Source organism: Trachurus trachurus (assembly GCF_905171665.1).
Source record: "Trachurus trachurus genome assembly, chromosome: 12".
NCBI lineage: Eukaryota > Metazoa > Chordata > Actinopteri > Carangiformes > Carangidae > Trachurus > Trachurus trachurus.
Genome location: NC_139908.1, coordinates 20,533,914 through 20,606,002, shown reverse-complemented (window position 1 = coordinate 20,606,002; position 72,089 = coordinate 20,533,914). Strand labels below are relative to the sequence as shown.

The 72,089-nt window shown below is 40.6% G+C and overlaps 2 protein-coding genes across 2 annotated transcripts; both read left to right on the top strand.

Moving 5' to 3' along the window:
- Window positions 1-967: 967 nt before the first annotated feature.
- On the top strand, window positions 968-1,558 carry LOC310995117 (heat shock protein 30-like; the record flags this gene model as incomplete). Its single annotated transcript, XM_083984046.1, has 1 exon — window positions 968-1,558. One exon carries the CDS (start codon window positions 968-970, stop codon window positions 1,556-1,558), a length of 591 nt encoding a protein of 196 aa, XP_083840172.1.
- A 32,189-nt stretch (window positions 1,559-33,747) lies between these two features.
- On the top strand, window positions 33,748-69,066 carry lpar1 (lysophosphatidic acid receptor 1). The gene is made up of 3 exons (XM_083983729.1): window positions 33,748-34,143; window positions 49,824-50,578; window positions 64,840-69,066. The coding sequence occupies exons 2-3, from the start codon at window positions 49,840-49,842 to the stop codon at window positions 65,163-65,165; spliced, it is 1,065 nt and encodes a 354-aa protein (XP_083839855.1). The 5' UTR covers window positions 33,748-34,143; window positions 49,824-49,839; the 3' UTR covers window positions 65,166-69,066.
- Window positions 69,067-72,089: the final 3,023 nt, after the last annotated feature.

The following is a 72,089-nucleotide window of genomic DNA, read 5'->3' as shown; positions in this document are numbered from 1 at the left end:
CACACACAGTTTGTCTTCATCGATTAAAATGTAACACTCGAGTCAATCGGGAGAGAAAAAAATCATCAAAGTAAACTAACAATACACTGAATTGATTGAAAATGTATCAACTCTAAACAAGTGTAAATTTCTACATCACAGTTTCTCTGATCAGACTGAGTGTTATAAACAGTGGCTTCATTTTCAACAAGCTGCCTCCTCCTGCTGATCCAGGATCAGAGGGAGCAGAGCAGACTGAAAGTGTAGAATGGATAAAGGGAACAGAAATCTTCACGAAAGACGTAAAGTGTGTTTGAATATCTCCATAGTGATCCCTCCACTTCACACTGACTTTACAGTATGTTTCACCTCTGTGTTTTATCTCCTTATCTGAGTGTGATGTGGTTTGTCTCTCTGACGCAGAATGAAATGCATGTGGTTCTTTCTGCTTTGTCACAGACGACAGGAACAATAAGGTGACACATGCAAAACGTGAAAGGACTTTAAAAAAGAGTTTCAATTAAAATTGATCGTAAACAATTGTTTCTCAAAATAATTGCAGTTCCAATATTGTTATGAAGCTCATTTGAAATGACAATTAATAGTTGTTATGACAAAGTGCAATGGAAGCATAAAGTTGTCACTTTTAACATCTCACACTGATGTCAGGCTATAGTAAAAGTTATTATAAGTGCTTTCATCATGCAACAAAATATTTACCTGAGATTCTGTCAAAGAGGAAACTTCCTGAACACACGAGATTGATCCAGTGACGTCATCAGTGCTGAGTATCAGCTCCACCCAGTGGAGAGCTGTGGTAACAACAGGAAAGTTCCTGAAGACTCTGGAGCTCCTCCAGTTAGAGGATAAAAGCTGGGACAGTCCCACTGCTGAGACACTAACAACACAAGCAACACAGAGGACAAGAGACACTTTAACAGTGTTTGATCTGACAACAAGAGGACTCAACAACAGACACACACTGAAGATGCTGTGCTCTCATGGATTCCAGTCTGCCCTCAGTCCAGTCAGCTTCTACTGGCCTGTACGCTGCAGTCTGTGGCCAGAGGTCAGACCTCTGCTCCAGCAGCAGCATCTACTGCAGAGAAACCTACAGGAGCTGATGGACAAACTTCAACACAACATCCTGGAGGAGAGCAGTGTGGCCGTGCAGCCAGTCTCCTACCAGCTGGACAAAGAGGGAGAGCACTTGAAGCTGAGCCTGGACACTGGAGGCTTTTCCCCAGAGGAGCTGTCTGTCAGGCAGGTGGGCAGGAAGCTGAGAGTCAGCGGGAAGACAGAGAAGAAGCAGGAGGACGGGAAAGGCTCCTACTCTTACAGACTCCAGGAGTTCAGACAGGAGTTTGATCTGCCTGAAGGCCTGAACCCTGAAGCCGTCACCTGCTGCCTGGCTCCAGACGGGAAGCTCCACATCCAGGCAGCCACAGCTCCATGTGCTGAGGAGGCTGAGAGAGAGCTGACTATCAAGAGGAGCCAGGAGGAGGACACACAGCAGACACAAGACAGCAGCTCAGAGACACACAACAGCTCACAGGACAAAGATCAACACGTGGACTGATCACAGTGTTGATGTGTTAATGAGAGATATTTTATATGGATGAATGATATGCTCTTTTGTATGTTTGTATCTGAACATGATTAAATGAATGTTTCTGAATCAATGTTTTGTTCATGTTTTCTTCCTAATATTTGAAACAGACATGTGTAGGTAAACCTCAGTAAAATATACAAAAAAGAAATGATTTACATACGTGATGAAAATCGTAGAAGATATTAGAAAAAGAAACAGGAAAATATGAAACAATATTTAGGTATGTTTCTAAAAAGATGTTTTAACAAAAATATATCAAAGAACCAAAAAATACAAGCCCTTCATACAGAGGATCTGAACGGAAAAATGTCACTTGAGGTTATTCAAAGAAATGCCATTTTAAGGTTTCTGTTACATGATTTTGATTTCACTACTGTGAACTAATTTACATTATAGTCAGCTACAGACGTTGTTCTGTTTGGATGCTTGAAGGATTGATCATCTTCACTCTGCTGTTTGTAACACTGATCAAATCTTCACACATGAATAGTTTGTCTTCAATTACTAAAATGTAACACTCGAGTTAATCGGGACAGTAAAAAACATCAATGTAAACTAACAATACACTGAATTGATTGATAATTTATCAACTCTAAACAAGTGTAAATTTCTACATCACAGTTTCTCTGATCAGACTGTGTGTTGTAAACAGTGGCTTCACTTTCAACAAGCTGCCTCCTTCTGCTGATCCAGGATGGGTCAGAGGGAGCAGAGCAGACTGAAAGTGTAGAATGGACAAAGTGAACAGAAATCTTCATGAAAGGCGTAAAGTGTGTTTGAATATCTCCATAGTGATCCCTCCACTTCACACTGACTTTATGTTTCACCTCTGTGTTTTATCTCCTTATCTGAATGTGATGTGGTTTGTCTCTCTGACGCAGAATGAAATGCATGTGGTTCTTTCTGCGTTGTCACAGACGACAGGAACAATAAGGTGACACATGCAAAACGTGAAAGGACTTAAAAAAGAGGTTCAATTAAAATTGATCGTAAACAATTGTTTCTCAAAGTAATTGCAGTTTCAATATTGTTATAAAGCTCATTTGAAATAGTTCTTAAAATGTTGTCACTTTTAACATCTCACACTGATGTCAGACTATAGTAAAAGTTATTATAAGTGCTTTCACCATGCAACAAAATGTTTACATGAGATTCTGTCAAAGAGGAAACTTCCTGAACACACGAGAGCGACCCAGTGACGTCATCAGTCCTGAGTATCAGCTCCACCCAGTGGAGAGCTGTGGTAACAACAGGAAAGTTCCTGAAGACTCTGGAGCTCCTCCAGTTAGAGTTGTTGTGTCAATGAGAAATATTTTATATGGATGAATGATGATCATATGTTGTTTTGTATCTTTGTATCTTAACATGATTCAATAAATCTTTCTGAATCAAATTATTTTGTTTTAGGGTATTTACTCATGTCTTATCTGTATCTGTTGGCACAGACGTGTGCAGGTAAATCTCAAATAAAAGAACATGAACAGATGGAAGGAAACACTCTGATCAGCTTTCAAAATATATACGATTGACAAACAACAGTTTTTTTTTTACACGTATTAAATATTCATACAGTATGTTTGTAGTATGTAAGAACTGTTTATGATAAACGAATGCTAAAACCATATTCTCTCATGTTACTTTGTTTCTCTTGTTTTGGTTTTGAGCATCAAATCTAAAATACAATGTATTTTGTTTATACAATTAATATATAATTACAATTAATTAATAAGCGTACTGTAAGTTAATGGTAACACTTGTATTTTCCTGTGATTTTTATGCCCTTAACCTTTCGATTTTGTTTTGAACATCAACCTGATCACAGTGTTGTTTTAGGCTACCAATATGCAGTAAATGTTTACACAAGTGGTAAATGTTTATTATGCGTCTCAACACTAAACGACAAATGTATTAAAAGTTAAAATATATTTTAATTTGACATTTATGTTATTATTTCAAAGTGGCGGAAAAAATACCAGACACTGGTATTCATGGACAAGGTATCAAACCGAAAGGGAATTTCCCAGGGAAGTGTAGCCTATTGAGCAGCCAAAGAACGTCCACTAGATGTCACTTTCAGCATTTAACACAGCAGGCAGGCAAACAGCTGTTATGAATGAGCATCCTCCCCTGTAGCTGCTTCTTGATGAGCTGGGTCTGACAGGAGGTTTTGCTAAGGTTTGATGACGAGGGAGACCACAGATATTCTCCAGTTTCAAGACATGACAGGGCCCACACATAAATACAAAGTATGATATATGATTCTAATACAGATAAGATGAGTCATGATTTGTCATGATGTTAGTTGTATGGTCAAAGTATTTCTCAGTTAAAACACAGAAAAACCTGCTTTTAAACAAATACACATTATGATCATAATGATAACAATGTTTTTTCATGATATCACGGCAACACTTATCATCTGTGTAGCAGGCGTGCCTTGGTTGAATAGAGTATTCAAATGCAAGTCACTACTCTAGGGAGTCCAGTCATAGTCATCTCTGTTAAAGAGAAGTAAAACAATATTAGTCAAAGTCTGTGCACTGAAGCAGCATTAATGACCTTGCCAACCCATTTTTTTTCTTTTTTCTTTCCCCTGTGTTGTTTACAAGTTAATTTCAGCTATTACCACGGGTGCTTGGTCTCTCTCTGGCTCCCGCCTGGCTGTCAGGGCTTTTCTTTTCCCAAGAATAGACGGATTGTCCCGTAAACGTGGCAGCAAACGGGGGCGGAGGAGGAGAGGAACCTTCTTTGGGGACTCACTCTGCTTTTGTTTTATTTCTATTCGTGGAGCTGCTCTTTGTCTTCTAGGGCAGTGCTGACAATATGCATATTCAATGGCTCTCTAGATATCAGACACTTTTGTTTGGTTCTCCACTTCATTCCTCCAAATCTCCCTGTCTGCCTTTAAAATCAAAATCTCCTATAAATCATATTGTTTCCTCCTTTCTTGTCTCCCTCACCTCCTCTTGTTTCCTTGTCGTTTCCAATCTCCACTTCCAATTCTCCTCGTTTCCTGTCCTCTCCATCCTTTCCACTCCCTCAGTGGCTTTCAGGTAAGGTCACTTCATTTACTCCTTTGCTTTCACTACTCCTGCTAGATGTGGAGTTTTATTCTGACACCAGCAACATATGGGAACATTTATGAGCTCTTTTATTTCTTCTTTCCCCAGGCCAATCTACCTCCCATCCCATCCCCCTATCCTCCTTCTCCCTTTATACTGAAATCTTCCCTATTTACTCTTTCCCGTCCTTGCCTCCACCCCCCTCCTCAACACTTCCTCTCATTTCCACATCGTCTCAGACACTTTAACTGAGTCTTAATCAAAAGGGTGTGTTTGAAGAGGACGGCTTTTACTGCTATTACAAAAGCTCATGAGTCAGTCTCGTGTGTGTATAAGTGAATGCGTGTGGTTGTCTGTGTCTGTTTATGGTGCAAGAAATGTCGAAAAGATGCTCTGTAAATAAATAAATTCAGGTTGGTGACTTGTCTAAAGAGTCTGAATTGACTCAGCAAAATGTAATCAGCATTTAGCCTAACTCTCAAAAGTTTCAGCCCCTCACACAACTCCTGGCTTGTTTTGCTCAGGATTTATATGAATTTGCCCAATCATAGCAAAGCTGTGTTTTTCTGATTCATATACAAAGGTTAGATTGTACCCATAGGGACACAGGAAAATGTGTACACACCATCTGTGACGCCAGTCCTCTCACGTTTGACAAGCAGCATCACACCTAATAAAAAGGTTAGTGTGCACGTGTTACAGACAGTCCTGTGTGAACAATAAAAATGTTGTAGAGTACCAGTGTTTATTGTAATCTATTTTGTTTTATTTTGCAGCAGTGCCAACATATCAGCCACACCGCATACTAGAGGGTAACCACTCTGTTAGAGATCTTCTGTCGCTGTGTGGGGTAGCTCTCTGAATAATGAGAAAAATAACCCAGTTGATGTCATGATGATGTCATGATGGTTAGCTTTGTGGGAGACTATAATGTTTATCAAAGACAATCTGTGATGTGGGCTCCATAGGCAGGCAGAATCTAATGAGAGAAGCTATAGAGATTCAGAATGGTGTGACTCAAAAAGTCAAGAAATCTTGGCCTTTTTTTTTTTTTTAATTCTGTCTCATCGGGGTAAAATATCCATTTGCTGGAACACTGCTTTGATTTACATGGGGATAATCCTTTATAACAACAAGCACATTTGTGTGCATTTGTATGAGCTTCAATTTTCAACTATTGATAGGATTCAAAACTTTGTTAGCCCTTTCAACTAGCTAACAGATGTAAACTGTTCATGCATCAGCCAGGAAGGAAAGAGTCTCAAAATGCACACAATGTAAATTTAACTCATGGTCCAACGCACCGTGACACCGAGTTAGACCCCCCCTCGAGTTGATGAAGTCTGCTGACCGCTAGCTTCTCTAGTTGTAGCAACTTTAGCAAGTCTATTTTCTCACTCATAGCCACAAATAGCCTACTGCTCAGAACAGCACCAAACGTCATCAACAGTACAAACAGGGTCACAGCACATAACGAGGCATCAAACATCTGTTAGCTTTGCCTGGTTTCTATTGAAAAGAGACGAAAACAACTCACCCACGTTATGCAGCAACTTTCCGTGTCCAGCAAAGGGTCCAGGCATTGACAAAACACGTCCAAGTCCGACTGGGAGACATGGCCATTTGATTCCCCCAGCACTCCACCCGGCACCTGTCCCTCTTTCACTTTTCTCCTCCATTTCCTTCAGCTCATCTTCGGTGAACTCGGTCTCAAACTGATAGTGGCGCCCACTGAAGTGAAACCAGTCGTCGTTGTTAAACTGCATAAACTCAGCCGTGTTGTCCCTTCTGTGATGTCTGCTCATAATACATCCGTGTGTCTGCTTCACTAACAGGCAGTCTCTTCCGGCAACAAACGTCATCCTGATCTCGCGTGTGACGTCGCGTCTAATCTCGCGCTTGTTTACGTGATTTTCTCCCGCAAATATCTGAAGTTAGAAATGTCCAGTTCCGTTCATTTCCCTGGGAATACTCGATTATATAACTTTCACAGATTGATAGGCAAGGTACATGGGAACTTGGGTGCATTGTATGGAGTAATAATTACACATTTTCATCCTTGAGCTGCGGGACTCTTCTACTTCACTCGGTAATCGCCTCCACGCCAGCGGACTACTGTAACAAGCAGACATCACAGAAGGGACAACACGGTGCTGGGGGAATCAAGTGGTCAGTGTGGTCACTGCCTGCCTGCCAGTCGCACTTGGACGTGTTTTGTCAGTGCCTGAACCTATGCTGGACGCGGAAGGTTGCTGCATAACGTATAACTCAAGAAGAGTGGGTGAGTTATTTTTCGTCTCTTTTCAATAGAAACCAGGCAAAGCTAACAAAATGTTTGATGCCTCAGTATTAGGCTATGTGCGGGGACCCTGTTTGTACTGTTGATGACGTTTGGTGCTGTTTTGAGCATTATTTGTGGCTATGAGTGGCCTTTTGAACGCGGTTTGCACGTGGAGAAATAGACTGCGCTGTTTGTTATGGTGCGGTCTTTGCTAAAGTTGCTATACAGAGAAGCTAGCGGTCAGCAGACTCTCATGGTGCGTTGGACCATGGGTTAAATTTGAGCCGGAATATCCCTTTAAGTGCTGCCTGATTCCAGAAGCCATCATGGGTCTAACTACTCGATTGTATTATTTTTCCATACAATGGAAACCTCATTTCACTTGAATAAATCTGGAGGAATAATGTGATAATGGATGACTGCACTCAGCAGGATGCATGTCTAATGGCATTGATCAGTGGCATCTCAGGAAGGAAGGTCAGCTCAACTTTAGCCACAGCAGAGCTGCCATGCTCAGATATTACAGTAAACGTCAGCATTAATTGGAACAATGGAAGCATTTAGGACCAAACATCTTGTTCTGTCCTCACCAGAAAATGGACTTTGAGTATGTTTATGTTGGTGGTGGTATCATTTTGTGATGACCATTGTCTCTAAAGGGACAAGTGAAGTGGCTATACAAAGTGTGTGTTACAGCCTTGTGTTTGTTCCAGACAGGAGAAATATTATTTTCTCTGACCATGCTCTTCCCCTAACATTATCCAAGTTATGGCCAAACCTAATAAAACCTTAATCATAGCTGTGGCAAAAACAGAAAACAGCAATGTAAGTGATTTTCATAATGGCCCTATGTATTTTGGAATGTCAGAACACTTGCACAAGAACATACATTGTAGTTTAGTTTGAATAAAAGAAGAAACAAAACATCCATTTGTGTTAAAAGACTCCATACACTGAATTCCTATGTTATTTTATAACACAAATGGAGTGGAAATTGCTATATTGCTGTATAAGCTCTGGAATATTAATAGTACAGCTATGCATCAGCAATATAACAGGTCCATTGTACTATGACTCTCAGTATACAGTGTACAGTGCAAAGAAAAACCCTGGAGTTGTGGGATGTATTTATTCAGTGTCTGTGCCCTTTTGCAGTAACATTACAGCAGGTACATGACAAATTTCCCTGTTGTTTATTGTGGGAATGTGTTATATGCAGTAAAAGGTCAAATATTTTTATAAATTGAGCTCACAAAGAGAGGCTTCTGTAGCGCGCACACATACACATGCACGCACTCAAACACACTTCCTGTGTGACTTTGAGGGTCTCTGGTATTTGAACAGATGTGGTGAGACTGAGCGTGCCTAGATCCCCCCCTGACCTGAACGTGCACTTCCTGCTCCGAAAGCTAACACCCAGAGAGAACAATCGCTGTCTGTACCCCTCTGAACACATGCACACACACACACACACACACACACACACACACACACACACTCTCACAAAGCGTTCAGTGTGTGTTGTTTTCAGATGAGGTGGAAGTGGGAGTGACGGCATTCACCTCACATGTTTTAATGTGTGTACATACACATATATTTAATAAATAGCATATTGCAATTTGCCATAGGTTGAAATGTGAAAATAGTGCGTATGTGTGCAAAATCAGCTCTAATATGGCAACACAATCCTGTTGACAGCTGGGAGATGTAGAAAATGTTCCTGTATAAATATAATAAAACCAGTCAGCATCACTGAGTTCACATTCTTTACTTTCCAGTGTGTGTGTGTGTGTGTGTGTGTGTGTGTGTGTGTGCGCGCACATGCTTCGGGAACAGTGAGACATCAAGAAAATAAAAGCCGAGCCGATATGATAACTGAGGTCAAAGCGCGAGTAGAGAGATGGAGAGAAAGAGGAAAAACAGTAAAGAAGAAATCTGAGAACTACAAAAGAAAAAAAAACTGAGGAATGAAAGTGTAAAGATAAACATGTCATTAGTTTAGATAAAATATGGTGACGAGAGATAAAGAAAGAATGAATTTGAAATACAGAAAGACAATTGAAGGGATAGGTATGAGAAGAAATAGCAGAAACAGCAAAAACTCAGAAATGAGGAGAGGAATAGATGAAAACAATGAGTGGGACAAAAAAGAAAAACAAGACGTGGTCATGAACTGTGAGCTGAAGTTGTGCCAGCGAGGCAGAGTGGAAATCTAGAGCCAGACTACTATAGCCTACCAGAGGGAGGAAAAAGATGAACAACATCAAAATTACACATCTTTTTTTTTGTCCATCTCTTTTTGAAATTAGATCTGAACAACTACCCTTGAGCCATGAATAAATGATGTGAGATTTAAAAATAGCAATATGTGGTTTTACTGGTGGAAGGTTGGCAAGTTAGGAAAGGGAAATGGCAAAACATAAAGAAATGAAATGTGGAGTTATTTTACTCAAGTTCATGTGAAATTCAAACACATAAATCAGGTTAAATTTGATATTGATCTGTTCAGGGCAGGGAACAGAGTATCAATAAAGCATAGCCACAAACAGCTATCCAGGGGCCATTAGTAGCAGAACTTTGTGTTTAGCCTCGTAGGAAAGAGTTCAACTTTATTCGTGAAAACTATAACAAGATCATAAAAAAATTACATTATTTTTCTTACAACTTTTGACACGCAAAAAGTGTGGTTGGTCTGGAGCAACAGAAAAGCTAAATGCCAAAACTTTCACAACTAGCATGCAAAGCGAGAGTGGGACCTCTAGCTTTTAGCCACACTAGCGCTCCAGCTAGAGGCAGCAATGTCTGTCAGAAAATGTCGTGCCCTATTGATATTTAAAAACTTAATTACATCAACATTTTAATTTGTCCAATGTTTTGTTTTGTAAGCCTGTGAATATTCTCATTTGTCCAGGTCATATCTAAAGGAAATTTAAATTGAATGCAACTGGACTCTAGGAAGACATTTCACCTCTCATCCAAGAGGCTTCATCATCATTTGTTTTGTAACCATCATGGACATTTCCATCAATTACAGCTGTAGTTTGCGTTGTGTGCTAAATGGAAAATCTTATCATGCTAACCCAGTAGACTAAGATGGTGAACACAGTTAACATTGTTTAAATTCATTTAACTTTGCCATTTGACCACAGAGCATGGTTGCTTTACTCATTGGCAAACCAAATGCGTATCAATACGCAACAGAAAAGAGTCCTCAACTGATGCAAAAGCTCTATATTTGAATGACATTCACAAAAAGCTGCAGTGCCTCATGATTTAACTAAAAATAAACTGGTCCACTTTTACTGTCCATCTTCATATACATCTGGATATAACAAAGGGGCTTGGGGAGGGTCATGGACGGGTTAAGGAAGTACTTCAATACTAAGAGACGGACACAGAAAAATAAAGCAGACCAGCCTTATCCTTTAATATACTCCCTCCGGCCCTCCAAGTCTGACACAGTGAGCTAACTCGTGAATATGCGTATCTGCACACTCACTACATAAGCAGCTGTGGGGCTTTTATGGAAAAATGTCACCACTTTTCCAACCCTCTCCAGGAGGCAGGATACCTGGTTGAGTGAGACTGCCTTCCTGACTGAGAGCACACACAAAGAATCCAGACTGTGGCTCCAGTACAGTTACTTCTTTAATAGCTCTCACAATGTTTTCTATGTCCATTGTCTGGACCATGGTGTTAGGCTGTTATTGCATTCATCACTATGCTGGCACTTGTGCAGGTCTCACAAAAGGGCTGAATTTGTAATAGTTAGGTTGTCCATTGCCAGAATGTAGTGGGCAGTCACTCAGACAGCTTCCAGTGGTCTTAAGAGCTCTGAGAGTCTGTGTTGGTCAATTTGTTTTCAATTCTTCCATGCGATTTCTTATAAATCTCAGGAATTACAGATGTTAATGGGAAAAGAGTAGCCTGAGGATTGTGTTTTTGTCTATCAGAGCTACCAGTGGAAGACTGCAAGCAGCTTGATCTATCTCTGAATCAGCTCTCCACTACTTGACCTAACTTTTAGAGATAACCTGATGTCACCAATAAACCCCATGCCTTTATCCTCCTCATGCTTTAGACAACATAACTAAGTGGAATCACACTTATCACATGACATTTCAACATAAAAAAAATCAGCCAGATTTACTAGAAGTTTGTGGTGAAGTGATTAATAAACTTGTTCAATTGATCATTAGCATCCATTTTGAAAGTGCTGCTTTTTGAAAAGAATGAAGAAGAATATTAGCAGTGCCAAATGACCAATTTTGTGAAATATGAAGAGATACAGCACAGTTTGCAGATGAGCTGTGGGAAAACTAAAACACAATACATCTCTCAGAAAAAGAAAATGCTTGCAGCTGATCTTGAGCATGAATTATCAGTCAAAGTATCTTACAATTTTGGGTTGGGACACCAGTGTCATAATTTTAACAGATTTACTGCAAAGTCGTCAATAGAAAATCCAACACAGATGAAATGAATCCAATAGCAAATGCATGAGATTAAATAGAGATGTTGTCGCTGTGATTTAGCAGTCTCCCATGAATTGCACTGACAGACTTTGTTCCAAATCCACTGTTGTGAAGTCAGAAAAAAAACACAAAAATAATGCAGTACACAGCTGACACAGTGTTAATGCCATTAACAGAGCGACTGCAGGAGAAAAAGTGATTTACACAGACAATGCTTGTGTGTGTGCACATGAGACTGTGAAAGACAGACCATCATGACATCACTGTTTCCACAGGAAATCATGTTTCCAAAACTCTGGTTTTCCACTCCGTAGCCTACCTCATACACAACTCACTTCCCTCACTTAGCTTCTCTGCATCTCTCTGTCCAACACATGATACTGCAGAGTGGCAGCAGTCAACTAAATCAGTTTAATTATGTCGCTCACTCCCCAGTAGCAGCGAGGGTGAAGTCATATTATTCTTACATGTAGGGTTGATGGTTTAAACTGGAAAATTACAGTTTATTGCTAAGTTGGGTCTTTCATAGTTTTGGCTTCTCTCCGCTAAGTTACGATAACAACTGCACTCTCCAAGGGAGCACAGAAGTCTGGGAAAATGGAGACAACAGTGAGTATGACTGCAAAAAGAATCATGTTGTATGAAACTGGAATTTCCCTTTTAGGGATGACATATTAATTAAACCATCAAATGACTATGACTGCACAGGAGCCTCCATCTTCACACTGGTGCAGATACACACACACTGCAGGTCAGGCACAAATTAGACTTGCAATCACTCCGTGGCGACAGCAGATACTGTGTAAACACTCTGATCCAAACATTCACAATCACAGATCTCTGTGATGTGTGTGCAAAGTTGATATGTAAAAATCAAAGCAGAGCTTAACCAGACCTGCAATCACTGCAGCATATAATGGGCGGGTATAGTGTATCGTGGTGGTGCTTGGGTAATATCTGGTTACTGTGTGTGTGAGAGAGAGAGAGAGAGAGAGAGAGAGAGAGGGCAGGTGGTGGCAGTGGAAAGTGGAAAGTAAAAGAGATGGAGTTGCTTTACGTTCAGCTAATTATGCTTCCTCCCGTCCTTGCTCCTCCGTCCTTCAGTCCGTGACCCGGAAATCAATCTAGGAGTACGCCCTCATCAAGGACGCTCCGATTCTTAAAACACGTACGTCTGGGAGCGAGGAGCCACAGGTGTATCCTCTGTGGAAGTTTTTTTAACTGGCAAGCAACAGCCCAGTGTGTTTAATGATCTGATGGGACGGTGACAGGAACGCCCGAGCTGCTGTGTGGGAAATTGTAATACATGAGATTATTGCATGTTGTTGGCAATGCTGCAGGTTTGACAAACAGGAACACCAGCGGTTCATGTTTATCCGTAAAAACCAAATCCAAATCGGCACTGTCTCCTTTTTCTTCTCCACTGACCAAAAACTATTTTCTTCTCTCACCATTCCTTCTGGTTCATTCCAAGAAGATGTCAACTGTTTGTGCAGTGCAGCTGCAGAGTTACAGTTATTGTTTGTAATATCCCCCTGATCCTAAAAAGGACAGACTCAACTCTACTTGTACTCTTTCACTGACTGTCTGTAGATTTTATTGAGAGCATTAATAGTTGGTCGGTTGCCTTCATATCTGGGCCCTCCATGATCATTCCACAACCTTGACTTATGTTTTTTATAGTAGCCCTGATGACGAAGGTCCTACGGGTCGTATTTGACCTATACAGAACACAATGGTGACCATGTGCGTTGCTTCTGTCTCATAAAAGAGAAATCTGTAGCCCTGTGAAAATGCGTGGAGAAAGATTCAGAGTCTTTTTTTTATGACCTTTTGGACAGATAATACTCAGACGTGGAGGGAGAGACAAGCTTAGAGACAGGGAGAGAAAAACAGTAAGAGATGGCTTTGACAGAAGGGAACACAGTGTGTTTTCCCCTTGACCTCAGACTGAACCGGTGATGAAAGTGAGAAGCTCTGACTGCCAAAACACTGCACATGATCATGACTTAACTGCTGCATCAAAACAGAGTTTGTTTTTGATCAATCCTTCTTTTGCAGATTACATAATATTGATAATCAAAGTGTTCTCATGACAAAACTGTTATCCTTTAGGCTAGGTTAAAGGGGAACTATGTAAGTCAGGTCGCTTTTTCACAGTTTTGCTAACCCTCCTCCCTCCTCCCCAACCATGTGCCTTTGTTTTCAATAAAGCCGACGAGAAGGCAATCCGTGTTACGATGTGTATATTTGTGTAGTCTTATTTGTCATAGAGAAGAGCTCATGTGGTACATGGGGTGGTGCCACCGAGGCGAGAGCTGGGACATCGAGTTGGAGGCACTGATCTTCCAAGGTTGGTTTTCAGCCAAGAGACACTAGGTGGAAGGCAGAGCCTCCATTCTCCCCGTAACAAGTCTTTAAGCATCGTAATTTACGGAGCTGTTCAATAAATTAATAATTTAACCTTCGTCTTGTGTTAGCTTTCTGCTACCATCTATGGTGTTTGGGTAAGTTTTGACCTGTGTTTTAAATCAGCTGTAAAATACACTAAAAATATTTTTTTTCATCCAATTTGTTTTTCTTCTCTTGGTTATGTTGTTAGGCTTCATTATCCATGAAAATACTGGTTTCAATATTTTTTGGTCTGGGCCCCTGGGCCTTTTTTTATCAGTATACCCCTTGGCTTCAATTGAACCTTCCTCTTGTCAGCTTTCTGCTACCATCTATGGTGTTCAGGTCGGTTTTGACCCGAGTCTTAAATCAGCTGTAAAACACACTAAAACTATTATCTATCATCCCATTTGTTTCTCATCTCTTGGTTACGTTGTTAGGCTTCCTTATCCATGAAAGGGTTGGTTTCGCACTTATGATTTAAGTTTTAACTCAAATTATTGTTCTTTTATCATTATAACCGGGTCAAAATTGACCCGAACACCACAAATGTCATAATTTTAACCAGAGCATTTTAGAATTTAATGAAAAAAATTATACCTCTTTAAAGGTATATAGTGTAAGAATTACTCCCATCTAGTGGTGCGGTTGTAGATCGCAAGCAACCCAGTCGTATTTTTCATGCTGCATTCACGTGAAATCGGTTAGATGGCAGACGGACAACAGCTGCTGCAGGTAACGGCTTAAACAAGCCTCTATGTAAACAAGTGGCCCGTCAGCACGAGGCAAAACAATACACGTGACAATATGTTGTCATGGCGATGTTGTATTGTTGACCTGACCCACGTTTTACCAGCTTTCTCTCGACTTCTGTGACTAAAATGACATCTGGTTTGTTACCGACGGCCGTCTTTCTGACTGCACCTGAATGCAGCATTCACATGCAGTCCTCACAGTCCTCACTGCGTTACCGCGGTGACTTTTCACAGACGCCACCTCGACCTGAGCCGACAGCTCCGGTGTCTCCGGTGAGTTTCCGTGGTTTCCTACCGTCACGGTGCCACTGAACGTAAAAACATGGCGACACGACATGTCAGCCACCACCGAGCTTACCCGCTCGATATGAATGATATGAACGGCAAATTCAGAGCTTACCGGAACAATGAATGAAATAATCGATTTTCATGAATAGATAACAGGCAAGGGGCAGTTGTCGGTCTGAGAAGTGAAGCTCACTTCCCCGTTCAAAAAACTGCAATCCCCCCGGCTTCCTCTGGGGGCTGGTGTCAGAAGGGAGCATTCCCCATAGACCCCCATGTTAAAATCGCCGATTTTACATCCTCAATAAACATGTTAAAAGCCTGGTGTCAGAACGTTTTTTTGTCTCGATCGATAGTTTCTACCCCCGCACACACTCTTAGGGGGGTGAATTTTTTTTTAACTCTACCGTTTTACTATTATTAGGTTAAAATTCTGGCCAATTAGGGAGCGGAAACGTTGAGTGACAGGTCCGGAGCAGTCCGGAGACAGGCTGCTTCGAGGCCAGTGGGCGGGTTGAGTCACAAAAACGACTCCCCAAAACCAATGGGTGACGTCACGGATGCTACGTCCATTCTTTTTACAGTCTATGATAACAGGAGAACTTACACAATGTACCTTTAAGTTTATTGTCTCCAGAGGGAAATTAGTTTTGCAGCAGGGTTCACATAAATACAAAAGGACAACATAAAAAGTCCAGCGTGTACAAATCAGTACAATACTAAATATGTAAACAAAGTGGAGTGTGCAGTGTAAATAAGGTCAGCATACAGTAAGTACAAGGAAACACTCAGTAATGATTATTGAGCACATCAGTAGCACTTAGGATGAAAGACCTAAGTGGAGTCTATGAGACTATGGTGACCAGGGGGCAACCGCTCAAACTCCCTGTGGAGTGAATGATCCAGACAGAACAATATGGTATTAGCCCTGTGAAGGACCTGAGAGAGAGAATGATGCAGACCAAGTAAACACCTTCTCACTTTTCCATTACAACTTTTGGTTGACAACTTTAGGGCCTGGCAAGTACATGGAATTTTATATCTGGTAACTATTAATAATTCTACTTTTTCATGGATGTTTTCAGTCCTGAGAGAGGATTGTAAATGCAGAGTGAGCAGATCCTTTGGACACAGGGTAAATTGATTTATGTTTTATGGTTATTTTACATATTGAGGTTTTGTTTGTATGATTTTTATGGAAAATATTTCCAGGTGAGGCAATGATCCGGACTACATTATCTCTGCTATAGGTATTTGGAGCAGCTACGTCAGCAGTTTAAAGTCGTAAATTGTCGCTGGTTCGCAGTACAAGCGCAGCTCATCAAAGCCTTTAAGCCAGCTGTGTGCTGTCTCATCCCTGCTTGCGGTCTTGTTGCCTGCTGAGACCGAGGTGGTCCAACTGTGACTGTTAGAGGTCCCCAGACATGAGTCAGTGTGTTGAAGTGTTCACGCTGAGTCGGCCTTTAATATCACTCTGGTTGTGGTTTTACTGTATGGCTTGGCCTTATGGCTGGGAGCTTGTTTGTATGTAAGTCTGTGTAATAACCATTTTTACTTTTTTAGCTTGTTATCTTTAGCTATGTTATCTTTAGCCTGGCAAGTCCAGCCCGTCCACCAGCTGCCTCCTAAGATAAGTTTGTATTTCATTCCTGTACATAAAAAAAAAAAAAAAAAAATCTGTGCAAGGATTTTCTAATATCCAGATATTTTATCTCCTGTGCAGCCAAAGCTTGTTTTTGTATCCTCCTTTTCCTCAGCACGTCTGTGACACTCCGGCTGTCTCCAGTTACACTTTCTCAGAGATAGAGAGCATTCTTGTCTTTTTTTCTGAGGAGTACAAAATGAACTAAGCGTCACTAAACTGTCATTCAAACATAACAGTAGGCTATGACTTATCCGTAACACACCGAAAGGGATGGACAGGATCTATCTATGCTGTAGTTGTCGTGAGTCCAATGTTTTTAAAGAGGGAAATTCGCCACATCGTACTCTCTCTTCCTCCCTGATCAGTTTCTCTATGTTTGCCTTGGCCAAGATGCATGTTTTTATAGGATCTCTTAGCCTGACTCAGCTTTCTTTCCTGTGTGTAGAAGTCTGGGAATACACATGTGCATCTCTAACCCATTTTCCCCTCTTAATCGTTGTCACGTTGCTTTCATTTTTATGCACTTTTCTCCGTTTTTACAACCCCTGCTCCCTTTGTATTCCCCACGATTCCCACCCCTCACACCCTTGACACTTATTATTGATTTTGAACAGTGTAATTCACATATAACCTCACTAAAAAGCCAGCGCCTCACACGCCTCACACATTTTTCAGTGATACAATAGTTTGAAGAACGTATGCATTCCATATTACAGAACAATATTTCTCTGAATCGCAGTTATGCAGAAATATTTACCAGTAGGCCAGAGGGTGTTTTCATTCATTCAAAAAAAGACAAAAATATAGTGGTGAAGGAAACGACTCATACAGACAGACAGGAAGCGAGACACAAACATTCACAATCCAAATAAATAAATGCATATTGCAGAAACTAAAATAGGGCAGTAAACAAGGATTTTCCTCTGTAAATAATTACTTTGGAAAATACATGAATCTATTATTGTAACCAACAGGAATTGTTTGGTTCAAACAGACATCCAGGCAAGACGCTGGACCCAAACACTGAATTCTGCTGACCTAAAAACACTTCACTTCTAATTAAACAAACTTTTAGCTATAGTATTGAGTAACCCATGGACAAATGTGCTTGTGTAGAAGGGGATTTTTCACTCTGTCTCTCACAGGTCCCTAACTTCATCAACTGAAATCTCTAGAGTATGCCCTCTTTAAAGAGGCTTTTACAGGCAACGGTATGAGTTTAACCTTCTGAGGATTTGAAAAAGGGCTTTTCTTTAAGAACAAGATACATGACAGATGAGTAGAAACAACCTCGCAGCCTTAAGAACTCTCCGAGTAATCTAAACCAAGGTTATTTCTGTTTTTTACTGGATATAAAAGCAGGGTTTGTTTTAGCTCTTTTTTTTGGCTTCAGCCTCGTCATTCGATTGGTTTCAGTTGCACCTTAGATTCATTTTGAGATTAAGTAGGTTTACAGAAAGACATGACATCACAGTGGAGGATAGTGGGTGACTTGCCAATTCAAAATGACTCCTTTCCAGGGAAGGACTCTGTTTGTGTTGCATAATTTATTTGATGCATTCCATTGCGATGACATTTTCTGTGTTGTTCATTCACTTACAAGCACGCAGTTTGGCCTCTAACAAGAGCAGGGCCTGCACGAAGGGTTAACCTTTTTCTATTTCAGTACTTTAGAAATGCAACGCATATATCAAGAAACCATGAAGTGTCAGTTACATGTCAGTATGTTTGACCAATAATTTACAGATTCTGGCATAAGGGTTTTTTTGTGTAATACACCTCTTTTGAAGTTCTAAAAGAAAATGAAGTGACATCCTGTATGAAGTGTGTTACTGATAGTGTTGTCGGTCTTAGAAGACGTAATGAAAGGATTAAGTCATATGTAGAAGAATATAATTATCTGGATAGAAATCTGAAGTGCCCTTTTTAAAATAGTCTTCTTTGTGTTTCTTTTGTTAAGTAAAAGGCAGAACTACATGTAAAGCTCTCAATGAAACTTAAATGACCTCATTAAAACTACCGTCATCGTTAAATGAGATCATATATTGAATTGCCTGAGAAATTAATAGTTTATCTTTACATGTGAGTTGTCCAGTGGTCCAGGTGATGTTGGACTCCAGCCCAGCTGTCTTAGTAATATTAAAGCAGAAGTAAATGGTCCGGTCGTTTTCGCTAATGCTGCGTTCCAGGCAGGCTTTTGAAATCGTAAATTACAGCTTCAAGTCACAACTTACGACTTTGTAGCGTTCCAGGCAACCCACTCGTGTTTTTCCGACCTGTTTTACCGGTGAAAGTCACTATAACGGCCACTCGTAACTTCCGACCGGTGAACTCTTACCAGATCGAACTGGTACGACTTCACGGTCGGAAAAATACGAGTTTCCTTGAACGCACCATAACAGTCCTCGTCCCTACGTCACCGCATTCACGGCGTCCCTTGGCTGCACACACAGCCCTGCATGCCGTTCTCTCTCCTCATTGGATAAAAACTGTAGGATACGAGAAATGTTTTCTCCTCGGCTCAGAGCAGAGCAGAGTGACTGACAGACCCGTGATTCAGACCAAACACTCTATGTAAGTGATTGCTGTCGGAAGATATAACTATTTAAGACTTATATTAACACAAATATATCACTTACTTCTGCTTTAAGGTAATAATGGAACATTGTACCAATTCTATATCTCATATGCACGTTAATGCAATATGGATAATCTTTGAGTGTAACCAGGACAACTGTGTCCTCTGAATTTGACCTTCAGAAAATGCTCCAAAGTAATTTTGGCCCTATTTTCATTGAATTGTGTGAATTAACGAGGTAATATATGGAAATCTTATTCTGAAGAATATCTGAAAGGCCATAAGTGTGATTGAAAGATGAGATAATTTAAATACTCAACTCTGATTGGACGATTACTTTCTTACGTCCCCCACTATACTGGCACAGAACAAAGTAGTTCATTTCCTGGTAGATTTTTTCCCATTATCTTTATTTATTATTGCTGCCATCTGTCAAAAACATTTATGGTATATAAAGTTGTAACTGCATGAACTCCCCCCATTGCTCCTCCTGAGAGTGTGAGTGTGTATGTGTGTGTGTGGGGGGGGGGGGGGGGTGGGGGATACAGCAGCAGGTAATGTCGTTGACTGGCCTCAAAGAGTGTTGGAGAACCCACTGACAGAAGGAGCTAACACACTCATTTGACCCGGTGACATACAAACATTGAAACATATGCTCTCTCTGTTTCTCTTTCTTTCATTCTCTCTCTCTGTCACCCCACCACACACACACACACACGCCCTCTGTCTCTCTCACTCAGTGTCGCACACACAAGAATGAGTGACATTCTCATCACCGCTTTGACGGCGGGTGATCTGCTGTGGTTGACCCCTTATTGAAGTCGAGTGCTAAATGTCAGCACTTTGATGTAAAAGCACAGCAGTCCCTCTGTATGTGTGTGTGTGTGTGTGTGTGTTCTTACACATTCTTAACATGCCACAAGGATTGTCACACCACTGAGATACATACATGCCCCCTCCCTTACCATAAACCATATATTAGACCTCCATTACCACACACACACACACACACACACACACACACACACACACACACACACACACAAGCACACAGATATGTCTACTGTACCTACCTAACAGAGGTGACAAGTAACAAAGTACATTTGTTACTGTACTTAAGTAGATTTTTCAGGTATCTGTACTTTACTTGAGTATTTATTTTTCTGACGACTTTTTACTTTTTTTTTATTTATACGCAAAAATATGTACTTTCTACTCCTTACATTGTAAAAACAGGCTCGTTACTTTTTTTTTTGACACGACGTAAAAGCATGCCGGTAAAATACGTGATGAACTAGAGAGGGAAAGAGGGAGAAGAACTGAACTTTTTTTGTTTAAAATTATCAAATGATGTAGGTTTCATAACGGCAAAAATTCATTTTTACTTATACTTTTACTTTGAAAGTACATTTCAGAGCCTGTACTTTCTTACTTTTACTTGAGTAAAGGAGTTGAATCAGTACTTCTACTTTTACCAGAGTATTTTTTTTTTACCCATGTATCTGTACTTCTACTTAAGTACAGAATATGACATTTGCCACCTCTGCTACCTAACTACCACCATAACGTGTTAGTTCCCCTCTGCTGTGTTGCAACACGCTATATCACACTTACCTCATGATTCCACTGAACAGTTAATGACAGTGTTGGATCACAATGTGATTCACAAGAACATTCACTCGTAAATGTTTTTTTTGTTGGTGAATGGCTTAAAAGTGATATCTGTCTGTATCTCTAGTGCACAGTAATGTGGCAGTGATTAGGGACTGGGGGAATGGAAAAAAAAAGCTCAGAATATTTTTTTTCCCCAAATGCATGGCACCCCATTTTATTCATATTGGGGACCTGAATGAACTGGTTCATTTTTTTTAATTGTAGTGATTTCTCAGAAACAGCTGGTAACTAAGTTATGAGTTGCATCCCTTTTATGCTGAAATGACTGTCATACTCATGGACAACAAGGGACTAAATGTTTCTTCACTGAAACTATAACATTTTGGGATGATTAAAGGTCTTCTGAGTAGTGAGGTTTTTGTCTAAATCATAGGTAATGGTACAGTCATTTGTACAGTATAATTAGAGCATTTTACTCGCAGAATAATTACTTTGTTCTCAACCTTTAAGAAAGAAAAGAGAAAGAAACGGCAGATTTAATCTCTTTTGGACTCTAGCAGATCAAGCACATGTATGCCTTATAGTGTTTCATGTTTCTAAATTAAATCACTTGTAATTTGATGTTATTACACTAATCATGTCATCTCATCAAATAGGCTACACCCTCTTATTTCTAACAACAATCCAATCTCATCTCATATTTCTCAACCTAGTTTTATCTTGACTTTCAATCATTTTAAATAGATTTTCATCTCATGTATTTTCTGATATTCATTTATCATTTAATGTCTCTCATCTCTGCTTCATCTAATATAGCTCTCATTTCTTACATATAATCTCCTGTTTCTCATATCATATTGTATCTCTCTTGATATCTCATATTTCGTATGTCCTACATAGTCTCAATCTGTTCTCCTGTCTCATACAGTATCATGCTTATGTATTACAGTATATAATCAGTTTTGTCATAAAGTATCATCTCATCTCTACATTATCAATTCCATACAATATATTTTGTTATCTCATCTTATGCCATAAATTGTCACATCATGTCATCTTTTAACCTTCATTCCATCTGATCTTTTATCTCACCTCATTACAACTTTATGTCATTGTATACCATCTAATCTTGTTTTTTTATTATTATTAAACAGCATCATTTGGTTTCATATTATTTAACCTCTAAAACTCAATCCCATGTCACAATTTGATTTTTAATCTAATGTCTTTTATCATCTGATCTCCAAATGATTGATTTTGTCTTATTTATTGTCTAATTTCTCATGTCATTCTTTGTATTTAAAGCTCTTATATAAGTGAATACAAACTGTTACCCTCAGGCTTATATATTTAAGGAATTACGCTCAATAGAGCTTTTACAGATATGGAATGTCTGGGAAACTGGAATAAGTGACAACCTGGACTGAACTAAAGAGTCTGAAGTAAAGAGAGCTGAAATGTGACTTTGTTGAAAGAGACAAGGGCTTCTTTTACCTCTATGGGCAGGGACCACTTCCTCTTCTCTTCCCTCTACCCCCCTTCTTCCCTCCCTCCCTCCTTCCCTCCATCTCTCTTTTTTCAAGGTCTTTCTATCTTTCTCCTCCTTCCTCCCTCACTTCTCTATGCCATCTTTCTCCTACTCACCCTCTTTCTCTCTCTCATTCAGTCACATCTCCCTCATGCTGACTCTTGCTTTTTGGGATCCTGGCAGAGGAACTGAGAGTGTGTGTTTAATCCACAGGTCCTGTGTGTGTGTGTGTGTGTGTGTGTGTGTGTGTGTGTGTGTGTGTGTGTGTGTGTGTGTGTGTGTGTGTGTGTGTGTGTGTGTGTGTGTGTGTGTGTTAGCCAGAAGTCCTGTGGTCGCTGCGACTTCAAAGATGAAACCAGAGTCTCTCCACAGTCTGCAGCTTCCCTATAAATCACACTAATCATATTGCGGGAGAACACATATGTATACACAGCCGTGACAGAGAGAGAAAAAGAGACAGAGAATGGAGAATATTGGCAGGTACAAAGTGAGGAAGTGAAAACTGAATGTGATAATGCAAGAGAAGGTGGACTGAAATGAGTTAAAGAGGAGATTTTTGGCAGAGATAGAGTTGAAGAATTGAATAACTGCAGAAAAGGGCTTTCAGTCTTTCATTGAATTTGCTATAGAATAAACAGGGTGTTGCCAGCCAAGCCCTTAGTGAATTTATTTTTGTAACTGGATTCCTTCTCCAGTTATATATGCAACTAGTTGAATCAAATAATGTCTCATGAGTGCTTTGAGAATATATCGCTATGTCACTGTTACAATATATTCATTCATTCATTTTCTATACCGCTTATCCTGGTTACGGGTGAGCTGGAGCCTATCTCAGCTATTGCAGGTCTAACAGACAACCATTTATACTCTCATTCACAACTATTGGCAATTTAGAGTTGCCAACCTACATGTGTGGAGGAAGCCGGAGTACCAGGAGAGAACCCATGGATGCAGGTTCAAACCCAGGACCCTCTTGGTGTGAGGCAACAGTGCTAACCACTGCACCACCATATACAATATATATATATTTTGGCTTCATTTTTTTTATCAGTTTGAATTTCCCTCTGTGAAAATGCCATTTCTTCTTTACATCCTGGGCAGAGATGTACCTTTAGTCCCATGCTGTGATGAAGGCATATCACTGGAATTATGATTCTGGGGTGTAGTGCAGGGAAAGATACTTACAGTACAGTCCTCATGATGAAACTTATTTCTTACTTTTCCTTGTAAGTCTGCTTTCATTGGCAGAGTCACAATCTGGTGGGCCTTGGATCGTCAGGAGGTCAAAAGTCTCCATCTGTAAACTCTTTGACTTACAAGATAACCACTGTGACCTTTGCCCTGAGTGTCTCCACTGACATGAAATGGCCCCGTCTTGTGGCACTAGGATAAAAATTGTTGAACCAGACTTGCTCTGACATACTGTTGGTATTACTTGAGACCATTAAATACATTTTCCAAAGAATATATGGGCCTTTAAACAAGTTACACAGCACAGACTGAGGGCACGTGGTCAGAGTGCAGCTTCTTTTTTTAGGGTTTGGAAGAAAGAATAAGTTTTACACTTACATCACTGCTAGGATATTGGTAATTACAGTAAATCATAATTACAAACAGTTTGAAATAGTGTTTCATTAAGTTCATTAAGTTTCAATAAGGTGTCAACTCACAGGTTAAGGTGTGAGATATGTGCTTATGGATACAGTCATCGTTTAAACATGAAACAGAGGTTAACAAAACTGGTTTGCTCCTTGTGTTCTCATTCAACAAAACGATTTCTGTTGGTTGTCTGATTCCGAAATTTGGGAAGCACAGAACGACATGTGTCTCTGATGGAGCAGCATCTCCATCCTGCCCAATAACCTAAGATAACAGACGAGAGTTTGACTGAAAGTTAACGTTTAGTGCTCTAATCTGAAATTAATTATGATAATTCCTGTCCTGTTGCCTAAATGAAGGTGATTGAATCAAATGTATTTTGAATAATATACTCTGTTTGTGTGTATTTGAACCATCTAGGCAGCCAGCCGACATTTCTGACGGCAACTGGGGAGATTTCGCTTAATATTCTGTCTGTTATTCAAATTAATATGAACAACATGACCCGGGACTTTGTTTGGAGAAACTTATCTTCGACTTAGCAGACTGACGGATCTCCAGCTGCTGCTGTGGCTAGAACATGGAGTTTTTAGGGCTGATCCTCTCTAATGTGGAGTTTTAGGGGGCTGATTTTCTTCTCACAATGCCTGAGAACCGCAGCAGTCAGCACAGCATCACAATGGGTGGTAGATCGACATCCTCCCCTCAGCCATAAAACAAATAGCTCTTTATCCAAGAATGTCTGCCTGCATGTGTGTGTCTAAGTGTGTGTGTGTGTGTGTGTAACAGAGAGAGAGAGTGAGAGAGAGTCTACAGGAGCAACTTTGTGCATCTGAGTGAGAGCAGACATGTGTTTACCTTTTCGTCACGTAATGATATAAATGCACACATTGTATGTAATTCTGGAGTTAATTGCAGCCAATTATGCATCCATTGACACCATGCTAACCTATGAAAATATAAAAGGTCATATTAAGCTTGATGTATATAAATACTGAATAATTAAAGCTGCTATAGTCAACAATTTAACATTAACAAGAGATCAAATGACAATATGTAACATGTAGGGGTCGATTGTAACTGGAAATCCACCAGTTACTATCACTAGACTGCAGGTTTCCTCAGAACAGTGAACTTTTTTTGGCATCCTCATCTCATTGTTTTGGTTTGACAACCTAAACATTAGTGGTTTGGTGAACTCTCACTGTTCCCATCACTGTCATTTAAAGAAGTTGTTTTAAAGACAGCTGTTTGAACAGAGAGGCTCTAGAAACTCAACACATGCTACCCATCCATCACCAAACAGTGCAAAGGCAAAATTACCAACAATATGCTATTGCTGTGAACAAAGAAGCTGCTTGAGATATAAAAGCTGTAAAAAAAAACTAAATTCTGGTAAATAGTACAGTGACAGAAAGCCATAATTGCATTGCATTGATGATGGTGTAAATAACAAACACACATACAGGAAATTGTGCGACATCTGCAAATTTTAATTTTAATGTGCAAATAAAATCAGCTGTAAGGAAGAAGGGGATGCATGGATACAGGAAACAGAGGGTGACAACATGAGCCAGAGAGGTCTCTTCCACTCTCCCAGACCAGGTAAAACAAAGATGAACTAACAAAAATGACAAAACAGAGAGAAAAAGAAAAAGAGAGCAAGAGGGAGAGACTCTGTGAGGCTTACCACAACCATGCGACTGAGTGCTGTGTTTACATCGTACCACACCACTGGGCTTTTAACCACAGACATGGCACTGCTTTGTGTGTGTGTGTGTGTGTGTGTGTGTGTGTGTGTGTGTGTGTGTGTGTGTGTGTGTGTGTGTGTGTGTGTGTGTGTGTGTGTGTGTGTGTGTGTGTGTGTGTGTGTGTGTGTGTGCGCACGTGTGTGTGTGCACGTGTGTGCACGTGTGTGTGAGTGTCTGCACATGTATTCTGTGTTACTGAGACTCTCACCGCATGCATGCCTGTGGGTAGAGATTCAATATGTTTCAATATGAAACCTGTGATTTTAAACTGCAAACACAGTCCTAATGAAATTGTCGGCTAATTTAGTTTTACAGACAGGTGAAACTCAAACCAAAATCCCTTGTATGTCTGTGTCAATACCCATTAGATCACACAATAATAGCCATGTCTTATAGTTTTCAACAGAAATATTGTTATAGGCTATGTAGTTTTCAAATATAGGCTGCAATTTCCACCTCAGCAGATCAGATTATGTTTCAAAACTGCACGTCAGAATAACTTTAGAGGAGAGGGACATATTGCAGTCATATTCAGGCTTTAAACCAACAAGAGAAATACATGTTTATTCCAGCTGTTTCCCAAACACTGTGTCGTAATAGCGTTCTTGCTGTTTCGTTTTTACTTGACATCAAATGCTCCTTTCAGCTTGAATGAATGAAAACCACCTGTTGAAGATACAGACACTAACATCAGCAAGGAGCATAAAGGAGACTTTCATACTGTATCACAGGGCTGCAAATTCTGATGCAGAAAATCGGCTGATGGAATTAAACATAATAAATCATGCAGTGTCACGGGAGATATTATGAATGGCATTGAAACAATTAGCCTGTCAACATGAAACATGTCTCCATAGCACAAATGAAGACTGATCGATATTGAAACTTCACATTCATTCATACAGGATTACTGACTGAAGTCAAATGAGTCTCTTCTGTTGCGGAGATGATCTGTGCATGACTCATACAACAGGTGTGGCCCACTCAAGATAGATTTACTCATACTTATGAGAAAATTATTACTGCAGCTTTAAACCCTTTAAAACCCAAAATTTATCTTCTTTATTTATGGGGAACTTTTATTAAGGAGGCAGAGGAGGTAAAAAATTGCAGGGAATTTTGGGATGATAACATGGGGTCGGATTAGAAAGACAAACATATGTGGAGTTTACAGAGGGGAGGGGCAAGGAGGGAACGGTTGTGAGAATTAAATTTTGAAAAAGTGAGGGAAATTCGGAAGAAAAAAAATATATAAGTGTATGCGTAAGCTAAGTTGGCAGGAAAGGGTGGAGGAGAAAAGAGTGAAAGCAGATAGAGTGAGACAGGAAGGAAAAGGAGGGTTGGCTAAAGAGTGAGGTGCCAGCGAGGGAGAAGGAGAAAAAGCGAGGGAAGAATAAAGGAAGGAAAGGGAGGGATCGAGCCAATGAGAAAGGTAGGTACTATTAGCCAGGGAGGGGATGGAGGGAGGAGGAGAGATGTGGGGGGATGGACAGAGAAGAGAAGAAGGTAGAGGTGGGGGGTTCTTCAGCTGCTTTCAGAGGGAAGCAGTTGAAGGTAATTGGTTCCTGATGTGAACCTGAGCTTAGTTCTCCAAATAAAAGGCCTTTCTGTCAGCTGTAATGGCTTTTCCATGCTGCACTGCTCCGGTGGGGGTTATGTTAGCATCCTAGCATGGCTGGCGATCTGCACCGAATTAGAAGGCATGCAGTAATACAAAATGTAATGGCAGTGATGGCCTGATTAGCATCGTAGGTCACGGACAACTTTCAAAGTGGCTTTCTGTGACAAAGCAATCTAATCTGTTGGAGGCAAGATAACAATCCTGGCATCAGACTGTAAACTGTTCAGCAATAAACATTAAACAATAAAGTCTGGATGGCTGTTTGGTGACACTTGTGATGTTTGTAATTATAGTAGCATCAAAGCATAAACTGGAGATGACCTGCCAGCCATGTTGTCATCTACTTTACATAAGGGGTCAGCTGAGAAGATATGACAATATGTGTGGAAGATGATTAGCTTAGCTGAGGATTAATAAAGTTGTCAGACAATCAGCAGAGAACTGTGTTTGTCGATGGATTTGTTTTTACCTCAAGACTCCAGACTGTCCCCAGGCTGTGTGCTAAGTCAAGCTAACGTATCGGCCTGTGGCTTCAAAGTATTCCTTTTAAATAGATGAATGAAAAAAAAGGAGAAAAAAAATCTAAATTGAAAAGTATAGAAACCTCTGGCTCATTGCTGATGCATGCTGCACCAAGGAAGAGGAAAACGGTTCAGTTTCAAATGCATCTACATTACTGGAAAGACATGTTCTTAGTGAGAGTCTGAGCCACTACAAACACCAGACCTCGCTGACCTCACCAAACCCAATAACAAACAGCTGTCACATAACAGCCCTGTGTGTGTTTGAGTGTGTGCGCATAAGCATGCTGTTTGCTTGATCGCCTTTTTCTCCGTGGGAGTGAATGTGTGCCTGTGTGTTTGCTTACCTGGTTGCATGACAGCATTTTGTTGATTGTATGCAAGTGTGTGGGAGGTAGGCCTATGTCATCCATGTATGTGTGTATGTGTGTATCTGCATTGATACATTGCACACATGATGGATTAGGTTGACAGATGTGGTCCCCAGGTGGGAGAAAATGAGAACTGTTCATAATGTCATGATGTCACTTCCACTGGTAAAAAACAAACAAACAAAAAAAACACTCCCATTATGAGCACACTGTAATTACAGTTAACAGGTGCATCTAAGAATGTCAATAAATAATGATGAATAGATCCCTTTTCATTATAATGCACATGTCTGTGGCTCATTGGGAGGCTACAGTAAGTTTAGCTTAGCATAAAAATTTGAACCAGTAGGAAACAGCTAGTAGGGTTAAAGGGATAGTTCACTCAAAATTGAAATTTCGACTAAGGGCTGGGAGAAGTTTCAGAGTCCTCCGTGCCTTCTCTGAGTTACAGCGGGGCTCCGTGCAGCACTGCATGTCCATATGACAGTTGCAAATGGGTACCACTTTTCTTTGTAACAAAAAGACACACCAAAAAACATCCAAATACCTCCATAGTGCTCGTATGTAAAGTCCGTCTTGTATTGAAGCCCCGAAATGCGAAATTGTTCAGAAAAAAATTAAATAAGTCTATATTTCAAGCTTGTTTGCAGCGGAAGCTCCTCAACAGTGACCTAAGTGACCTAAATCTGAGTGTCTTAATTACCACATATTTTATCTTGTAACAATTTAATGATTAAACCTTTTTTCCCCTTTTACAATGACAGGCTGGCAACGACGACCGCGCCGTGTGGTTTAAGACCCAGTAAACCATTATACAAGAGTCCATTACAAAAGGAACACTTCATCACTGATACAGTCATCAGCAGAGAGTGGCCATAACCGTGTACCACCACCTGGAGAGGGGAAGTCACCATGGCCAATCTGTCATCTCCATCTCATAGAAGAGAGAGATGGATGCTGAGTGGGACACCGACTGTCATCACGTGCACCTGGTCTGTGTAACTCACACCGTCTGATAGTCATCGTGACAATAAAACGTCTGAGTCACAGGAGGGGAGAGAGGAAAGAGAAGGTGGACGTTTTGAAGAACCTTTGGTTTTTACTCAGATGCATTGCTAAATTTGGAGAAAAAAAAGGAATTTATTTATTTTACCCCAGGGTCAAAGTCTCCCCTGCAGACAGGAAATCCTCCCTGTCAGTGCTTATAAACCATCCATCCTGTTGCTTAGTGCCTAAATAACGGGGAACCTTAGAGTACCGCTGTGACTGTGTATCGCTCATTAAACCAAATTTTGAAAGTGAGATGTTGACAGTGGCAAATACATTCAGTATCATATCATATTGAATATGGAGGCCTCTCTATCTCTATATGAACGACGGCTCATAATCACCTCTCTTCACGCGCCTACCTAAGAGTCTTGTTTACTCTGTGATGTCATTCATCTCCCTGCCTCCAGGCTGTTTATGTAGCCTTTTCTCTCTTTCCCCCCGTCCACTTTTTTCTTCCATTTCCTCTATTTCACCTAACCTAACCCCTCCATCTCATTCACTCTCTGGCTCCACTACTGAAATCTAACTCTCCTTTGAAACCACTGTGCCTCCCTCTCCTTCTCTCTCCTCGTTCGAATCCCTTAACTCTTTTCTTTCAGTCTAATTTAATTCCCTCATTGTCTCATTCTCTCACCACCAACAACATGCAGTGAGTCTTACTCGTCTCTGAGCGCTCAGAGGCCAGAAACAGCATTTGTGTTGGGAGCCAGTGCTCGGGTTGAGACATGCTTAAGGACCTTTGTCTGCCTAAATACACAAATTCAAAATGTCAAGCCTCCCTTATCTACATAACTAAATGTCACATGGAGAGAGACCTGGCGACGTGCCTTTTAAAGGGAAGGGAGATTGTATACCACAGTGTTATCACACACAGTTTGCATAAGAGCAGCGCTGCTCCTCCAGGGACCTTATTGGTATTGAACAACTTGACCATATTACTGTCCACAAACACTGAGCTGTCATCTGAGATGTTTTAATATCTTTTTTTTTTTTTGCACATAAAAGCCAGAGTATACAGTCATGCCCTGTCAGGCTGTACATAGGTGATGATTTCAGCTAAAGGCCACCATCATGAAGTTAATACGCCAACATGCTGATGTTGAGTAGGTACTTTGTTTTCCATGTTTGCTCAGCATGCTAATATTTGCTAACTTTGCTCAACTCTGCTGAAATTTGATCATGAACCAAAATATTGGAATAAGTAAAATTTGGAGTTGGTGATGGGGCTAAAGGAGACATTAGATCACCACCATCAATCCTTTCAGCATCATCAATACCTGTCAATTTCATCACAATCCATCCAATACTTCAACAAAAGCCAAGTGTCAACCTGATGCTTGTGATGCTAGAGGTAGACTTAGTCATGCCACATGTATATGGATTCTCATTTATACCATTTAACATCACATTACTGGCATTATGTAAGCAGGTTTTCTAAAAGCAAGTTAGCCTGCTTTAAAAAGACAAATGATTCTGATGATTTTACACTGTCGACAAAGTTTCCCTAATAAGACAAACACAACCTCAGGCAAATAGCTACAATGAGTTACACCGCACACATTTTGTTATTATTACCAGGCCATAATTTGCCATCAACTGCCATTAACTAGCGCTCTATCGTTGTATAAAAGACACTGTGACATTGCAGACAAAACAGATGAAAATACTGTATATCTTTTCTGTTTGTTACTTGTTGAACAGGGGGTTTGATGACGTTTTTGTTGGCCTTTTCCTTTCAGTGATACTTCACTGAATCTTCAGTTATCTTAACTTCATGCGTCCAATGCTCATGTGCCCACTGCTGTTCACTCTGTATGTCCAGAGTGCAGAAGATAGAGAAGTAATGCAGCCATAAATCTTTAAATAGGAAATTAACATATAGTAACTGGCTGCATGGTGAGTAATCATGTTAGCCCTGAATCGCCTGTTATCAGAAAATTGCTGTCCTTTCCATGCAGCCATATTGTGGTGGTGCATGGCCACTGATATATACTAAAGACACAGGTCAAAACACTGTAATATGTCCAACAGAGCTGTTACACCTATTTAGACAGAGTGACAATTGATGGTTTAGCTGGAGTCCAACAATTTATGATCATTACAGAAATACAACACATACTGTACAAACAGGCCTGCATCTGCCTGCAGCCGTGTAAGCCTGAGCCTCCCCCTTATACAGTAGGTGGGATTCTCCTTTGGCTGACTGCTAGATGTTTGCTTTCCATTGTGGGATACCACGGTTTAAATTTGGTCTGTTAGATTTGTGTGAAATAGAAGAGCTTCTATCACAACAAGAGCACAAATCTAGCACAGTGGTCACGCAAGTATTTTGACAAATCGCTCAAAGCAAACAGATTTCCCCATCGCTGGGTTCTGTGTGGTTCCCTCTCATTCCTGGAGGGTGCCAGGCTCACACATACAGCACAGTACAACACCACGTTCTATTTCAGATCTCCATTAAGATTGGGATCATGAAAAGTCATTTTGTATTTTCCTTTTTTTTTTTTCCTCTCCCTTCTTTTTTTCTCCCAAAAATGTCATACTCTCAGCTCAGGGGCAAAGGAGAGCCACAAGGCCCAACGGGAACCACTGAAAATCAATGTGGGTGGCAGAGAAATTTGATACAAACTACAGAGGTTGCGTTGAATTTTGTGGTAGAATAGTTACAGAGATGTGAGGGATTTTTAGATTTCCGTAATCCTGGGATCAGGCTACATGGCATTTATGTCTTTTGAGTTGGTCACTAGTTCAAATTAGGCAATAGTAGTGCTTATTCTGGCTCAGATTTTGCCAAGAGACATATCAGAATACAATATTCAGCCTTGCGGTCTTTTGCAACCCCTGCCACCTAGAAAGCTTTCCATATAGTCTTATATTGTTCCCAGTTGTGTTGGTGTGATATTCATCCAATGCAAGAGTCACAGTGAGGTTGTTGAGGTGGATGGAGTTTGTGCAAAGGACAGGACTGTCACACCAGAACCTAGGTTTTCATCATGACTCCAGTTTGTGGTTCAGTTTAGGCAACAAAACACTTAGGTTAAGGTCTTGTGTCGTTGTGTGGAATCACTGAGTGTGTTTAACATACATGATGTAATTTAGACACCATGGCGACACATGGAGGTCACAGAAGAGAAAATAGAAGCAGAGACATCATAGATCGTTTCACGTGGACAAACTCTAGAGTTGTGGTGATCCATAAATGCTGCTTCCTTTACTCTCTCAAACTGTCTCCACTGGTCATGTGCATCTCATTGACACGTAGCATCACTTTCTTTGCAATGGTAACCATGATGTAGCCTACATCAGCAGCCATAGGGAAAAGGATGAAGGGGGCACAAAGCACAGTCAGTATTAGTTTCTTTCTCCAGTCTTTCTCAGCTAGTATTTGTGACTAATCATAACCAAATGTTAACCATAATGAAAGCACTCAAATTGGTTGTTTAGAAAAGAAATGACAAATTACCTTTTTTTTTATATATATAAATTCTTTTGGAGGACATGCATTGAGTGCAGGGGTCACCAGGCAGGAGGGGCCAGACAAGACTTCCAACATCAGGAATGTCAACTACCATGGCATCACATGTTGTCAATGGGTGAAAGAGGGCAAAAAAAAAAACATTCCTGACATAGTCGCTTTTGCATCTGCGCTTCATCAGGAATCCTAGATATGGAACTGGACAGCTCATGAAACATCTGCTTGAGACCAATATTACTGTATGCCGTCATACAACAATCACTGTTTTCTATGGGTTTGGTGTGTGTTATCTTCTTCTCCTAAATGCAATTCAATGTGGCATATTTAACTTAATGAGACAAATGAGAAAATGTCATATTGTTCGCAACGTATCGTGGCTTTAACACCCCATTTCATTCCACAGCCGCGGCGGTTGGTTTACTACAAACACCTCACTAAGTGTTCACAGATGGTGCAAAGTTGGCAGACATAACTGTCCCCACCAAAATGCTTTCTCAGAACCTGAGAACTTCATAGGAGGAGGTTTTGAACTTCACTTGGACACCAGCACCGGCAGACAGGAGGAAATATTTCTAATACATTATATGGAAGGTTAATTGGTAAGGAATACAATATGTCTTTGAGTCCCTCAGTGTCAGTCTCTCTTTTTCTTTCCCCTCTGCCTCACTCCACCCCTCTCTCCCTCTCTTTCTCCCTTCCTGTCTCTCTTAACAAGTTGCTGAAAAAAAAAATGTGTTTCCAATTAGGCGCAGAGGGGAAAAAGAACAACTCTCAACTCCACCACTACAAGAAATGTCTCGGGTAACACCGCTTTTATATCTTCAGATAGATATTTCAATACAACTTTACTTTCCTTTGAATACAAACCAAGTGGAAACATGTTATTTGGGGTAATCACAAAAGAGGTTTCACCTGTATTGTGATTTTTATCCCACAGCTCTGTGAAGTTCATTTGCATTGAAATTAAGTCTTTAAAGAATAAGATGCTCTGTATTTAGAGGATTTAGATAGATTGGCCTACTGATTTTCTCGCAGTGTGTGTTTATGTATGTGTTGGTGTGTGTGTGTGCGCGCGCGCGTGACGTCATGTGCAGACAAAGGTCCTCTCCTGGAGAGTGTGTGTGGCAGTCGGTCGGTCAGTGAGAGAGAGCGAGGGAGCCTGGTGGAGCCGCCGCGCCAGCGCAGAGAGGCACGGAGACGCAGCAGAGCATCAGGGCGTCTTTAACAGGAGGGGAAGAAATAAATAACACAACTTTTTTAAAACAGAAAAACATACGCACAGCGGTGTACGGGTGGGAAACAACGCGCAGGAGATATTGCTTTACTGCAGGGACATAAAATGAAAGGGTTACCTGGCTGTATTTTGGATTCGGAGTCTTGTATTACACCGCTGCGACTTTGACACAAGAGCTGTGCAGGCAGAGTCTCTAGGAGTTGTCTGTTGGAGGGATTTCAGGCACCACGGATCAAAATTGAGTCGGACATCCAGGAACCAGTCAGGGAGTAAGCTAAACTACCTACCTACTGCTCTCACTGGAAAAGACAACCTTGTAAGTATCTTTTTTCTCTATTTTTCCTCATTGAACTGAATCTTTATGAATCCCAACTTCATCCACTCATAAAAAAGTTTCTTTTTCTTTGGCGCACTGTTGCGCGCCCTCGTATATGCATGCATGATGTGGGCATCTTTACATAATCAAAGTGTACCTGCCACGTAGACGCGGCGAGAAAGCATTAGGTTCAGATAAAGGCTCTGATGGCATTAGCAGATGCCCTGAACGCGCCGATCGAGCGCACCGTTATGTGGACAGGAGACGCGCGGCCGTGCGCCTATAGAGGCTGAGGACGAGGACGCGGCTGGAGTGAAGGACATGTTGCGCCAGAGCTGGGCTCTTTATCAAGCTCTGAGACTGGAACAATATTTGTGGAAGGGAGTGAGCGGAAAAAAAACACAAGCGGGCGTAGGGTCTGGGAGTCGGAGTTTGACATCTGTCTTGATTTTCCACGCTGATCCGCATTCAGAGAATATGTTTGGAATTTTCTTTAGGGTTTCTTCATTGAATCTGCCAAACGTAGTCCCACCGCCCTCCTGTGCTTTGTTAAAAAAATAAAAATAAAAGTTATCCAGCAACATAGAAGAAGAAGAAACACGTGTGTTGTCAGATTCAGTCATTACTAAAACAGGGTGAGCAGCTCAGCATCGTATTGACAGTGCTCGAACATTTCTATTGCTGTTGGCATCTTCCCAAAGTGTAAGCTACCTACGCCTCGATTCACGCTGCTGCCAGCAGGAGTCAACACACACACATACACACGCACACAGCACTACTTAGACAGTTACATTCAGCAACATCTGCTGTTAAAAGTGTGATCTTTGGGCAGAGATGTGGTTGGTACTTCCACTTCCACTTCACACGCGCAGTTTGTGTAGGTGATTATGTGGCAACAGTTGCTGGTTTCTCAGCACAGTATAGTCAGATATGATTGAGGAACATGTAATAATTTAATTATAGCCCCAATGTGACATAATATTGAATAAATTCTTCAAGTTCCTGCATTTATCTCAGGTTCTGCTTTATGAACGGTCACTGTGATGCAAAGAGGTGATGATTGTCTTTTGCATATGAAGGTGATAATGTCCAGCGATGTTGAGCCTGCAGAGAGGAGTTTATGGGTTTATGGTGTGGATAAGACTGATGCTGTGAACCTGCAGTGAATAAGCAGAAGGCCTGTGTAGTTAAGAAGTAGATTCAGCAGCCACAGAAGCTCTGATGGCTCTTGTGGGGTGCATGGTGACTCTTACCCAAGAACCACATCTTAAAAGCCAGTTGTTGTTTTTTTTTTTCTGCCGACCAGACATTTTAGCCCAAATTAGAATAGCCTACCTCAATGACTACTGACCAGGCTGCTGTGAAACGTGGTTTTTGTGGAGAATTTCCAGCGTCTCCGAGGACTCTTAACATTTCATTCAGAGCAGGTCAGTGCGGAATTTGACCAACACTTAACCAACAATAGGCTTACAATGCTGTAGAATGAATTTTTTTTTTTTTTTTTTGTTTGTATTTTTTGCTTCCTGGAAGATCTCTATCTATGTGGAGATAGCGGTGATAGACTGCAGCATAAGAGGAACTGATGACTTGCAATTGTGAGATAACTTGAACATTCTAGCCATAGCATGTAGAAGTAGATGTTTGTAGTCAATGTTGGTCATTGCATCATGTTTCCACAGACATGATTATATCTAATCCTTGTTTACAAAAACAAACAAACAAACAAACAAACATAAACAAATGGCTGGAGCACCATGGAAATTGCCCTGGGTAGTCATTATCTCCTCAGGATCCCTGTTGTGTTTCAGTTCTTTTTTAACTGACTGTGAAGCTCTACTGTAAAATAACACAGGCTCCTGACACGCTAACCTTTCCCTTTTGATGTAAGCTAATTAATCTCGGGGTTCAAATGGCAAGCTTTTGTGCCTGTGTGTGTGTGTGTGCGCATGTGTGTTTATTTGTGTATTCACAAGAGAGAACGAGGAGAGCGTTTAGCCACCACCCACAGCCACAAGCCTCAGGGGGTCTTTGATGGTAAAGTGGAGTGTGAGGAGCATTTACACTTCTGTAGAGAGATGAGCTCAGTGGCTTTCAGACAGTTTTAATTAGCTTTAATCCGCATTTCTCAAATGTTTCCTCTTACTGAATGATGAGTCATATTTGCTGACTCAATACTTGCTATATCCAGTTTTCTTTGTGTAAATAGGAACTTTCATTTAAAGGCCATCCTCTTTTGGCAGGAGTCAAATACGTTGTATGAGATAAATCAAGCTGGAGGTGGGACCAGGCTGGCAAGCACAGGGTCATTTTCAGCTCGGGGCTGAAAATGTGACCTTTAACCTTTCAACTTCAGACATGAAGAAATATTATTGCTCTTTATTGGGAATTTTTTCTGAAACATGGCTGCAGCCAACTTGCTGCTCTGACTGCAGCCTTATAGATATTTCTTAATCCAGTCATTCCCATCTTTTTGTTAAAATTCTTCAGAAATGTGCAAACAGAAAATTCTCTAAAATGTCATACAAATTAACATGTGAGACTGCGGTTTAAAGTGACAAAGGTTCTACTGCTGTTAAATTTAATGAACTATATATCACTTCATTTGCATGTGTGCCAGATTCTCCTGCATCTTTAGATCTAACCATGTGACTTCTCAGTGGGAAATTAACCTTTGTCACCATGGATAAGACACAACGCTGCAATATGGGGATGGGATAGTTCTCTGGAGCTCATTGGTTTCCTTAGTAACCAGAGAAGCAACAAGGCTGATCAAGTCCATAAAATTCTGATTGATAGATTACGTTCAAAAGTTAATCCAAGACTACTGTGATGCTGAAAGGCAAGTTAGAGGGGATAAGTTGATGTTTATGACCTCCAACCTTCTTGCTCAAATGCAACAAGACTCCCACAGCAAAGACTTATCGTCTCCCGTGAAGATGATTGTTTTATGTTTCCCTGCGTGAGCTCTGACATCCGTCAAAAGAGAGAGTCCTTGAAACATCTGTGTTGTGATTACTGACGGCGCAATTTCTCCTCCCCCTCGTCTAAGGACCCGCATTCCACCCATTCTTACTCCCAACATCCAGACTGCTTTCACATTCATGCAGGTAACAGAGTCGCATTTTGTCAGCCATTAAATTCCTTTCATGTGCATGTGGCCAGGAAATTAAAGATACACCAACGATACAGCAGACCATCAATCTGATTTGTTTGTGGAGTAAAACCACTTCTATTTATGAGATCAAAGACCACTACCTCTTCCCCAACTGCAGGTCCTGGTTAAGTTGTTGATCACAGCTGTGTCTTCAATAAAAAAAATGTGATACACATTCATCCACCTCACACTGTGTCAGGCACACAAGTCACAAGTGTTGACCACATGTCAGCCGAGGTGAAAAACACACTGTTATATTTGGTATTTGGTTAAAGCCTACACTACATGTGTCTTACAGTTTGCCTCATGTCTTATTAGGTTTTTTGTTTTGTGCTACTGAAAAAAACCTTCAGCAACTATTGTTGCTATATCCTAATTTTTCTTGATAATGAGGATTGTAAATTCCATGTTTACACTCTTTAGACTAAAGTGAGGTCTATATTATACTGTGGTGTGAAAAAAAAGTAAACTGGAAAGTTATGCATGGGATATCCAAATCTATTGCTGCTAATATGATAACTGCCCAAAGAGACCAGGGCAGAGCAGACATTGTTTTGTACCAGGGCTAAATACTTGCTATGTGAGCTATGTTGCATAGTGATAGTGATCAATCATGCTTTAAGGCTCTGTGGTCATTTCTATTTTGGCGGCGGAAATCCTTCTATGCAAAGTGATGGGCAATGATACAGAACAGCAGTGTCATGTGTAATAAGGTGTTGCATTTATGCAAAGAACTTAACACAACAGACAGTAAACTTTCAGCTGACTCGTCTGTTATTGCTCCATCATGGAGGTTTATTCCTAATTTTGGCTACTTGCCAGTGAACCGTTGGAGGTTTCCTGCTTTATGGTTTTATTATCAGTTGCTTGACATGTCCCTTACTCACAGTTACTGGTTGGTTGGAATTATTCTAAAGGATGATTTTGGAAGATATGCCATCTAACATTTATTTATTTTCACATTTTGTAGCTTATATAACTGTGTGTTCTGCTCATACATGATTTGTAAGTAACCTCCCATTTCTGTCAGCTAATTTTTAAATAGACTGTGGTTTTTACAGGAAGCTGTCTATCTGACAGTAGTGCACTACTCCATTAAGACTGTGTGCATGCCTGTGATGCATAGCATTATGGAACAAAATTATATTTTAATATGTCATCTAGATGGAAGGGGAATTCAATGTTTGTGTGTTTGGTCCTGTAGTTATGTGACCTCATCTTTTTTCCCCACATCTTATTTACTCTCACAGCTCGCAACAAGCGATGTACATTGCTTTAGCTAATTAACCAGAAGGCACATTTTGATCACAAGGCAATAAAGCAGAGAGAGAAAGAAAGAAAGAAAGAAAGAAAGAAAGAAAGAAAGAAAGAAAGAATAATTTCCTTTGCAGATTCATGCCCCCTTTGCACGTAAAGCTGCACTGTTGTCATTTGCAAAAATGATCAGTGCAATGTCAGTTAAAATGACCAAAGAAAAGTTTAGTATACAGTGTCTTCACTGTGCAGTCTCACAAGGATTCTGTGGTCAAAAATGTCTGATATTGGAATTTCAAATGTTCACCTCTTGAACAGATAATGAAAGAAGTATAAAGAATATAGACCAATGTTCATTACACACACTGGTCACAGTGACCAAACGTTCCCATCAGCTGATGGTCATACTGGGCGAAGCATGTACGAGCCACATGCAGCCAGAGCCACCGCCGATTTCATTTGAAATATCAAGAGCACAAGACACACACACAGACACACACACAGCTTTGATGATGCAATGTCAGACACTTGTGATGGCGGGCACTGGACCACATCAGCTGGTGAAAAACCCAACCCTTCTTGCTTCCGTGCTCTCCCATTCATTTCCGTCCTTGTAAGCTCTTTTATGTCTTGTGTGTATGTGTGAGTGTCTGTGTATACGTGAGGTTGGCATATGTTACAATTTTATAAAGGATATCTTAAGTCACATAGAAAGAGGAACCAAAAGAGGAAGTTTTTGTTTTCCTACCAGCAAAATTTTACATGATTACAGGAGGGTTTTTTTTTTTTTTCAGTTTTAGTTACTTGCTGACTCATCTGCATTGAGCGTGTGCTAAAGTCTGCAAATGTTAGGACAGTGAAGCACATTTTGATTTGAAGTGAAATAATAACAATGAGATTGTGTTGCTGACATGCCACTTTAGCTCAAGGATGTTTATATTCACAGATGTGCGGTGCGACCATGCCCTAGAGTCCCATCTAGTGATTTCTGCTGCTTGGTAAAAAGAGGACATCTATGGATTCTTCCAGCAAGAGGAAGGCAAAAACAGTGCAAGAAGTGTTTAATTAGTTGATTCAGTCATATACTGGACTGGACTGGACCTGCCTTGAGCCATTAAAAGCAGGGAAAGTATGTCTTCAGGCAGGAGGTTGTAGGGAAACAGAAACATAAAGAGATCCTTGAAAGCTTTGAAGAAGGCTGCACACAGCCTCATTCTGGGACGAATGTTCACCTTTCATCACAACAAAAAAAACCTGAAGCACACAGCCAAGACGAGGCTTGAATGGTTTTGTGGGTAAGTCCTTGAATGGCACCGACCAAAGCTTGGACTTCACCCCCAGAGAACATTTGTGGAAAGACCTGCAGAGGGCAGTTCACAGAGCATTCACTCTGGCAGGGTTTGAGAGGGTCTGCCAGGGAGGAAAGGAGAAACTGCCCAAATGCACAAAGCCTATAGAAGAATTTGCTAAGACCTGAAACTGTAGTTTGCTGCCAAGAGGCGCTTCAACAAAGTACTGAATAAAAGCTCTGAATACCTGTATAAACCAGAGATTTCCACTGTTTATGGTCGATGAATTAATACAATCCATTTTATATTAATTCTACAACAGTACTAAGTGTTTCATATTATCACTAAATTAAAGTTTGTTCTCAGTTTTTGCCTTGAGTGTGGTCTCCAGCTGGTGAAACCTGCAATAGGTGGGACTGAGGTCAGGTGACTGGGTTGGCCGGTCAAGAACATTCCAGTGCTCGGCCATAAAAGCTCCTTAGTTGTCTTGTCTGAGTGATGAAGTTACGTTAACCTGTTATACTTCTGAAAACCTCAAATTTAACCATACAAGCACTGACTGATTTCAAATGCAACTCAGAAATAAAAAATATGCCACATTCTAAACAGACTCAGAGAGTCCACTGTTTTTCATATTGGTAACTAAGCTGTGACCTACTGTAGAGTTTTCTGTTTCACGTCTAGATATTTTTGGACTGTATTAGTGAAGCAAACATGACGCTTATTTCCTGTTGCTTCTTTGCATTTGTAAGATAATACCATGAAGTCTGCTGTGGTGTACTCACCTTGCAGATCACATCTGTCCTTTCACATGCGCGCATTTCCTTTCCTTCAGAGTAGCTAGTTGGTGATTTTGACAAGTTTCGGTGATAAATTGAAAAAAACTAAATAGGCTTTGGAGTCAAACCCTGAAGTCTCTGTGGGACCACACTGACGCAACCCCATATTGCATCTGAACTGTGGTGATGTAATCTGTGGAATCTGTCTCCAATAGTGTGATTTCATTAGAGGATGGCTGAACACACCCAACAATAAACTGCTGAGAAACCTGACACAGATGGAAGAGACTGTTTATGCGGATCCAGACCTTGTGAAATCGTTAATTATCATAAAAAAACCAACAAAAAAAACAGTAAATGCCCTAAAGTAACAGTCACATACTGCAAATGTTCTCCCAGTTCCTCTTGTTGTGGCTGTGGAAGGTTTTGTTTTTAAAAACACCTCAGAAGAAATATCCTCATTTCTAGCAGGTAGTATTCTAGTTATGATTTTCAGTTCTTCACTTGTCTCATTTTGAGGTTGGACTATATTTATGAGTGCTATTATACGTCTACATGTTAATGTGCCAATGTTAGAGTGTCAGTTTTCAGAAAGTAATTTCCTTTAACACTCTAAACATACTCAGAGCAGCCCTAAGGCTTAAGCAAACTAAGCACCTGCTCAGTGCTTTTCTTTGGGATATACTATATCAATAGGAATCATACAAAAACACAATATTGTGTTAATGGGCTGGCCATCTAATTCTACTGGTTTAACCAAATCCCATTCTCAAAAAAAAAGAAACAGATAATGGGTGTGTCAAATTTACATTTGGTGTGTGACGAAGCTTTTAAACACACCATCCTTCTTTGGCTACACACACTCCACATCCACCAGCTGATGCATTGTTGAAATGGCCTTGGAAACAGTTTTTGGTGTGGTGTCCCACTTCACCCTGAAATTACACAGAGAGACGTGGTGAAAACCAGTCACAATGATCTCTCCCTTTTATAGGAGACCAGCATATACCATGGTTTGACTGGCTGTGTGTTTATGAGTTGACCCAAGGGAAAATAGAGCTTGAGATGCAAATAAAACTGGGAGGAACTCATTTAAAACATTCCTGTATGCCATTGCTTGTTGTCAAATTCTGCACCAACGCCACTAAGTTTGGGTGTGAAGTTGCATACATGTACACATGGCTTTGGCTGCTCAAAGCTGCATTTCTGAGGAGCTTTTCATGGATTCATTTCATGCTTATAGATCTTTTTTTTCTTGTTTTTGCCATTTAGCCTGGAAAAGCTGCTGTACCAAAGCATGTGGAACCGATCACAGCACAAAGACCTTACAGCAAAGAAGCTTATTAGACGGACGGTTACAAAATGAAAGAGTGTGTTACACACTCCTCTGCAGAGGATAACCCATGAGTTGGATTTCGCTTGTCAGTCAACTCTCCCGAGCCATGATCCCTGAAAGAATTTATAGCCAAATTAAAATGTTATTTATGATGCTGGCTGTTACTTTGAAATGAAACATTGCTTCCAGTGGCTTCGGACTAACCAGAAGCCACTGTGAAAGCCACTCAGCCTGTCTCTGCAGAGCTGTGTGTAATTTAGCAGCAACAAGTTAACTCCTTCTCCCCGGGGAGTAAAACATTATTTTGTCAGAGAAGACGTTCGAGAGCAAAAGTTCCACAAGTGCTTCTGTTGCTGGTGTGATGAAACACTGCTGCTCCTGCTGTACTGTAAAGCTCCTGCTGTGTGTTGTGTTTTTCCTTCATTTGAGACGCACAACACCATCAAGTCCCGGTCACTTGACGGTGACTATCCCTTTTGGCTTTTGTACATCAAATTTTCCATAAACAGATTCCTGTCATTCCCCCGTTCTATCACAGTTAACGAGCAAACATGTGCTGCGATTGAAGTGCTTGAAGTGTTTGGAGGGGTATCATCCGCTGACGAGCCGTGAATCAGCTCGTCACGGCTGCAGTCGCACATGACTCAACAACACCACCTCTCAATCCAGCCCTTGTCCTGAGCTCCGCTGGTGCTGGTCCGCAGCAACTGTTTGAGAGTATGTGCGAGTGTGAGGGTGTGTGTGTGGTTCATGTGTGCTCACCCATGATGTGAAAGAGAAAGTTAGAGAATGAAAGCCTATGCTGTGTATGTGTGTGTATGAGGGAGAGAGAGAGAGAGAGAGGGTGTTTGTGTGTATTCTGGGTTGTAGAAGTCCTGTTTCTCTGCTTTCTGGGGTGGGAGTGTGGAAACAATGGGCACATTGTGTGGGGAGTTGGCAAAGAGGAGACGGGGAGGTGGTGGTGGAGAAGGAGGAGGTGGGGTGAGGTGGGGAGGAGAGGAGAGGAATGGAGGAGATAGGAGGGCAGAGCTGAGGAAAAGGGAGATGACAAAAGATGACGGAGGGAGAGAACATGTGGAGTGAAGTCGGGGTGAGAGGAGTGACAGCAGTGGGAAGGGAGAGAAGAATGGGTGAATGCGGAGAGGAGTTATGGAAGAGGAGAGGAAAAGGGTGAAGTGGAGGAGTGGAGATGTAATAAAAAGAAAAGAAAAGGAGGGAATGGAGGAAAAAAGTTGTTGGTTTAAGTAAATGAAATCAGGACAGACAGGACAGAAAGTAGAGAAGGTTATTGGTTGGAAAGGAGATTAAAGTCAGGAGAGGAGGAGAAGAGGTAGGAGAAGTGTGGAAAGTTTCACTTGTCATACACATTCCCACAACAGTGCCAAGTGGGAATCTGTGGATCAGGCTCACGTTCAAAAAATTTGAAATCTTAGAGTATCCTGTCTGCAGTGGGACAGATGTAAAGAATATCAGGCTTTTAACACCAACATGAGGCGACAGACCTGACACCTTGAAAGAAATGGAAAATCTTCATCCAGACAGACGCAAAAAGAGTTAATGTTAAAAATACAAACTCAACAGAGTGGCTAGTCTTCTTCACAGGTGGTGAAAAATGACACCAAGTGGGTAAAAAGTGAGAAAAAATACAATTTACTCAGATGGATCAGAGTTCTTCCAAACGTCTATCATGGATGTCTAATGACACCGTGAGGTTAGCTATATAATCTGAGGCACGGGCCTAAAATAAACAGGGCATTGTAAAGTCTACAGACAGTTTGCAAGGTTTCATTGAAGAGACTTTCATGTTTCCTCCATCGCTCGTAACCCAGTCATCAAAGTGTGGTTCAAAAAATACACAGTACAACTCTTGCTATACGGGTGATTTACTTTATATGCTAAATATACTTCTATATACGCCTTTAAAAATCGCAATCATGCCACAGATGTGTACAATGGAATGATTATTCAGTATGACATTTTATGTACGACTGTGACCACCCTTAGAAGCTGTGGGGCTTTGCTTTGAAAAACAAGAGTTCTTTAAAGCCAGAGCCAAGAACATATCCTGAGATGCTTCACTGATGAACTGCAACTGAATTCCATTTCTTGGATAATAAAACATCTTTTTTTTTCTTCGTCTGAACTTTACCATCCAGCTGCAGCTTCATGTGGTATTTTATTCGGCGCTTCAAAGCCAGAAGATGTATTGTTTTCTCTATAAAAAGACAAAATCCCAGATTCATCATGATAATTCCCTGTGAACCGACTCACCAGTGTGATCGCCTTGAGCTTTTTCATCAGGGGAGAATGGATTTTCAAAGTGAAATAATTCCATCCAGACTTTAACACACGACTGTGTAGAGTCAGGGTCTTATCAGTTCCAGAGCAGAGAGGGGGAATAATGATGTACAGTTGGAGGATCATCCATTAATCTAATTGTCTGTTGAATATCATAGACCTGCAGATCAGGGAGTGGCCAGACATCTGTGTAACACACCAATAATTTTCACTTATACAGACTAAACTCTCCCTCAGTGTAGGAATAACATGTCAAACCTAAAATTCAGTGTTGTTCCACTTAAAGTTTTATTCCTCTCGGGACTGTATTAACACTGGGACCAGAAAGGTGGATGATGAATGGGTTTCGAGACGGGGAACAGACCCGGCTTTGTTGAGGTTTATCTAACTTCTGTTCTGGCATCGACTTGACCGGAGTCAGCTTGTCTCGGTAGGTGTGAGACCCGATGGTGAGAGGACACAAAGGACATTCATGAACAGTGTGCTCACTCTTCCTGAAAATTTGACTGAAATCTCTTCAGTGACATGACATTATTTGTCAATGTCAATGAACTCCATTTTGCGAGGTTTAGGGAAAGATCATTTGTATTATAAAGTACATCAGTGTTAGTGTCATACTGTATATCCATATGGGGATGACTGCAGGTCAAAGGTGAAGTGAACAACATGCCCCTCCAACATGAAACTCCTCTGACCGCTGATTCCTCATTTAAATGGCTTTGTCCCAAAATAAACATAATGTGTGACTTCCTGTGTAGTTTAGCGTAGTGTCATTAGAGGTTAGGTCACAACTTCCGAAGTTTCAGCAGCCATACCATAACTAATTAGCTATTTTGGGCAATCCAGCTCTCCTAAATCTAAAATGTCAACAGATATTTTATCTTCTTTCACCCCGTATCTTGAGCGTGAACTTTTTTTTTTTTTTTCATCAACAAGCATCATGATGTGCAGGCAGCTGGTGTTGTTGAGTCTTAGCAGCGGATTTTCGACAGCTGAAGGCTGTAGGGATATCTCATCCTCTCAGGGTGTGTCATGTCATGTTTATTCATCTCATTTGCCAACAGCTCATAAAGTTTGTATGAATGTAACAGTGAGAGAAAGGCTATAATAAGTGTGTGTGTGCGTGTGTGTGCCTGTGTGTGTTAATGAGCTGTATGCTCTGAACATACGGATGCAGCCCTGGTGCTGATGCTTGAGTTATGACCTCATTTGTATGGATTCCAGGGTGGTCCTACTCCTTTCATAGACTGTTAGACACTTCCACACACAGAAAACACACTCTCTCTTCTCTCTCTCCGCACAGCCAGACTTTGTCACACATTAATAACATGGACACACACAGGCACAGTGAGCATTTTGTTCTCTATCCTTAATAACACCCTGGGTTCGAGACGTTGACCACACACACACCTCCAAACTTCCAAACCTTTCGCTCTCACTCACACACGCACACACATACACTCAAATACCTCATCAGTGTAGTAATTCAAACTGATATAGTGCAGATATTATACACACCCAGGTGTGGGAACAGAGAAATCTAAAATCCCCTCTTTCTGTGTCATCTCTCTTGCTCAATCTTTCCCTTTTTACCAGACCCACCCATCGGCTGTCGGGAGCAAACACACACACTAACACACACACACACACACACACAATGACAGGATCTCCCTCCGCAGGCTCCAAGGGTCTGATGAAAGTGTCGGGAATGTGTACAGAGAGGCCACTGACACTTCCTCCACTTTCTAGTACTGACGACTGGCCTCAGGCATCTAATGCCCCGGTGACTGCTCCCTCCAGACGTTTAATGGTCATAAGCCTCAGATGACAGGCAGAATGGACGGGCTTTCATCTGCCGTAGTAGTTGCCGTAGCGGCCGCCTCTCTCAGCTGCTGCCTTCTCCACCTATAACCGAGTCGCTGTATTTCCTCTGTCTAACTAAACAACAGTTAAATAATGTCCTCGGTGAACCAGGTCCTTGTTCCAGGTGTCAAACAAAGGTCACTGGACTTGATTGAGGTTCTTTTCAGTTCACATTGAAAAGTCTGGCATCCTCACGACTCCAGAGAGAGACTAAAACAGAGACTTTTTGGAAACACTGCTGATCCAGTTTCAGTTTGAGTACTCTAAATGACGTATGCATCCATTGTTCGCGCCCTGATTTGGTCTTATCAGCCTCGGCTCCCACTGGTCAATACAACATGTCTAACCAGCTGCATGTGTTTCAGACCCCTGTTGTCTTTTCCAGCAGAGTAAACACCCTGCTTCCTGTTTACACAGGATTTGTGTTTTCAGGTGTCAGTGTGGATGCTTTAGCTTCATATCAGAAATGATATGGAGCTAAAACAGTCGTCTGGAACGGAGTTGGCTTCCACTATGAAATGCCATTTGAAATCAAAAATGTACTGTGGGCATAACTCCAGTTATTTAACCCCTTGTGATGCAGTTAAAACCTCAGGAGTTGTTGCGATGACAGTGTGTCCTGCAGTTTCTGAAGAAATTGGCAGACAAATTAAGTGGGTTTTTCCAAAGTTACAGTCTTATTAGTTCAATTCCTTCTTTATGTTTCATATTAGTATAACTTGACCGTTGAGTTTGTCTCCCATCACTTTCTGCAGTAGCACAGTAGAAAGGGATCTCTGAAAGAAGCAATGATAACAGCAAACAAGGGCCGTCTCTGTGTACACACAGCGATACCAGTTATCTGTTGTTCAATATTTTGAGTGTTTGGAATAAGGGCTCTGGTCACAAGTTAAATACAAACATGTAATGGAAAAAACGCCACCCTGTTTTAAATGATAACTTGCTGGTGGCTATTTTTTGACATGTCATATAGAAATCAATGTGCAGAAATTAAGCAGATACGTCTGGCTTGTATGAGGCAGTGTAGTATTAGCAATAATTCAATATAGGTAATACAATGTACCACTGCTATTTCAGTGAATTAAATAACATTTTACAGCCACTCCAAGCAAACATCGCTGCAGATGGAGGTCCATATCAATCCCCTCAGGAAATTGAAGATATAAACACAGTCCAGAAAACCGTTTATTTAATTGATTAGGGTTTCCTTTTTGTTATCACTGGGCTAATACACACCCGGCTGAGGAATATAAGGATGTGGCACTGTGCCAACACTGTGAGCCAGCCTGCTGTATAGTTGATGGGCAGTGTAGTTGCTTTTGGCTTGGAATAAGATTAGAAATGGCCTAAATATAGAATTTATAGCGCAGTGTGCCGTGGAACAAAAGCCCAGTAAGGAACTAAATTATGGGTTATAGCTATCCGCAAAACTAAACCCTCTGCATTATGTAACATGTCTTGTAAATTACATCTATCAAAACGGAATATTACCAACGAGATTTAGTGCTCCTTTGCAAGTTGAGGTGCAGGAGTTGAAAAATATTTTTTGGCAATCCTCAGCTTTCATACAGTAGCTTTCAGCGCCGCCTCATTTTGCGGGAGTATCCCTTATTTGTCATGTGAATTTTTGAGAGGTGAAGGTGGTGAACATTTCAAATTAGTCCAAGAAGGGAAAAAAAGGAGGAAAAAAAAAAACTCCCTCATTCCTCAAGTCTTCATGTTTTCAGTTCAGGTTTGGCAGAGTGGGGATTTTAGCTGTGTCACTGCAGAGCTAAAAGACGGTTTAAAGGATTGGAGCAGTCATATTAGAAGGTAAATCAGAGGAGAAGGATTTCCACAAAAACACTGACCTTTGACCCCACAACCTCTAATACCCGTTATTTCATTCCTCATCCCGTCTTGTTTCTTCAGTTGCTTCCCCCCTTCTCTCTCTTTGTCTATGGATCAGTTACACACACACACACACACACACTCTCTCTCTCTCTCCCCCTACTCTTACCCTGAGGTCCTGTTTCCGGTCTGGTGTGTATGAGAGTGAGAGAGAAGAGCTAGCATCTGTGTGGGATTGGAGCTTATTACACACAGAGACACACACACCCACACAGAGGGAGAGAGAGAGAGAGAGAGAGTTTTCCTGTTAGCATCGTTTGTGTTTGTTGACTTTTAAGCATTGCGTTGCTACTTAGTTTTTAACACACACCCCACCCACCTTTGCAATGTTGCTGTAAACTCATTTGATAATAGAGGTTTTGTTTCTAACAAACCTATTTAGACCTTTTGCTCTTACAAAGCTGCTTTTCTCAACCATAGCTGCTTTCTGTATGTGACATATACTCACAGCACCACACACACACACAAACACAAACACACACAAATGAACCAAGTTTTTGTTTTTCCATGTTTCACAAATGGGCTTAAGTCCACATTTCCCAAAGCACTGATTTGTGGAGAACATTATGAAAGAGGAATATATATATTTTCCTGAAAAAGAGATTAGCCCATTCTTAACTGAAGGAGAAACTGTGCTCAGGAAAGGGAACACAGAGGCCACACTGTGTGTATTTGAGTTTCCAAATCCATATAAATACATGATTCAAATACTAAAAAATATTTTTTAAATGGTACTTCAAGTTTACTTTTTGCCCCATAATTACCATTTCAGTGCTGCCAATGAAAGGCCCAGACTACACTGTACACAAACATGCTCATACTCACACACACTGAGTCAAAATCACCTTCACTGATATCAGTGCAATTCCAAAGAACAGCCCAGAGCAACACAGCAGGCGTGACCGTTTTTGAGTAGATTCCGAGTCAATCTCTTTGGCATTAAGATTTTATTTACTGGTAATGCAATCGTATTGAAATTCCCATGTACAGTCAACCCGCTTGTTCTTTTCATTCTCAGTGCTTTTTCCAGTGCTCATTTTTATCTGGTTTTATGATCTTGTAAACATCAGAGGTTTGGCCAATGCACATGCACTCGAGGAAAACGAGTATGAAATCCGCTGGTGAAACGGACCTGTGTTGTTTTTGACATGGTCACAGATCAGGGCCATGTCCTGATTGGTGTAAGCATTTTTCAGTAGGATACATACAGGTTAGGAATGCTTTTCCTGTGGGAACATCACAAGTCCAATTTTTTTATTTATTTTTTTTATTTCAAACATAAAATAAAGTTTAAAAACAAACAACCAAAAAAATACAAACAATAAAGCAGTGCCCGAAAAGGAGTAGGTAGAAGTAAAATTTATAGGACCCTACCCCTTCCCTTGTCTTTAAAGGAGACACATTCTGCCCCCTTTCCACAAATTAAAATGGTTCCCAGGTGTCTTAAAGACATATCTGTTACATGCTCAGTCAAAATACCCCATGGATCAAACATCACAGCTCTCTCTTCATCTGCTCAAAACAGTCACTGCTCACCCCGTCCTGCCCTCTCTACCGGTACCATTACTCACAGGTAGGGGTGGTATTATGCAAATTTGAAAACTAATGACATCATTGTATGACAAACTGAGGCAACAGCTCGTATAACCACATGGATTTCAAACTAGAGAGCCTGCAAATTACAGATTTTTTTTGTCAATTCTCACATTTTAAGGGCCGGAAGACAAGCCAAACACCCAAATATATGTTAAAGAGCCTTCAAAAAGTGATATTTCCATAATATGCCCCCTTTAATCATTGGTATATTCTTCTTTCAGAAACACCAGTGCCACCATGGATGAGGAACAGTGCTACTACAATGAGACCATCGCCTTCTTCTACAACCGCAGTGGCAAGCACCTGGCTACTGACTGGAACACCGTCAGCAGGCTGGTGATGGGCCTGGGCATCACCGTGTGCATCTTCATCATGCTCGCCAACCTTCTGGTGATGATCGCCATCTATGTCAACAGGAGATTCCACTTCCCTATTTACTACCTGATGGCCAACCTGGCAGCTGCTGACTTCTTTGCTGGACTGGCCTATTTCTACTTGATGTTCAACACGGGACCGAACACGCGGCGTCTGACTGTTTCCACGTGGCTGCTGCGCCAAGGCCTGATCGATACCAGCCTGACGGCATCCGTGGCTAACTTGCTGGCCATCGCCATCGAGCGCCACATCACCGTGTTTCGCATGCAGCTACACACGCGTATGAGCAACCGGCGCGTGGTGGTGGTGATTGTCATAATCTGGACCATGTCCATAGTCATGGGGGCCATCCCCAGTGTGGGCTGGAACTGTATCTGTAGTATTTCTTCTTGTTCCAACATGGCACCGCTTTACAGCAACTCCTACCTGATCTTCTGGGCGGTGTTTAATCTGGTGACGTTTGTTGTCATGGTGACACTCTACGCCCACATCTTTGTGTATGTGCGGCAGAGGACCATGAGGATGTCGCGGCACAGCTCTGGACCACGGCGCAATCGAGATACCATGATGTCTCTGCTGAAAACTGTGGTGATTGTGTTGGGTAAGTCAGATCTATCTATCTATCTATCTATCTATCTATCTATCTATCTATCTATCTATCTATCTATCTATCTATCTATCTATCTATCTATCTATCTATCTATCTATCTATCTATCTACAGACCGATTAATTGATTAATTGGTTGGCCAATTACACACATTTTCTCTAGTCAGCAGAATGTGTGTTAGCACCAGACACACATGCACACACACATTAAGATGCAACAGTTAGATGACGTTTGGGCTTTTTACTTGCAAAGCTGTTATTGCATTTATTTACAGTAACTTTTTATACATTCTAACAAACATAATGACTGCGACTCTGTGATCTTCTTGTGCCACATACACCAAAGATTTCATACTACTGTTACAAGAAGGGACGTCTGTGCTTTTCATTTGTTTCATTCGTTCATTCGTTGATGTTTTTGAACACTCACTGTTTGCTTGCTACCTGTCGTGCTAACTTTTGGTAGTCTGTGTTTGCATTATCACTACTTCTAGCTTCTGTGTCCTTTTGGAATAGAGGTCTATAAGGTGACATGCGGTAAAGAAAAAATGCCAGAATAAGCGATACAAACCAATGAATGAACTCGTGTCCAGAAAATGCTGCCTTGACATTGTGACCATGAGTTTACCCACCTGCTGCTTGAGCATCTTCGATTGTTTTTAAATGGATGAGCCGTCTATCTGTGTAGCAGCATATCTGAAGTCATCAGCAGTGCCAGAACAATGAATCTGTTCATTGGTCTCTTGAGTCCAAGCACTGTGTCTGCCTAGCACGACTGCACAGCCTGACATACATCATCTCATCCAATCCTGTTCCCTTACAAACTACATTAATTTGATGTGATTATGCTGGAGCAGTTTATTCTGAAGGGCTGCTCAGTGCAACATTAATTTGTTCTGATGCATTTATGAATTCAGGCGCCATTGAATTTATACTTTTGCTGATGAAACATATGAGGATAGATGATACAGTTGTTCCAGCTGCTGAGGAGAAGTAGATGGATTTTCTTTATTTCTTTAATATAAAATCAAAGTGGAGTTTGAAAAGATGTTTTCAGTCTAGAGACAGACTTAATTGTATGGAAAATTACCGAAAAAGGGTTAGGCGGCCTACGGGTTGGAGATTCGGTTCTAGCAGGCCACATTTTGAAAATATAAACAAGTCAAAAGTCCAAGCCCCTATCCTCAGACTTCTCTCTGAAGCCACGCCTCCAGAGCACAGGAACACCCAACACTTGTTCAGCATAGGGTTACTGAAGTGCACAAAGAGCGGTAATGTGTAGAGATGGGAGAGAGGGACAGAGATGACAGCTTGATTGACACATCAAGATCCAATCATCTTGAATGTTGCGTTCAAGATGATTGGATGTTGTTTTTACAGGCTTGTTCGTCCAACAGGTGGCTGCAGAATAGGATCTCCAACCCTACCTTTAAGTTTTGGCTTGTTTATGGTTGCACTGTGGAAAGTAAATATTGTTATCAGATTTCAGTGGGACTGTTAACAGAGATTGGTATCAGCCTCCTAACTCATTGCATCATTGACAGGACAGCTTGTATGAGGCAATTTCTCACTAGCCCCAGCATGTCACTTTTTAAAGATTTTTTCTTTCTCGTATTTCCTTCAGGTTAGTATTGTAGTATTGTTTTTTTGTTTTGTTTTTTTCTGTGTCTGACTTCAGGCTGAGCTGTATGTGCAGTCTGACAGTTTTACGACTAAGCGTTCAGTAGAGATATGTCTCCCACTTCGCATGTCTCCAGGCTCTTCACTGGTATGTGACGAATAGACGCATTGCTATTTTTAAAAAAAAAATGTCTTATTCACGTGGACTGACTGAAGCACAGTAGCGGACTAACCCAGCTGTGTGTAACATAAAGTGTGAACTGTGGGAAAAGGAACTTCTCACTGCCTGTACGCAGGATGTGTCAGTCCTAGACAAAACATACCAAAGGATTCCATGTGATTTGTCTCCAATGTGCTGTGTTATCTCATCATGTTGCTTCTGTTGTCTTTACTCCACTCTTAATTCAAAGCAGTGGACAGCAGAATGTGCTCTGTACTGTAGCCTACAGTATATGTAGAATTGGAGTGTTTACATTTTCTCCTGCTTATAGATGCTTTGTCCATTTTTGCTTATTAAACCTGTCTCATAGTCCAGCTTCAAGTTTTACACAGATGTTTAAACTTTGTGTCAAGGCACATGAGCCTGTATTAACAGCACAATATCTCACCTTCAATGTCATATATAGATTTTTAAAATCCTGTCATATCATTGCAAAATGCTCCTGACTTGATGATGTCATTCTTCTGCAGTTTTACAGTGTAAACACTAGAGGATTCTTCAGAACCATATTACTCACACTCTATTTGAAGAGTTTTGCAATATCAGGTTCCTCCAAGGCCTTACTTATTCTTAGTGATGTGACACTCTAGGCTCATAAACCATTTACAAATGTTTTACAGAAATGCTTAGTTTACCACTGTGAGTAATTTTAGAATAGAAAAAAAAACAAAGTGTGGGGAATCAATTACTGAGGGATACAAGCTTTGAATAATCACTACACTATAGCAACTTTGTTTGAATTTTTAGTAATCAAGAAGACATCGTACTGTGTGCATGTAGAATGAATGCATGAACGAGGACTAAAATCACTCCTATTAATAAAAAACGTTCTTTCTGTAATGCAATTGGGCAAAGTCTGAGCTTTGGAGGTGAAGGCATTGTTTGTTTGCCTTTTGTAAGAAGAGTTGTACTATTCTTATGACAGCACAACAAATCTCACTATTATTGATTCAAAATCATTGTTTCAAATTCCTCAACAAATCACATTTGTTTCTCTTTATTGATGCCAGGCTTGCACTGGGAAAGTGAGTCTTTTGAGTGAGGGTGTAATGTGTTTTGGTTGAGTCTGGAATCCACTGCTGTTTCAGGATGAGGTCATTTCTAAGCACTGAGGAGGATATTAAATAGCACATTTTTCGTTGCACTGATAGAAGGGAGGTACTTTCAGTCCAATCACTGACTCACGTCTCTTGGACACCTCTTTCCCATTTTTAAAAAAAGAAAAAGAAAAATCCCTATCCGCCTGTTCCTGTGTTTCTCTGGTCCAACGTAAAACAAAAAAGGTTATAAGGTAATTAGTTTCCAGGGGGTTAAAGTTGCCATTGAGTACTGGGTTTTGATCATGTTTCTCTACTCAGAGAAAGGTTGAGATGAGTTCAGCCTTTTGCTGTTTGACCAGGGAGTAAATCCCACAGCAGTACCCCTTCCAGCTTTCCCCATCTGCTGAGCAGATGATAATAACTGCTCCCCCGCTGCCTACTGTCCTCTTCGCTTGTCCCTCTCAGGATGCTGTAAACCCAGCCATGGGTGATTGCACCTCAGAAGGACAGGATGAGGTTTTAGGGAGAGAAAAAAAAAGCTAGTTACGCACACTTGCACACGTGCGTACACACGCACACACATAGACTGTGTCTCGTTCACATGAATCCCCAGGCTGAATAAAGAACAGCGGGACAAAGGGTTGGCTCTATTCACATAAACTGATTGGAAAAAGAAACCACAATCTGGCTTGTCCTTTATTTGTTTTGTCAGAGATAATAAAGATGGACACACACATACACACACAAACCTCCTTCCAATGCCTCAAAGGTACCCTGTTGAGCACTTAAGCAATAGCGCTACGGAAGTTTTTGCGAAAGGGTTCCCATTCCCACATTCCCGCTGATCTCCAGGTGGTGATACTGTGCCAAGAAAAGCAACAACATCTTAAACACATGGCCTGAAGTGCATGGAGCAAGTGCATTTAGGGTGTGTCCGAATCAACTTTTGGTAGTTTTACATCAGAAAAAACAATCACAGTAGCAGGCACATGGTTGAAAACAGTTGCACCCAGTCTCTTCATTAATCATCAGTATGTTTTAAATGGAATACATAGTAAGCTAATCAGAGTGCCGTTTCCAGAGTAGCATTCTCTTTTGAGCAGCTTTGTCATAAAATTATATCAGTTTGAAGCCTTAAAATAACAGTGAGATAATGCACCACTGACTTCAGATCAGCCTTTGTTGGTCAATCTCTTTCTGCTGCTGCAAGATAGTAATGTGCCAGCAATGTGCCTGACCACACCTCATTTCAAGACAAACGCACCCATGGGTGTGTGGCGCTCAGATGGGCACAAATGCATCCACTATCTAAACAATGTGAACCCTGGATAGGGAAAATGACAACTGTATTGGTCTGAAATAAGCAAAGACACTTGTGTTGCACAGGGTGTGGGAGAAAAAGCTTTAAGGACAAGGACAAGCTTGATATCTTGGCAAAAAATCCCATGTATGATCAAATTTGTAGCATTACAGTTTATAAACCAGCCAGGGCAGCTGACTTCATCTTATTGCTTATATGTTTACTGATGAGTCACAAGCACAATAAGTTTTGTGAACTTTATTATGAAACTCCATTTCTTTTCAATATGGAGCCTCCCGACATGTCTCCAATGCAGTGGTTGTAGTGTTTTAGTGTATCAAATCAGGTGACAATTAGTTTGAATTGTCCTGTTCCTTGTAATTAAAAAAGATAATACGGAAAAAAAAACTCAATTTACTGAACACTTCCGTTAGAACTAGGCTTCAGTAGAACTTGCCAAGAGCTGGTACAACATCCTGCTGACTTGAAGTAAATATTGTTCTGTGTAGGTGTTTTTGCTAATTAGACATCTACTAAAATGAGCTGGCATAATTACCAAGTGACCCTGGTCTGATGTTGAAATACCAGGTCATGAACAGCCTCGCTAGTTTCAGCCACTTGTTCCTCTCTGCTTAAAAGAAAGAAAAAAAAAGTTTGAATGACACCAACAGAGATTCTCTTCATCACTGTTTAATGAGTCAACCGCTCTGTTAAATTGACCGTGACCCTTGTGTGCATGTGTATGTGTGTGTATGTCAGATGTTGGCTCAAGTTGGGGGCATCTGTGGATGATTTGATTATCTTAAAGCCCTTGGTGTTGCATGCGGTGGCATCGTCAGACAGCGCGGAGCGCCAAGACATACCATCAGCCGAACACATGCAAACAGATGGCACAGCACTGACCTACACTTGTTCCTAAATCACTACGTTCAATATCTAACCCGACTGGTCATTGATATACACATCTAGATTTCTAAGTGGGGACTGCAGCTAAGTTGCACACACATTTCCATCATTCTATACCGCTACAGTGCGTCTTCTGGCTGACTGGTAACAGAGCCAACTACCAGCCAAACCCTCTGATTGGCTGTCAGTATGGAAACATGATTGGTATGCAGCTTACAATGTCACCTGTTCTCTGTGTGTTTGAGTATGTGTTTGTGTGTAAAGCACTTAATGCAGGAAATTACCGTTCACTGTGCAGCTTTTCTAATCACTCACATGGCAGCATCTGTCCTCACGACTCCTGTTTCAGCAGCATCAGTTGTCACTTTCTGGCAAACCCTTCACGCTCCTTCATCGTGTATCAATGAATGCTAATGAAGTATTATCCAGATCAACTCTGTCTGTCAGGATCAGAAACGGCTCTGGAAAGGAATTAGAATTTGCGTGTGTCCATGGAGGCACACATTTGGTTACAATCATTTCTTAACACCTGTGGTTGCCATGCCATCAACAAGTGTGGTTTGAGATTATAGAAAACACTCATTGAGCAATTGTGCCATTGGAAATAAAACAGACCAAGTACTGTGTTTTCTAACGGCGCAGCCAAGTAAACATATGTTGTTTTAATAAAGACGTCAGTCAAAAATAATTGCGACCACCATCTGATTTCATGCTGTACTGGGTGAAAATAGTTTCCATCCAACAGGGCGCAGCTCGTTGCATACAGCCTGTCACTCGCAGCCCCTCATCTAACGTCGAACAGCTCGTTGCGACCGCGCTTTCTCCTTCCATTACTCCTTGCTGATGACAATATATTGTTTTGCCGAGGCACACAAGGAAACACACTCATGTCTCACTCAAATAAACAAGATTAAATTACAAACAGTGACAAACAGCTGGATATATGCATCGTTGTTTCGTTTGAATTGTGCGTGCATTTTTTTTTTTGTGCATGTCCAATTTGATTTCAGCATGGTGATGACTTACTCCACCACTTAAAATGAAAACTATAGAACATACAGAAATGGTTTTACTGAGAAGATGGTGTGGATTGTTGCTTGACAAGAGCTTCAGCCACTGACAAGAGTTTTTAGCACACTTAGCAGGGGTATCTCTTGATGATAGCCTCATATATGTCTATGAGGTTAGTGAGTTGTGTTGTGGAGATTTCCTTTAACTTGTGAGAGAGAAAATCATGAGTCCAGCAAAGAAAGGTTTCACTTTAAGTACCTTATTTTTATCTTGCAAGAGGTGGACTGTCATACACACAAAAGTCTGTACGAGAGTGCACACTGAGTTGGTTACATCAGGTTACATAGGCACAAGAGTGAGAAGGAGCCACGTGCTCCTCCTTGGAGGCGGCATCATACATTGTCCAATTACATTATTGCATTCTTGCAGAATAAGTTTGCACAGTACAAGTTTGCACTTAGCGTTTTTGACATATCTTTGGGCTATTGTAAAATCAACTGCTTGCTTAGGCGTAATTATCACAGACATACTGGAACCCAGGTGGACACCTGTGTAACGGATGTGCACTCACTCACCCATAAAGGATGTGCTAACCAGACTGACAACCAACGGTTAGCATCGTCACATGTCGTGCAGGAGACCAGGGTTCGAACCCCACCTACAGTAGGGCAGGCCGTGAGAAAGACAACGCAGAGGGCCAGATATGACATCAGCTACACCTGCATGCTGCCCCATGCACAGCAGACAAGTGCAACTTGCGCTTTCTTCAAGGTTCACCTAAGGTTCATGAACATACATCTTCAAAGTTCAATCAAGGGTCATAAACATAAACATTTCCATTACAGTTGCTATTGCTGGAAAGTGTCAAGACTGGTTAGCATGCTAAGACTTGATAAAGACGAGTTAACAGTGTTTTGTTACGTTAATGGAAACAGCTACTGGAACGTAAAGGAATACATTTTGAAGCTGATATAGCTAATGCTAGCTATGTAACACTAGCAAAACCTAAAATTAATCCCCATTTTTAGTATGCTGAAAAAGAAACATGTTTATGTTTGTAGTTGTCTCAAAAACAAAAACTGACTATTGGTGTATGAACAAGTGATTTCATCCAGAAAATTTAATTCATAACCTGAACTAATTAAGAGAATCTGGTCACACTGAAGAAGACCAGCGGGAGAAAATGTTGCCTTATATGCAGACAACACTCAACAAACAGTTACAGACTAGGACCAGACTGCTATTATTTTAGAGTTGAAACAAATAATAAAAGACGGTCCAACGGACCTCTTTTAATCAGATGCAGTTTGGGGAAATTCGATTTAAAAGTTGCTGGTGACTGGAATGACTGTGGCTAACAATCTGGGTTTGATCTGAACCATGACAGAACATTGCAGTGCCAGTGTGTATTGTCTGTTGTTTTTACCCTGAACTTTTTTTATCTTTAATGTCAAAACAGCTGAGAAAAAAAGAGAGGTAAGGTTTAAATATTAGAAATCATAGCACTTCAAAGTGAGTCACTGAAAGCGAACAACAACACTGTAGGAACTTGATAAGATTCTTGTGCTAGCAGGAAAAAAAACATCACTATTGCCATTTCAAAGAACTCGCTGTACTTCCAGTCAAAAGCGTATTTCTGTAAACATTAGATCACTGTGACACCATCACCACAAGCCTCTTTATCACTAACTAACACTCAGCTATTGAATGCAAACTTTTATCTAATCTTCAATTTGTGTGTGTGTAAGTGGTGATTATGGAAATTAGGGAAAGGGACAAAGTAATCCCTCAGTGGACAAATGAGAAGCAATTGGGCCATTTCAGAAGTAGATAATGGCATCTTTCCGCACTAACTTGTCGTAGCAGGATCATTTGGATCATTTTCATAAACACAGATGATGGCTCGGTTAGAAAGAGGATAGAAAGAAAAACAGAGGCAGAGATGCATGAGAAGGATGAAGCTGAGAGGCAGACAGGTTCTAAAACAACAGCATGGAGATGAGTGAGGGAGGGGAGAGTGGACAGACTGTGAAAAGACAAAGTCGTAATAATGAAGATAAAGAAGAAAAATGATGTCGGACGTGCGAAAATGAGTGGGCGTATAGGGAGAGTGGGGGGGAGAAGGACAGGAAACCAGCAAGAGAAAAAGATGGAGAGAGATGCAGATAGAGAGATTGATGGGAAAAGGGGAGTGAGATGTAAGGAAGAATGTGAACAGTAATTTGATATTGGATGTTTATTCATTTTTAAGGGCCTGGGAGAATTGCACATTAGTGGAAACCGTAGATGGTTTCAGGACATGTGAGAAATAATACTAAAACATGAAAATCCAAGATAGCCAAATGTGAACCTCTGTAATGAGTTAAGTATGTTACTACATGTGGAAAACATCAGCACAATGTACAGGCTCTCAGAGGTGTGAGACACAGCTTTATAAAGATCAGAGGCTTAAAGGGCCTTTCAGGATATTTTGAAATTGTATTACTTCATTGATGAACATAAATATTGAGATTACTGCTGAACATTATCAGATTAAGATTATGTTAGAAGACTTGACTTGATTTAAGTACATGTTGTTAAGCAAATGGCAGATTTGGTTTTTCTGTGTGGGAGTTAATTTTATGGTACATTGCAGTTCTGTTCACTTTTGTGAAACTGTAACCGCAGCCCACACCCACTCATTACACCGCCAATTTATTAACTGATATGATCTCTAAATATAATTACCTAAATATAAATATAACTCTAACCTTAATATCTGCAACCTGACCTGTGGCTGTAATCAAACGGACTCAGACTCAGTGCTGGCTGCTGGTGCCAGAGGATACAAGGCCAAACTATGGCTTTACTGTAGAAAATAAATATTAATGTTGTTTTAGAAAATGTGTGTCTGCTGCAGAACCATACAGGGTACTCTACTCTCAATAGGGCACTATTGTCTTATGACCTTCACTATAGGTCTAAACCCAAACAAGCTATGTTTAGCCGGTGTTGAATCGCCAACATTGCCAATATCAGCCATTTATTTACGAATCTAAAAGGAACATTGTGAGTTAATTTAAGAGCTGTCTCCATTGGCGGAACACCATTGTTACCTCTTTATCACATCTTTTCCCCTGTTAAATGTAGCATGCTTACCAGTTTCTTCATCTATCATGTCTTGTGTAATATAACCCTATTGTAACAATATAGACAAGGATGCTATATTGTTCACTGATGTGGTGGCTTACCTTTCCTGAGCATGTTTCAAATTTCTGCAGTTTGTTTTATTTTATAGCAGAGCCAAAAATCTGGTGGCAGTCCAAAATGTATACAATCAAAAAAAACATGTAATTTCTAGTAAAAAAGGCTAAACATGCAAAACCACCACCATAATCCTTTAAGCCATTTAACCTACTATTACTGGAACTATGTAGCACACTACATGTGACTGAGGGTAAAAGAACAAGCTGTTGTCTGGAAAAGAATAGAAAATGCATCACTGATGCTGAAAAACAGTGTCATAAACATCTTAATGATGACAAATGGAAGAAATACGACACGTCAGCCATTAGTGCAAAGCCTTTCCCGACATAAATGATGTTAGACTATATTAAAAGAAAAAGTGTTTCCTAATCTACAGGAAGTGTGCAGGGACAAAAACAGAGACTTCAAAATGTCTTTCATAATATTGATGGTAATGTTGACTATAAGACTAAGCAGGCTGGGAAGGAGTGGACAGTTTTTGTTAGTATTTTCCCAACACCGCCCAAATGTTCTGAGTGTGTTGGAGTGCTCCTCCATCTGTCTGTGTGCCATGTATAATTATGTAAGTGAGTGTTTGCGTGTGTTTGTGTCTGCACATGTGAGTGTTTATCCGTGTCTACCCTCAGTTTTTCATGTGTGTTTTTGTGGGAGTGTGGGGTTCAGTGCCATAGTCTGGTCTCTATTATTTCCTTATTTTTGTTCCCAGCCTCCTCTGTTCCCACTCTTATGGAAGCCCATTTCCACCAGGAATAGAAAATGAGAAAAAGGACAAAGGTTTGGAAGGATGATGATTTCAGATCTCCTGTTATGTTCTTTTTTAAGTCTCTGAGTCAAGTCTTGTTCAGAGATATACAGCCAAAATGACAACATTTATATAACCAAAGTTTCAGTATAATAACATGAAGATCTCCTAATAGGGTCTTTCAGAGACAGGTTTTTACACGCAGTTCTTACATGGCATCACGGCACATTTGAATTTTTTTTTGGAAGATACCTACTGTAGAGTAACCCAGAGGTTCTTCAAGTGTTTGAGACATTGAAGTCATGATTATAAAGATGTTATATCATATGATTTGACAATACATGTTAAGGTGAAGCCAGGACAAAGGCAGAGACAGAGGTGCAGGCAGTTAAAGAGAGTTTAACCTAGTGGGGCTAATAGGCGAGGCTTGGGCATGTGAAACAGGAAGGGAAACCAGGGGAAGAAGCAGGCCTGGTGAGGCAAACGGGACAGAATGCGTTGAAAGGGCTACGGGTAGAGAAAGAGAGAAAAAACGTCAGATGAAAAAGTCAGAAACAGGCACAACCAAGAGAACGCACACAAGGAAAGGGAGTTGAGCACTTAGCATGAGTGGATTTATAACAAACTGGCAGAGTGGAGGGAAAGACCGGTCTGTAAGCTCTAGGTGGTGGGAGTGGCAGTCAGTGAAGATGAGCTGCAGGTGTCTCAGAAGATCTGGTGGAGTATGGAGGGAACAGCCTGCACGTAGCAACAAAAACCTAACAAAACCCTAACAATATATCTGAAATAATAAGTTAGTGGTGAGATAAGGCATGATAGTCTTTTATTATATTATCATTCTCACAGGATATTGTTAGATAACAGTATGATTTTTTCATATTGGTCCCTTGACTATAGTTCCAACAAGATCAGTTCTGGCTTTGTTGACATGTTGTCATGTCAGCAAAAAGTCAAATCACTGTGTAACAGAGCTGCAAATGTCACAGTGTGTCACAGAGGAAGGACACTGTTGCTATGAGCGGGACACAACAAAAACCCATACATGTCCCTTGCTTCTGTGAAATTCCTAATTCTTTTAAAGCCTGGAAAGGATCAAAGTCCTTTTCCATACATTTCCAAAGTTTTCCGGGCCTTCTTTATAGGGCCTTGTTTGTTTACATGTACTTCCCCTCCACCGACTTTCCAGTTCTCCTGTCTCTTCGCCTGCCATGCTGCATTTTCAAGCAAGCGACAAGGCAAAGGGATTCATCTGAATCTGCCAAAAAAAAAAAAAGACTCATTTGTTCCTTCCGTAAACAAAAGCACTGGTTTACCCTCTGTGAACCTGCAATAATGCTGCTCTATGTGGTCGTGGTAAAGCAGCGTCTCTTTTCTTTCGTTTTTTATTGGTGGTGGCGGGGAGGGGAGGTAATTTAAAGATGAAGGGTGTAACGCAAACATCTACGTAGCCCTGGATTCAGAGAGGAAATGAAAGAATCCAGGGGTGAAACCTCTCAGGTCACAGCTTCACACAAAGATTGCTCTCTTCCTCATTCTGTGGGAAAACTCAATAGTGGAAACGGATCTATAAAAACTCAATTAGTGTTGCGTGTTTCAGTTGTTGTTTTATATTTGTTTTTGCTCTATTATAGGTTGTATAAAGGGTAGATTTTTGCTAAAGGCAAGAAACATGGTCACGTAATGCAGTCACGGTGTTGGTCGTTGGCATGTTTTTCTTTTCTTTTTTTTTCTGAATGTCGTCCTGTCCGTAGTAAGATGTTTCACCGAGACACAAATAGTTGGGATAGTTTCTCTGCTGGGCTCCGAACCATTTGAGAAATTTATCTAACTCTGGAGAGTCTGCCTGCATAGCTGGGAAGTGAGGTCAAGCCTCCGCTGCAGCTGCCGCCTGCAAAACACTAACAGATAACAGGCCTGCCTGTCAGTATTGTCTCTCTCCCGTCTCCACTTGCCTAATTTCTCATCAAGACTTTCTGTTTTACTGTCTCAAGAGTGTAATGTCACGCAGTTGTCTTGCAGTTTCGGACAAATAGCATCTGTTGACAGAATTCACACGCGCTTGAACTTGACATTCGCGAGTGATGAGTCAGTGACCCCCCGCCGCCCACTCACCCTCCACACCCCACCTCCTCCGCTGTGCCAGCACACTTCATCCACCCAGAGACATAATGATATGCTGTCCCCATCCAGATGAGATTTGAAGCTTAGAGATATGATGATGGAGGAGTCGAGATATGGCTGTGAAAATGAGGTGGAGGTCAATCGGTTCTGTTTCTCTGCATGTTTCTTGTTAAGGGAGGGATGATGGAAGATGTGGATAATGGCGGGGATTATGACTGACGGGCTGCTTGAGCTTATTTCCAGAGAACTCTCGTCAAGGTCGGATTCTTTGAGAGTGGACTTTTAATCGTGACAAGTTTGAATGTTTTTCCTCATTCGTTGGGCAAGTCATCAACAGTGATAACATAAAAGATGATAAAACAGCTCATCAATTACATAATTCCCTTTTCCCTCATAAAGCATTCTCCCTTTTCCTCATTATGTGTCATACAAGCAACATGGAAGAGAGGGGAAGTGTTGTGGTATTGTGTGGTGAAAGCAAATGGAAGATCAATTGATTTTCTATTCACACAGATTTCAGGTAATGGCTCTTAAACTTATTTGTTTAAGATCCATTTATTTTATATGATGAGTTTAAACTTACATGACAGCCTCTTAGTGGTATTTTTCACTTTAGGGGCTCCCTAAGTGGAAACCTAATGCACCCACAATAATAAACAATTTGCGAACACCATAAAACAAAAGTACATTTTGCTCACAAGATGTCTTTTAAAAGTTTTTACAAGTGGTTATCGAGTGACTTTGTATTTCCCTCTGTGGATGGATGGTGGTGGGTCTGTTGGTATAATGTGGTTGTAAAGTGATTTTTATTTTCAGTATCAAAACAGGCAGAAAAAGAAAAAGAAAACTCTGACTCCAAAGCAGTGTGGCTTTGTCGCATACATTAAATCTGATGAAGTAGGAATATTGAGAAGAACATGTAAACATCAATCAAGTCCTAAGACTTGTGTGAGTGAGTGAATCATTGTTTCCTAAATGTGACTCAGCAAAATTCAAGTCTGACTCAAAACCTTGTCATCAAGAAATTCAAGAAGTCTTTGACCTGGTGTTGCACATACGCATGAAAATACTAATTAGAGAAAAATCACTGATTTGATTGAAATGCAGCATGTCGACAAAGTGAAATTTTAGAATCAGCATCACAAGATTCACAGAGACACAAACAAAAGTCAACACCAAAGGCTCCCTTTACTTGTTTATTCCTGTATGAGGCCTTACCGTATTTTTGTCATTCTTAAAGTTTCTTGTACTGTAGTTCCATAACTTTCCAAGGGCTAGTTGAAAGAGGAAAAGTTATTGTATGTGAGTAGTTGATTAGACAATGTGTCGTGGATTATGTCGTTCATGTTATGTAAGAAAATCCAGATACAAAATGTGTCATTCTAAAGTTGTGAAATCTTGGTGTGATTAAAAAAAGGTGTGTTCAGAACATGAATAACATAAAAGTGAAAGTGAAAGTTCTCAAACTTTCACTCAAGTTCTCAAACTTTAACATTTTCAAACTTTCACTCAATTTAGACTGTCCAGTTAAAGCATGACTTTGTCTTTTACGACTTAATGGGGGTCAAAGGTCAACGTGTAGAATGTAAATAGTTTATTAAAGCGTTTTAACCACTTCATTAATCAGGCGTCTGTTTGGTGCATTTACAGCCTCTTTGTCCATCAAGGAGCCAGGGACACCACAAAATGTTTTTTACTCACATGTTTCTATGAGATGCCATAACCACATGCTAGGAGGGTTACACCCAAGTGTGTGAGCTCATTGTGCACAAAGCATCAGATCCACTGACATGGTGACTAATAGTTGCATACACCAGTGGGTTTATGTGTAAGCCTTCCTTTCACAGTGGGTGGGATTGTCCTGGAACTGGTATCACTGTTTTGTTTCCAACAAACGTACAAACTAGTTCTCTTGTACTAGCGATGCCTATCTAACCTCTGTATAAAGATGTGATTTTAGGAAACAAAAGTAATCTATGGAACTACCTTTTTTTTTTTTTTCTGAAAAACATCACCATTTTAAACTCCTTTTCTCTTCTGTCTCCTCAGGGGCGTTCATCGTCTGCTGGACTCCCGGCCTGGTAATCCTCCTCCTCGACGTCTTCTGCGCCAACTGCAACGTCCTCACCTACGAAAAGTTCTTCCTGCTCCTGGCCGAGTTCAACTCAGCCATGAACCCCATTATCTACTCCTACCGTGACAAGGAAATGAGCGCCACCTTCAGGCAGATCCTGTGCTGCCAGCGGCAGGAGAACGTCAACGGGACGGCGGCGGAGGGATCCGACCGGTCGGCGTCGTCCATCAACCACACGGTGCTAGGCAGCGGCGGTATGCACCACCACCATCACCACCACAACGAACACTCAGTAGTATAAAGGAGGGCTGGATGTCAAAGGAGATTAATCCACACAGCTTGAAGGGGTTAATCTCTTTTGGAAACAGTGACTGATAAAGGTTTAAATGGAGGTATGGGAAGGTCAAGAGGGACAGCGAACATGACATGAACGAAAGGCAACGACGTGATAAATGGGAGGATGAAGATAAGGCGGGCGGAGAGGATTGGACGATGAGCTGGATAAAATCACAACGATGAAGGGAGCGGCAACTATGAAGAAAGATGGAAAGACTTCATCTTTCTATGGAGAACGAAACACAGGAGCGAGTCTGATCTCCAAGGACTCTGATAGGCTGTTGGTATTTTTTGTTTAGTTGTTTATTATTTTCTGTTTGTGTTGAATGTGTTGTTACAGGCAATGCTGATATGAACTATTTAAAGTAATCTGTGAAATGAAGGTAAAGCCAGTAGCCTATAACCCATCCATCTTTCTCCAGTCTTCTCTCACTTTGTAACCTGTTGTCACGGGTTTTTTCCTGGGTTACACCCACCTTCGGACTAATTCATATTTGTTGCAACATTTCGGGTCAGAGCCCAGATATAAAACACTATTTAAGACTTCAAATACATAGATTTTTAAACCAACATTGTGCTTAGCACATAGAACTGAATGTTAAAACAGGCGATCTACAGTGGCTTTAACGTAAAAAGTGACCTTTGGGAGACTCTTGGGTGGTTTTCTTGATAGAGGTTGGAACTACTTTCAGGTTTACTAATTTTAAAACTGTAGAAACCATAGTGACAAATGAATTAACTGTCCTGCCGACACTTATCAAGCAAATAAATCTGTAAATATATTCAATAGTGTTCAGCCACTTACCAAAAATACTGCAGCGCTACTCTACCTAGTGTTTAAATGACCAGAGCCACTAGATTCATCATTTATCTTTTAATGACAAGTGACTTAAATAAGACTCATTATTCTACTGACTATTCGCTCCCACTAAAAAGCCTTTATGAATCCATCCCATCAGTTTCTCCTTAGATACTTTGAGGGGATCCAAGATCTGCAGGAAATCCTAAGTTGTTTATTCTCTCGAAGGAATTAAAGACAAGTTGTTCCAGAGACCTTACATAAAAAATAAAAAAAAAAACGAGGAGGATGTTTGCAGTTTTAGAGCAGGCTCTGCTCCACAGTGTTATGTGGAGACAAGGTGAAGGTCGTATCTGGTGAGTGTTAACAGACTTCAGATTATGACATGAAATGTGCTGAGTTGTCTGCCTCTCATGGTTTTATCCAGCGTCCACTGGATGTTTCCATGAGGGTGACGCAGAGAAGAGGGTGGGGGTGAGAAAGGAAAGTGAATTTGGAGACAGTATTCATTGTTTCTGTGAACTGACTGAAGTTGTTAATTTTTCACAGCATTGTGAGGGGCGACGCAGTGAAGCTGTTGTAGCCTTTTCAGCATGAACATGAAGATTAAATGGATATTAATGAGTGCCTTCCTGACATTGTAGTTTACAAAGTACACTTTTACAACAAATGCTGCAAAAGCTGACACTGACCTACTTGATGTACCACCCTCTGTACACAAGTGAACACAATGATGACATGGATGCAGCAGCAAAAAAAAAAAAAAAAAAAAAAAAACTTGAATTGCTATTTGAATTTGGTTTGCAACTGATTAAATCCACTCATTGCTTTCTGGCTGAATTTAGGGAAAGTCTCCATTCCTTAATACACCTATTGGCTTTGCCTCTGGGGCATCATGAACTGCAGCATCACTAAGTTCATTCAACATATACTTAAAGGAAAGTACAGAAAAATACCTTTACTAGAAAATGAATGGTGATGTGAGGTACTACGTACTCATACCCATGTCAGATGGTTGGGGTTATGCTAATGTTGGTGTTTACCATACCACAACATTGAGCGTGTTTGTCAGTCAACTCTTATTTAAAAGGTCTGCTGACTATGATAATATTGTGTTACAGTTTACTCATATGATAACACTCAAAGCAGTTAAGGTGTTTTTCTTAATGAGCGGACTTAGCGCGAAGTGGAGCCAGAGTTGAGCCAACATAGTGATGAATGGTCTTCTGCCATTAGCTTGTGATTATGTAGCAGCTGAAAGCCAATGCAGCGATCCCTATGACGTGCATTGTTAAAAATTACCAGCTGAACATTTTTGTTGTGACTTGAATCAAAACACTCTTTGGCCAGAATACACAGACAGAGCTCCCAACAGCTGACAGCAAAGTGAGAAATGCAGCCAAAGATACAGTCAGATGTTTTCCAGGAAGCAAGATGTTTGTCAGGGATTTAGACTGCAGCGCTTACATGAGGTCAGGCGGTATTCTTCACTGTCATCGACGCCCACGCATAAGTTCAACGGCAACAATCTTCAATAAAAATGTTTGTTTGGTGTTCTTACATCCACCGTTTGCCTTTGTCCACCATTCATTTCTGTTTACGACACAAGGGGCCTTGCGAGAGTAGTGGCAGCAGGAGCGCCACTCATCATTTCATTGACCCAACTTTGTCTATCTATGACTCTGGATACGACTCTCCATATCTCACATTTCACTGTAACATTTTTCTAACCAAGTATTGATTCAGGTTATATAGCAAACCAACTAAACTCTCTGTCTTTGTATGTTGTTGTTTTACCAGTGAGTCACTCTTTGTATACCATTGTAAGTATAATGTGTACAGTATGTATGTATATAAAATATATTATTCGAAGTTAATCACCAAAGGGAAAGTGTTTTTGTGTGTGTAAATTTAACTGTGTTATGCTCTGTCCAAATGTACTGTAGGATTTTGTTAATGTTTTTATGTCATGAGCTCTTTGTATTATGACCCTAATGAATGAAAGTCTTGTAGATGCAGTTACAGTTATTAACCAGTTTGTGACCCAGAACTCAATACCTATGTTTGCAGTGCCTTCCATTTTTTATATTTTTTCATAAAGAGTAACTTAACAACAGCCTGAAAAGCAGTAAACTGACTGCTTCCTGCCACTGGTTGAAAGTTTCACCTATGACCACACTCAGCAGTGATGTCATAGTGTCCCAGTGTACACTTGTGTATCACTGCAGCAAGGTGGGAACTTCAACCACTAGAGGGGAGCAAGCTTAGATTATCAGGTGGTGTCAAACTACTCCTTAAGTTTGTGTGTTGCTAACACCGCTGTCTTACATTTGCCTTATAGTACAACAAAAAAATAATAATAATGTCAGTGTTGGAGCGATATTTCACTTTTGTAGACAGTTTTCACAAGAAAGTTGTTTGTTTTTTCGAAATAATAAAGATACACAACACCGCCTCAAATGTCAAATGAATTACAATCTCATAACCACAGCACTTGCTATGTTATGTGTCAAGACAATTTCAAATCCTCAAATGTGGGTTATTTTAATTCCAGCACACAATTATAATGTTTGGTTCCAACACAAAACAAAGAAATTCATTCACAACACCTGCACTCTCTATTTTGTATGTAAAGCCACAAAATCCACTGGCAGTGCCCTGGTGTGCACTGAAGTGTGATGTTCTGCAGAAAAAAGAAAAAAAAAGTTGTATTGCCTTCTCGCCCAGGTTGGCATTTGATGTTTGCTGCAGGCATCAAGTGACAGAGTGTCACATGATGCAGCTACTATGTGTTGCATTTTAACATCATACCAAACACTATTGTTGATCCCAAAAAATATACCTAGATTGAAATTCACACTATTAGGAACAGTGACTGATGCTTTTGAGCTGTGTGAAACATTTTGTTCTTCCAAAGTGAAACATTGCTTCAAATTTCTGTTAAAGAGTCAGGTTCAGATTTAATATGCCATGTACTAGTAGTTTGTAGAAAGTAATTGTGACACATACTATCCATACTGTAGGGGCCAATATCAATGAATGTCCAGCCAGAGTCATAGTGTTGATATCCCAGAAACAATAAAAAACATGTGAAAAGTCTGAAATATTGTGTTGTTGTTGTTTTTTATGTGAAATTCATCGTTGTTGTTGTTAAAATAGTTTCATCAACACTGTCATGTAAACTATGAATAGAACTGAACGTCTTTTTGAGGGTCTCATTTTAGCTTTCATGTTTAGCCTTGATGTGGTTGCTCCTTTCTGTTATCCTACTGTGTTTTTGTTTCCATGACATCTGAAAAGTCAGTAACAGGCAAACAGGGGGTCACAGACTGACACACACTGATAATATGCTCCTACCACATGGAGGGTTTGGGTCTGTGTGTTCCATGTGTTTATATTTTCTAAGTGGAAAATGATTTTTCAGAGTCTCCTTTGGATGACTTTTGTGTGCATGTTAGAGGTGAGAAGAAATGCTTCATGAATTAAGTGTCTGTCTAGGTGGTCTGTTTGGACTTGGCTCACTTAATACACACACCAGAAAACATTTGCATTTTTGTCCCTTCATGGAATTAAGCAGTGAATGCTACCAAGTACCAGATAAGGTTAACTTCTTACAGCTAGCTAGAAAAAAACAAAACAAAAAAAAAGGAGTTTGATGAGACCAGACCAGGAAAGTTTGGACTTTAATCTTCCACTACAATTTGTCCTTATACATTATAACTTATAGTATGCTTATGCTGTGTCAAAATATATAACTTGCAAAATTAGCTACAGCTATCAGATATTTCCTGGCAAATATAAGATAATTAGCCTGTTTTATTCAAGTCCTCAGCAAGGATATTTTAATGATTGAAGAAATGAGTTGTGAACACAAGAACATTAAAATCATCACTTTTTACATTGCAATAAATTAGCATACACTACCAGTCAAAAGTTTGGACACACCCTCTCATTCAGTGTTTTTTCTTTATTTTTATTACTTAGGCTATTACATTGTAGATTCAAACAGAAGACATCAAAACTATGAGGGAACACATATGGATGGTGTTAAACAAAGCAGAATGTGTTTTATATGTTAGTTTTTTTTTTAAGTAGCCACCTTTGCTTTGATGGCAGCTTTTGATTGGAGGTGTATTTAGCATATTAATACATCAAGCAGCCAATTTAGCATTGATGTTTCTGGTCACCTGCTTAATGTGGACCCAAAGCTCATACTCTGTTAGCTCTGCTTTTGGTCTCTGACAAAAGAGGGCCCTTACAGTAGCTGTTAAACACCTAGCTAGCTGCTAACAGACCCCTAGAAGGGATACAGTTATTTTCATTATACAGCTTTATTTGGTGAAGCAGCTATCCGAAAACGAAGCATAAGAGCAAACAGCAAGACGCATGCCGTACAGTTAAATAACGAGCTGAAACTCGTTATAATTCCCAGGAAAACTAAGGTGACCTGCAGACTCATGTGAAATTCTCTGGAGGTTTATGACTGATTGCCATAGCTTTCAGACAGACTTATTGTTTTCATAATGCCATTTGATACGTGGTGATTCTATAGCCTCTCAAACAACTTGGTAAGTGAGTATTTGATGAAGTATTTCTGATAAAAACAACACTAAATCGTGTCCCTGTCTTGCCAGTAAAAACACTGGAACGTAAGTTAGAAAGAGATCACTTTACATTATGTGGACATGAAGCAGACACCACATGAAGTAGTGTGCACTGTACAAGTGCGGTATGTGTTAAGGCTACTAAGAGCAGTCGGGGCCACTATGTGTCATGTGTGACATGAATTGAGCAGGAGACCTAGCAACAGCAGCCAAATGTTTTTATAGGAAAGAATGTGTGTGCGCGCGTTTCTGTGTGTGTGTGTTATGTTTATTGTTCCACAACTTTTGAGTGCTAGCCTCCAGTTGACTGATATATGTCGACCTATTTCCTGTGACTCCCTGAATGGGCCAATCAGAGCCACTGCAGCCATGCAGGAAATTCCTCTGTGCTGTCGCTGAGTGAGTGGGATGTCACTTCTTCATCCCACCATAGATTGCTGACTGACAAATAAGTCCCTGTGGTCAAATGTGCCACTGCATGTATGGCAGTTAGGCTACAGCCCATGGTTTGAGTGGACAGTATCAGCAATCTTGTTGCCAAGAAAATTCATAACGCATGGAAAAGTCAACAAGACATAAAAAGCTAAGCTTCTAACATGTCAAGGTAACTGGGAATCACGGCACCTCTAATGCATCATAAAAAAACATCAACTCTACTTTCCAACTTCCTCTCAAGCATTATCAAATTTCTGTTCAGTAAAGATGTTCTGAAGAAAAAGAGATTATCTTGACAAAACAGGAAGCGATTTTTCAGGGCAGTAATAATCTCTGGTCACCAAACATTGAGAGCTGCTATAGCAAGTTGGCAGGAAGGTTACAGAGTCCATTCAGATAAACCTTTTGTTTGGAGAAGGGACAATCGACTAATTCACCGTGAATGAGTGCTGGTTACGCAGTATCTGCAGCTGGTTGTGTGATACATTTGAACGAAAACATTGCAAAAACAGCGCAGATGGAGACAGGGAGAAGGAACTGACTGCAAACACAGATAAGAAAAGGAACATTGGTGACAGACAGTGGGGAAAGCGACGGCAGAGCAGCAAGAGAGGGTGGTGAGAAAATGGAAGACTGAAGTGACTGCTGTTGTTGAAATGTTTGGTAAATCATTTAGTGGTAACAAATACAATAACTTGTTAATAATGTGTTAATTACATAAATGACACAAAACCTGTTTAAAAAAAACATATTACTTGGAATTGAATGAAAACTCACTTGTTTTTTAATTGAAATTACGCATTAAAAATAAAGCATCTGTATTATTCATGTCATAGAAACAGCTCAGACTTTAGGCACCCAAAGGACTCTCTGACCATAAGAAACAAGATTCTCCATTATGATTAAACCTTTTTTTTTTAGCAGTTTGGCCTCCGCCCATCACCTGTCCATTACATCCCAATGGTCATGCATGGTTGAGGAAGGGACTGGGAGACTGGTCAGGGTTGAGGGAAATCTCAGGCTACGATGTCCCTCTGTGAAAACCTCAAAT

Coding starts and splice junctions, on each gene's coding strand:
- lpar1 (XM_083983729.1), top strand. CDS start 49,840: ATGGATGAGGAACAGTGCTACTACAATGAGACCATCGCCTTCTTCTAC. Junction 50,579..64,839: donor AACTGTGGTGATTGTGTTGG/GTAAGTCAGATC, acceptor CTGTCTCCTCAG/GGGCGTTCATCGTCTGCTGG.